We start from the raw sequence: 60,948 nt of genomic DNA on the forward strand, positions 1-60,948 counted from the left end.
ACCAGTATCGCTAATAACTGATGCCATTTGTTAAAAGCAGAAGGAAAAGAAGTGCTTCAGAAGCTCAGTGACTGAGTTGGCACAAAGAAACCAGTGATGAGTTTAGGTTTCCAGCCATCTTAGAACTGGGGTTCTGGAACAATCATTGGACAGCCATGAACAGCCTACAAAGCTGATAATTTGACAGTGCAATTATGTAATGCTGTGGACTGTGACAGCAAGGGCAATTACCCACCCCCAGGAAGGCTTCTTATCATCTTCTGTTCTACCAGAACATGGCCTTGTTTAATCTCAAACATTTGTTTCTTGTGTGTAAAGTTCATTAAAAAAAAAGACTGAAAGATCAGCATTTTCTATTACTGCATTTTTTCAAAACAAAAATATCTCATCTTTTAAAAAATTGTTAAGAATTCAGGAGCCTTGTGAAGCATATACTAATATCACTACTGGTTCTTAATTCGTCTTGTGAGTAACAAAGCAGTTAAGAATTGAGATTATTTAAATAATCTTCTCTGCTCCATTTGCACTAGCTTACCAGTATTTCTCTGCCCTTTATCTTTGTTATATTGTATTTGAAACTTTCAGGGGCAGGAATCATATACTGCTAACCACCTAATGTATTCTCAAGTGCTGCAAAATAATACACGAATAGTCTCACAGTGACTTCATTTGTAGACTAAGCATCATTTCTCATCCAGTTATCCTGATTATTTTTATTGCTTTTTCTGCTATTTCTTCTGAACCTTCTACAATTTGTGGGAATTTAAATTGCAGACAAGTATGTTGATAACCACTGCAGCCACATACTTTTCATATGAAACCCATTCATTCATACATACATTCAACTGTAGTACCTCACAGCATGATCCTTACAGTTTGCCATTCATATACCTTTTTTACTATGTACTTCTAGTTTTGTGTAATTAGTCTCTTCCATTGTGAAATCCATGAAATTTCATACAATCCGGAAAACCAGTCTGAATTCCTGAATAATCAAGAAATTATTAAGTCTGCTCATTTCTGTTTAACTCAGTAATTTCTTTCATTAAAACATCGAATCTTGATATTAAAACTTGCTAGAAGAACCTACCTTAAACTTGTTGCAGCAGTGTCATTGGGCGGTAGCCCAATTTCTCCAATTCTCATTTATTCACTGAAGGTCTATATAAGCCATTTTGATCCTAACATCATGCAGCTGATTAGTACCTATGTCCATAATGACAGTATTTCCAAAGTGCCATCTAAGTATAAACAGGATTTTCCAGGCCAAGACTGAATGGCTTGATGACATGGCTTTATTGAAAAGGACTGCTTGCTCACACCCCTTTTCCTAACTGATCCAGACCACTCCATATCAGGTTCAAGATCATCTAAGGAACCTGAAGGTGCAGAAGTCCATGGGATCTGGTGAGATGGATCTGCAGGTCGAGGGAACTGGCATATGAAGTGGCTAATCCACTGTCCATCGTATCTGACAAGTCGTGGCAGTCTGGTGAAGTTCCCACTGCCTAGAAAAGGGGAAACATAACCCCCATTTTTAAAAAGGGAAAAAAAGAAGACCCAGGGAACTACAGGCCAGTCCGTCTCACCTCTGTGCTCAGCAAGATCATGCAGCAGAACCTCCTGGAAACTGTGCTGGGGCACATGGAAAATAAGAAAATTACTGGTGACAGCCAACATGGCTTCGGTAAGAGCAAATCATGCCTGATTAAACTGGTGGTCTTCTATGATGGTGTCACAGTGCTGGTGGGTAAGGGAGGAGTAACTGTTGTCATCTACCCAGACTTGTGCAAAGCATTTGACACTATCCCGCACGACATCCTTGTCTCTAAGTTGGAGAGACATGGATTTGACAGATGGACCACTCGGTGGATAAGGAATTGACTGGATGGTTGCACTAAAACTGTTGTGATCAATGGCTCAATGTCCAAGTGGAGAGCAGTGACGAGTGGCGTTCCTCAGGGGTCGGTGTTGGGACCAGCGCTGTTTAACATCTTTGTGGGTAACACGGACAGTGGGACTGAGTGCACCCTCAGCAAGTTTGCCAACAACACCAAGGTGCATGGTGTGGTCAACACACTGGAGGGAAGGGATGTGCCATCCAGAGGGACCCAGACAGGCTTGAGAGGTGGGTCTGTGCGAACCCCGTGAAGTTCAACAAGGCCAAGTGCAATGTCCTGGCACATGGGTGAGGGCAATCCCCAGCACAAATACAGGCTGGGCAATGAGTGGATTGAGAGCAGCCCTGTGGAGAAGGACTTGGAGGTATTAGTGGATGGAAAACTGAATATGAGCCAGCAATGTGTGCTTGCAGCCCAGAAACCCAACTGTATCCTGGGCTGCATCAAGAGAAGTGTGGCCAGCATGTTGAGGGAGCTGATTCTCCCCCTCTGCTCCACTCTTATGAGACCCCACTTGGAGTACTGTGTTCAGCTCTGGGGTCCCAAACATAAGAAGGACATGGACCTGCTTGAGTATGTCCAGAGGAGGCCACAAAGATGATCAGGGGGCTGGAGCACCTCCCCTGTGAGGACAGGCTGAGAGAGTTGGGGTTGTTCAGCCTGGAGAAGAGAAGGCTCTGGGGAGACTTTATAGTGGCCTTCCAGTACTTAAAGGGGGCTACAGGAAAGATGGGGAGGGACTCTTCATCAGGGAGTGTGGTGACAGAATGAAAGGTGATGGTTTTAAACTGAAAAAGGGTAGATTTAGATTAGATAAAAGGAAGAAATTATTTACTATGAAAGCGGTGAGACACTGGCACAGGTTGCCCAGAGAGGCTGTGGCTGCCCCCTCCCTGGCAGTGTTCAAGGCCAGGCTGGACGGGGCTTTGAGCAACCTGGGCTAGTGGAAGGTGTCCCTGCCCATGGCAGGGGGGTTGCAATTATGTCATCTTTAGGGTCCCTTCCAACCTAAAGCATTCTGTGATTCTATAATTATATATCACTGAATTTTGCTATTTATTGAGCCTTAAGTTCTCTGCAAATTTTTGTAGTTATGACTTTGTGGTGGTTTTTTAGACCAATGATTAAAAAAATGGTTAGATGACAGAATCTAGAACAAATTTCTGTAAAACTACCAGAAAGAGACCAATATGCTTGCTATTGACTCACCTACACTTGTGTTTTGAAACCCATAAAGCAGATTTTAAAATCCATTTAATGTTTGGAATGGTGACTTTGCATTATTTCATTTTATCTAGTTTGCTAAAACAAGATCAACGATTAAAATTCTGAATTCAGGGCAGAAATACCTACTTGTACACTTATCTTTGTCATGCTGCTCTGAGAATAATTTTACATCAACATTTTTCCATAAATGAGATAAAGATACATTTTTACCATGAACAGGAGATCCTTCCTCAGCAAACAGACAGGGTTCAAGATTCTTCAGAGAACTTCTTCCCTCAAGTCGTGCAAGTAGCTTTTAAAGAAAAGACAGAAGAGACATGCTGTTAACTCAAAGTAATACACCTTGGGAATCATATTTAAAGGATTCTGAGAACTGGGAGTTTTCTATGACAGCCCTACCAAAAGATTAGTCTGATCTTTAAAATATTTGCATAAATACATATGATCACCTACAGTCTGGACTACAGCAACAGAAGGTTCCATCTTTACAAACAATTAGCTCACAGATTCAATGGCAATAAGGAGGAGATACACATTAGGGGAAAAAAGCTGAAAAAAAAGAAAAAAGCTGCACAGGTAGACTAGAAAGAGGGATTGCCTCTGGTATACAGCAGTGCTGACATTTGACAGAACAAAAGGAAAGAAAATCATCTGTAATAATCATCACCTCCACAACAAACTACTGGTTGAGAGGTGAAACATCAGACATCATTAGTCTCCTGAGTCAGTTCCTCTGAGCATTTATAAGTAAAAGCATGTACATTTTATCTGAAAAGCTATACAGGACTCTTCTGGACTACAATCCTATTATATCATAGTTACTTGTTCAAACAGAGTATGGATTAAGAATGATCAAAAATAATTAGCCACCAGTGGCTCTGCAAAAACTTTTCTAAAGCAAGCTCAAATTTGTAAAGTAAGTTCCACCAAATCCCCTTGTAAAGCAAGTCTATTGTAAAACAAATTAGTCCAAAGTTCATAGACAGTTTCTTAAATTGACAGGTATTTGCATAGCAAGCGGACAGCTATTCACATAACTTGTGTTATTCGTAGTTCTGGCATACATTCGTAAACCAAGAATGAACATTTCACCCAGCGCTAGAGCTGCTATTCCCTACATGTATTAACACACACAGGAAAGGACACTATCAGGATGCTCAGAGCATTGCCAGAGCACATACCCTGGTACCAAGTATCTCATTCTCCAAGACACCCAGCTGTCATTTAAAGATTTAAACAAAACAAATCCCATTCAGTTGTATCCCATCCTCCTTAAAGCCAGTCACCAAACCAGCAGCAAGCACACACCTTTAAACACATGCTGCGTTATCTTGCTTTCCTCCCTGCCCCATCAGTGAGCAACATTTGCTCTGAATTGTCTTAAAAGTTGAACAGTTGTGTGTGTGTTTGCCTTTAATAGAATAAAACTCCATTAAATGGCCCTGAATTCACTTCAAGTGGTCACGACGGGAATCTAAATGTGACATTTTCATTGACATTTTAACATTCCCTGCCATTAACAAAATGTCAATGTGTTTGCCTTTGTTCGCCTGTTCACATGTATTCAGGAGTTTTCTGTCACGTCCACTGAAGGGCCATAAAACCACTTGAATCGACCTTATTCTGGATCTGCAGATCCTCCCATTACGTATCACACATTTGTGCAGCGCAGAAAACACTCACACAGCAAACTTGAATATTTTGGGAACCAGTAGAGTTCTGGGACCTGGACAAAGCAATAATCCAGATGGACATACGTACACAAGAAAACAGGAAAAGGAATCTCAGGGCACATAAACCAGGAGCTTGCAACTACCAAAAGGGCCACGGCAGACCCTACGCGTGCAGCCCTCCTGTGCAAGCGGCTGCCTGTGCCTGGCCCCCAGCGAGGAGAGGCTGCACCCGGCGTGGAGAAGGGCCGAGAATCTCTCACCCCCTCATCCGGCAGTGGAAGTCGAGAGAAACAGGAAAACCGCCACAGGCTGCTGCTTTCTGATGCTCTTCATTTCTCTGCAAAGGAAGCACCACTCTGGCACTCGGCGATTATGGGGACTCGATTACAGGCGCTGCTAGGGGCAGGGAGTCACAACTCTCGCTGGTCTAAACACACTTTTGCCGCTTCCTGCTCCCAAATTTATTTGTACATTAACAATACATCCTCTGCTGTTTATTTCTTCTGGAAACGATAAACCCCCGTCTCTTCTTAGACTACCACCTCTTTAAGCTTACTGCTGGAGCTTTGGAAATACAGGGTAGATTGATCGCCATCGTTTACATATGAATCTGCGGTTATTTAAGTGACAAGTTTATATATTCACTTTAAATAACTACAGGTGCTTACTCTGAGCACTGCTCATATAGGTAATTTATGGTGATTCGCTGATGATAGCACACCTGTGTTTTTATCAAACTTGTATTTACTTCCGAGTTCTGAAGCAGAATCTCCAAAGGCACTTGCCTCATTAGTGTCACGCAGGGAGCAGTGGGGTTCCTGGCAGAAACAGCTAACAATTTTCCTTCAAATCTCACAAAGGTTTGTCCACGCTACAGTAGAAGTGACAGAAGCAAAGCAGAGATGACACACTAGACAGGCAGCCCTCACCTCTGCCAAAATTCAACACAGAGACAATACAGGTTTTGGCAAAAGCCACCTTGGCTCTGTTCCAGAGGAGGCATTTCCATTTTGCCCTCTCACATTTTGTTCTGTAAAATGGAGGGGGGTGTGGAATCTAGAGCATTTAAAGGGTGATCTGGATGGTGGACATCAGGCACACTGGGCTTCGTCACGGGCAGCGTACAGAACTCAGTAGCACAGCCCAGCTGAAGAGAGCCTTTGAGTGGGAAGAGCTTGAAAAAAATCCCCCAAAACCATTCCAAATCATGTATCAGAGACTTCAGATTCTAGAATTTAACTGTAGATACTTGTTTTTTCTTTCATAACGCTCTTCTTTTACACAAAATACCACCTTTTAGCAACTTGCTAGTGGTAGGTCCTCGGTGTTCTTCAAAAGTGTAATTGTGCTAGCAAGAAACTGCACATATGCCCAGTGACATGTAGAAAACAAGCTATACAGCAAGAGTTCAGCAACAGGTGGGTTAAACTTCATTAATGACAAGGCTGATGGGACTCAAATATTTCAAATATGTCTTTTATAATTTATCAATTTCACCTTTTCAAGAAAGAAATGTGCATACGGACAGTCCCGCTAATACATTATATGCTTATACCGTATTGCTTTCAACAAAGCTATGCCTAAATGCAAGCATACATGTAGGTCTTGTCAGGAATGAGATATTACTTCATTAAAATATTAAAGAAATTCAAATTAAATACTCCAGCTCTGTTAGAGGCTGTGAGCTAACCTACAGGCTATTTACACATACAAGCCTATCATCTCGAGTATGATATAAAATTTAATTTTCAACCACTATAACCACTCTGACTGAGCTTTTGTAAACTTTGGGCACGAAGACATATGTAAGCAATTTATCATTTATTTCACTGTGATATACCGAAGGTGTTTTGCAAGAAGTTCTAATTTGTTGTATTAATTATATTCAATAATAAGAGTACAAGACTGCGGTCTCAGTGTAACTCGGTAAAATCTGATCTTATGCATGAGGCTATTTGAGGAAGTATTGCTTTTTATCAACGTTTTCTGTTTCAAGGGCTTTTACCATTTTTTCTGGAAGTGTACTTGTAGGCTAACCTTTCTTAACCCACTGGTTATCACCTCCTCCCTCGTTCAGATTTGATTATCCATTCCATCACGGGCAGTTGCTGCCACGTGCATTCCCTGTTGGCACCTCTCATGTGGACAAATAAATGCATTTACTCACTTGGACACTGAGCACAACGCCATGTCCTTAATTTGTGTATGTTTGCTGATAGTGGGCAGCTGTTACTGCTGTTTTTTAAAGTGTCAAAAGGGCTTAAGGACTCAAGTCCACCGAAAATTCATGCGGCTTTAGTAAGAAATAAGTACGAATTATCACACGTTTCTATGTTTTTATGTGCACTACTCAGCATATGCTGATACAGTAACACACAAACCTCCAAGTAATTAAGCTGCTGATTGCAAGCAGAAGTCACTAGCAGATGAAGCATCCAGCAGGGAAAAAAATCCCAACCAACCAAACCCCAAAACTCCAAGCCCCTTTCTCCGCAGAACAGGAGAGCTATTCCACCTTCCGTACTGTTTATTGGAACCAAACCTTCCTCACAGCTCTTCTTCCACACCGCATCCACTCCAGCGGTTGGGAGGGGGTGCACGAAGAAAACACGTACACAGGAATTACTGAAACACCGGGACAAGCTCCGGCCGCGCTGCAGGGGAGCGCCCCAGAGCCGCAGCCGGGGACACAAAGGCCGGGAGAGCCCCCCCGCCGCCCTCACCCCGGCTGGCGCCGCAGCCCGCCGCCAGCCGCCGCTGAAAACCCTCCAGCAAAACCGAAGCTCTCCGGGGAGGCTGAACACCCCGGAGCGCCTCCCGCCGCCCCCCTCAGCGTGCGGCGCACCCCCGGCCGCGCCCTCCCGCGCCGGCCCCGGGCTGCCGGGGCCCCGCTCCCACTGGGGAGGCGGCGGCGGGCAGGGGGAAGGGCGGCGGAGGCGGGAGGGCGCGGCTCTGCGACGCGGCTCCCCCGCTCCCCCCCTCGCACACCGCCCCCTCGGGAGGCTCCGCGGCCGCAGCCCGGGGAAGGGGAAGCGCCGGGCGCTCCCCTCCGCCCGCCCCCAGCTCCGTCCCCCACCCTCCCGGGGCGGGCGGAGGGGAGCGCCCGGCGCTTCCCCTTCCCCGGGCTGCGGCCTCGCCTCCCCCTCCCTGGCTGCCGCGGGAAGGCGGCGCCCGGCGCCCCGCGGCGGCGGAGAACCCGGAGGGGCGGCCGGGGGGGGCAGCGCCTCACCTGAGTGCCCGACTCCGCCCTCCGGAACGCGTCAGCCATGGCGCGGCCGGGGGAGGGGGCGCAGCTCCCGCTCCCGGCCGGCAGCGGCAGGCACTGCGCAAGCGCGCTGCCACGAGCTGCCTCCCCGCCCCCGGCTCGGCCGCCGGCGGCTCTGCGCATGCGTGCGCCGGCCCCGGGGCGGGGGGGCTGCGGTCCACGTGCTCTCGGTTCGCGGGTTCGAGTCCCGCCTGGGGCTCATGGCGGGTCCGCCAGCCCAGCGCCGCTAGGGATTCTCGGGGTACCGGTCACGGTAGGGAGGCGGGTGTTTATTTATTTTATTTAAAGGCCTGTCTTTTCATAGCTTGGCGGCTCGGGTTTGTTTTTTTCTGCTCCTGATGAAATGGGGGCAGGTGACTGGGTTGACATGATTCAAGGGATGCTCGTCTGTGACACTGGGGTTAGCGTGACTCAGGGGATGCTCATCTGCGCGGCCGCGATTAAGCTATTGACGCCTGCGAAATTGCTCTTTGCAAAAGCCAGCTATCAATTATGGGCTTGGATTAAAAGGAGCCTGGAATATTTTACATATTGTGCCTTGAATGAACCAGGCTCCCGTGGTGTGTGGTGCTCCAGGGCAGAAGCCGACCACCCGGCGAGTCCCTCGTGTGGGTGGCTGTGCAGCCACGGCCAGCGGTGGGACCTGCTCCTCCCGACGACCACAGCCCATCAGCCTGTCCACTGCGGTTGTGCAACCTGAGGCAGGGAGAGGGACCAGAACACGGAGAACCTGTTTCTGTTTTCCATAGGCTAAATGCAAAACCAGAATAAGAATAGCACCTCCCCATATCTGCATATCAAAGAGCAGTAATGATATCATCCCTTTGGGTTTAGTGAGGTTATTGGCAATACTGCACCTTCTTACAGTTAGGGGGAGAAACTGGTGGTGGAGTTCTTCGTTTCTTCAAAGAAATCATGTTTGTCTATATAAAGAGAGCTTCTTCTAGCTTGGTCCTGAATACACCACAAATCAGAAAAATCTACCCTCAGATGCAAGGCAGTGGCTTTGCTTACTCTTTCAACTCTCTTTCAGCCCAAAGTATACTGCTCCCTCTGTTCGAAACAGCCTGTTGTTGCCATCTGACTCTAACTCAACGTTTTAGATGGATGCCACCTGCCTCTGCAAGGTCAGCCAGATTTAACCGAACTCAAACCAGTACTTTTAGTGTCAAGTCCTAATACTGCTCATTAAAGTACAGAAAGGAGATGATTGCCTTGCACAGCCATAGCAGCCTTTCTTCATCTCTGTGTATGGATACACATGCAAAATTATCAACAGTATGGAAGGTGGTTCTCTAATGAGAAGTACTTGGATGGCTGCAAGGCAGGGACATGTGGCACAAAAATGCAACTACAATACTATTGGTTTAATTTTATTTACGGAATTTTCTGCTTTGCATTTGGAAGAAGTGAACATAAGGGACAAACAGTTGGAAGAAGTGAACATAAGGGACAAACAACTGTAAGAACTGCATGTCTGACTGTTGTTACAGTACCTCAGAGGTCTGAGCCACATTCCCGGGAAGAGTTCAAAAGACTTGTTAATTAGAAGTGATTGCCCTTGAAGCTGACTGATGATTGAACCTAACCCAAGAGTAGAGTGGACTCGCTGTGATTTATGACAACGACACTACTCACTGCATCAACCACATGATTATTTTTTCTTAATTATAGGTTCTTTGTTGCTGTTCTCCTCTAATTAAAGCCATTGCACTAATTTTTTAAAAAGTGATTGCTACTTGAATTCAGAGACATAAAATATACAGCACACATAAACACCAGTTGACTGAAACCCACTCCTACCTCATCCCTTACCACTGCCTGTATCCCAATAGGGTCCTATGGCAGCTCTTCTACTGCATGGATGAACACAGTTTTGGTATTACAATCTAATGCAAGATGAAGTATCACAGTTCAGTGGTGATCAAGCAACAAAGATTCAAGAGAGAGAGGGTAAAAGACATTGAATTCACCTGAACAGTAAAAAAAAAAAAAAAGATATCTAATTGCTTGACATATTTAGCAGATAAATGTGTAAATCAAATACACTGGTTGCCTTGATAGGCAGATTGCCGTAACCGCTTCTCATATGTTACCTTTGCATTCACTTCCTTCTTAGTGTGGCTGGCATTATGAAGTTAGAAAATTGATACATACTTTGTCAGCATTCTGCCTTAATGAAGACTCACATTGTGCTTTTTTTCATTTGTCAGTACTATCATTTCTCTTCTTTGCAGATCAAAAGCTAGATTTTGGCAATGATGCACACTTCAAACTTTAACCCCAAACCAGCCTTATGTAGATCTTTGACTATCTAAACCCCTGTCCTCTGCACTTCAGCAGTCAGCATCACATTCTTTCATATTTCTCTGCAGTGTTCCTGACTGATGATGTGGGATACAGGAGTACAGGATCTTACCCACTCCTTACTCTTCCTTCCTTAACAGCAGAAACCTCCTTAATGCAGAATCCTCCGTAATGCAGTATAGCAACAAGTAGCTCATTGTATCCAGGGTCTCTGTGCCCCAGCACTCCTGTTCCTACAGGAAGAAAATTAGTCTTCCTTTGTTTGGCATGTGGGGAGCCTGAGGGTGCCCCTCAAGCCACAGGCACTGTTTATGTAGCAATTCAGCAGCAAAAGCTATGACTTTTCTAATAGCAGAAAGACTGGACTCTAGGGGTATGCATCTCAATCTTTATGAAATGTGTATCAAGGAGAAAATTCCTCTTCCAATCTTGATTTTGAGCATCTTCCACATGGAGATGATGTGTTTTCCACTGCACATGTTTAAGACCTTCATCGTAGGAAGAGAAAATGACAGTGCAAGAGAGGAAGGTATTTTATGTCAAGCTGCAGCCCCGAGCAAAATTAATTTTTATTATTTTTAGGGGGATGTTTGCTCATTCATATGAACAAATTCATTCATGGTTCATTTCAGCCAACAGAAGGAAACTGGGTTGGATTCTGGGGGAGGAAGGAGTAGCCCAGGGGCCCTGGGGCTGTAGAGAACCTAGTGTAGTGTTTACAGAAACATTTCATTTCTTTTTAAGAAACAAAGTCCTAACTTTAGATTGCTAGTTGGTCTATGATACAGAGCCAGTCTAAAGAGCTAACACCTTATCCTGGAACAAGGCCTGAGGTAAGAGCTTGAGCAAAAGGGAAAAGCGTGAAGAAAAACGATGTGCTGACAAGAAATTTTGACTGTGTGAAGTTGTTTGCAAAAAATACATCAAACTTTTATATTTAATTAAGTAATAGCTAAATTAGAAACTGGAATGTAAATGTTTCCTCCTTTAAGAGTTTTTTTGAGCCACAGAGATTTTGCTTCAACATAAGCTTCATCATTTCGAGCGTATTGTCACTTAATGTTCCCTTGCAAGATTTGTGTGGGTGACATTCCAGCACAAACCAGCTCCAAACAGATCTTCTAGGTTGAAAACAGTTTGTCTCTGTTCATATAGTTGAATTAAACTTTTTCAGCAAAGTCAGCTGTTGTTTCTCTAATTAACCTCTAGACTCTTAAATACCTTCACTCCAAACGTAACAAATTGACTATCCGAAAAGTCATTAAACAGAGGAATTACTCCAGGAAATAAAATAGAAAGACCTTGTTTTCAAATTCAGTCTTATTTCCTTCTTTGTGTAGTAATGCTAAAAACCCCAAGGGTTTACCAGATAAAGGCTGTATCAAAGTTGTAAGTAAGCCTCGAAAAGGATGAAAAAGAATAATAATAATAATAGTAAAATTTAAGACTTAAGGTAGATTTTGAATCCGAATGTGGCAAAGCAAATTATCAGATGCCCGTTGGATTATTTGCAAACTCTCTGTTGTGTGACTCTTCCAGTTTCACGTTGCTGATTTCAGCCCCACTGTTCCAAGTTTCTCTCAGTGAGTGAAGTGATCTGTCACTGGATTTTATTAGGTTTTTTTTGAGCAGATGGCTGATTCTTTTCACCTGGAGAACTGCCACTTTCTTTAGATACATGTCAGGTTTTATGATAGTCTAATTTATCTGTTTACTTGAGAAATAAGTAACTTAAATTATGAGGGTGTTATCATTTCACTGGCCTCAGAAATGATGATAGATTTGCTGCATAATCTGGAAAAAAAAAACACAAAGAGAAAATAGTTTAATCCATTGGTAGATGGACTGCTAGCCATGAAAAAAATGGTCCAGGTCATTGTGGCATCTGTGATAGAGTTTCGTAGCTGGTTGCTGGATATTCTGCTTTATATATCAGGTTGCAGATTTACATGAGGAATAAACTTGCTCTATGTAGCCATTCATCTGTACTTATGTCTAGATTTCTTATTTCTGCAGGTTGCCTTTTATCAGAATGTATTCCGGAGTTGGAATTACTCCTTGTTTGTTTGTACCAGGTTGTTCTTTTCCTGCTGCTTCTTCTGTCCCATCTGAATAATTCTGCACTGGCTCATTGTGAAGCTGCCAGATACTCCTTACTCAGACGTTAATCACACAGATAAGGACTGGTTTGGTATTGGTGATCTGGCCATGGGTATTTTCTTGTTTGTCTTTGGGCACAGTTTAAGGTTAGCAATAAAAAATAAAGGCTTACAGAGAAGAGCACCTGACTTGTAAAGATGCCTTCATAGCCAGCAGTGACTACAGATGAAGGTTCATTTTGAGTACTTGGGCTTTGACCTGCAGCCCACGGAAGGAGAGGTCTTGTGTTTGACCTCATGAACATCTGTCACTGCTTGTACCCCACCGATGAGAATAATGCAAATTTTGCTTCAGTCACCACACATGCTTCTGAAAATGTCCTCTGCCTTCTACAGAGCTGTTTAATTAAGTATGAATAATCTCTCTAAATTCTACTCTTGCAAGTTCCCCTTTGGTTGAATGTTGATGCCCTTAAAAGTCCCAGGTTTTACAAAGAAGCCACGCAGGCAGTATGACCTTGCTAAAAAATTAATACAAATCGTAGGCTTGTCAATAGGAATCAATCACTACTTTAATTAATTAGCTATGTATGCCACCCTGGGTATGCTGATAAAAGATGCATCCAGGTAGCTGGCACCAAGTTTAAGCTGACCAGTATTCCTTGGTGAAAGCAAACCAAAATTTGCCTCTGTGGTACAGAGAACTAATGGTAGAGTTCAAGCATGCATTTCTAACCATGAAATAAAGCTAAAGAAGAATAACTGTATAATCCAGGCCATTTGGTTTTTTTAATTTTTTTTTTTTCAACTGACTAGGGAATCCCCATTTTACCCTTTTTACACAAATTTAGCATTAAAGTTTCTGTTTCTTGTAATCCCCACAGACCTCCTGTCAGCATGGAATATACATCTATTTCTTTTCTTTTTGATCTTAACACTTGTAAGTAATAAATAATTGATTGCCAAAGGAATTCTGGGAATATATTCAGCCTTAAATTGAGCACTAAACTATTTGCAAATGTGCTTAGGCACTAGCCCAAAAGATACATCAAAAGAATGTCAATTGGATATTGGGAAGTGAAGTGCCCTCATATGTTAGAATTAGGAAGCATAAAATATAAGTAGAGGGATAACAGATGTCAGATCTGCTACCAGTAGTAATAGAAAAAGGTATGTTTTTATAGAAGGCTCTAAGATTTTGTTCAAGCTAGACCACACTTTGCTTTCAGTAATGACACTCCAGACCTTATTCAGAGAATGTCTCATTTTTGACTGTTGTCTTGAAACTGGGGCTTGACAGTGCACTCACCCCAGAGATATCTACAACTTAGTCTGAATGGTCTGTGAAATAAATCTATTGGAAAGAACTGGGGTATATTTACTGCAGTGACTGGCCATTTTTGATACTGATGACAGTCTTATTTCACCATGGCTACAAGCCCCAGCATAAGCTTGGTCAGTAAACTTGGTCTGTGCTGCTGTGGGTAGACCGTAGGGTCTGAGCTAACATGACTACACCTGCACTGTTTTGCTTTCAGTGGGGTCATACCCCAATGTCTGGATATCTGTGAATAAATTTAGATGTGGGATGTTGGCCTTGCCACTGCAACTGAAGCTCATTTGCTCTTCATCAAGCACATCCTCTTGGAATCCATTTACAAACAGAGAAATGACAAGAAGGTAATGACAAGGAAGAACGAGGATGGATTTATTAACCAATGGTAAATCATGATTGACCAACCTGGTTGCTTTTTATGGTGAAATAGCTGTCTAAAAAGATGAGAGGAGAATGACGGATGTAATATATCTTCTCTTCAGTAAGGTTTTTGACACCATAGCATTCTTATCTGGAAGCTGAGGAAGTATAGCTTGGATGAATAGACTCTTAGATCAGTTGAAAACTGCCTGAACCACGAGGTCTGAAGAACAATTATCAATGTCCTGATGCTCAGTAGTTGTGTACCCCAGGGTTGATATGGGGATGATATTGTTCAGCATTTTTATTCTTATCAGTGAGAAGGCAAACTCAGAAAACTTGTGTGTGGTGCTAAATTAAGGGAAATGATTAGCATCCTGAACAACAGAGCTTCAGTCTAGAGGGATATTGAGACACTTGTGGATTGGACCTTAAGACATTCAGTAAGGTATGTGAGGCTTGATAACTGGAGCAGAATAAGCTCATGCAGCAATACAGACTGGGAACTTACTGTGAGAACTGAAAACTGAGGGCAAATTTGAGGATAAGTGCCGCAGTTTGCATCTTGGGAGATTCAAACTGGACATTAGCAAAATTTTTCTAGTAGGAAGACAGTACACCACTGGAATACATTATTTAGAAGAGTTGTGGAATCTTGATCCTTGGAGGTTTTCAAGACTCAGCCAAACAGAGCCACGGCTTGTTTGATTTAGAGTTGGTGATTGTCTTTGAGTGGGAGGTTGGTTCAGATAGCCTTCAGGAGCTTGTTCCAGTTTCTCTGATTCTGTAATCTTTGTTTCCACACAGCAGCTAGAAGCGTCACAAGTGAGTTTGCTTGTGACCTTTTCACATCTGTTAAGTTTTTCTTGCTTAGAAGTTTCTTGCATCTGTGCAAACTCAACATTGTGACCACAGCTGTAGATAAAAGATGGCTTTGCAGTGGCTTTGTCAGAAGCCGTTCTTTCTTCTGGTGCTGTGGAAAGCTGTATCATCCATGATGTGTGTTACATCAGCCTCAGACATTCTTGTGTAAGGCAACTTGCAATAACTCTTACGCAGTTGCACATGTGGAGTGTTGCAAAAAGAGCATGATGCACCCATGTTCACCTGGCATGCTCGTGGTTCTTCTGCCATCATGATGGAAGATGGTCATCGAAGCCACATAGAATTGAGTCAGTCAGCAGTTTACTGATCAGTAGTTTTCCTATCAGAGAATACAGACTGGTAGAAAACAAAAAGTTCTTGTGGACTCTCCTGATTGAGTGAAAATGGGTTGTATGGATTTTTCATATTCAAAGTTTCAGGGGGAAGTTTTCAAGACATCATGTTAGCAATTTCAATGTGAAAACTGTCCTGTGAAACAATTTTTCTGATAGATCTTAAAGAATGAAAACGGGCCATAGTTGAAATGAAACATTTAAAAAATGTTGGCTCACTGATGGATTAGAGTACAAGACTTTGCTCTTTTGGGTTTGAAATACTGACACTCCCCTATGATGGGAAACCTCCTCCTGCTGTTTGTTAAAGAAAATAGCCATCTAATATTAGGTTAGGGTTGTACAAAATAGATTTCACACATTGTAGCCATCAGCAAAGTTCCCTGGATTTCTGAGAGATCATTGCAGTTTCCTGCAAATCTTTCTGTTGCTGCTGGCATCCCACTAGATGGTTTGTGTTTATGTTACCTGGAAGATCTGCTTCTCAGGAAGAGATGCAGTTGTAGAAGGAGAATGAAATATGTAAACATCTGAAAAATATGAAAATATTCATCACTTCAGTGGAACTACTGGTTTGACTGGTACTAAGGATGCTGAGAGCAAAGGACTAGGAAAGAATGGGACTGGTTTGCAAGAAGAGAGGGGAAATTTGTGCTGATATGGTTAGGACTCTGAGATTAACACCACAGCTTCTAATTGAACACAACATTCACTAATATTGGTGATTTTTTTTTTTCCTGAATTTGAGGATAATATGGATTATTTAGAGAGAGGAAGGTACAGGGACCCAGAAAAGCTCCTCACCCCGTAATCTGGAGTCTTCAGATGACTATTGTGTTTGCTTGCCCTTCTAAAGTGAACCTAATAGTTCTTTCAAAAACAGATTTAAATAAAATATCCAGAATCTCTCTCTCCACTCCCCTCTTCTCTTGCCATTGGCAAACAAAGCCCTGATAGACAAAAACCTTCACTAGTGTAATCCCCAACCCCCAAAATAAAACTAAAAGGTAGCATGGAGGTTAAAAAAATGGTGTAATCTGGGTGGTTTTACCCCTTATTATAGCCTAAAGGCTGTATAAGCAAGTATTCTCCACCTTCTCAAGAAAATGAGGTGCCTCTAAGAAATTAAACAAAGCTAGATAGATGAGAAGTCTTAGGAGCAGTGAAAGAGAACACAAATAGGTCAGCTTGCCTTCCTTAGAAACAACTCTGCTAATGTTTTAATGCAGGCATGAGTTTAGGGCCTGGAGAGGAAAGGGAAAACAGTTCTGGTAAATTTGAGCGATGGTGGAAGTATCTTTTGGAGGTAGAATTCAAACTTCATCTACATCTTCAATATTGTCCTCATTCTCTTGGGATCCTGTCTTGGAAAAAATATCCCATTTCATAATCCAAGGGGATTAGCCAACAACTGTGATTTAAATAATTACAAGCATCTCTTCTTACATCTATACAATCTATACATTGACCTCTGTATGGCTAGATGAACTCCTGTACCACTGCTTTTTGTAACATTTTATCACCTTTTATGATCGGTCTCTTTCATCTTTATGGCATGTTGTCTTGCTGTGCTTTGCCTGTGGGATATTTCAAACCAGGTAGCAGCCTTGTACTCCCCTCTTCACAGGCAGTTCTTTGACTTGTGTCCTTCCCCACTGGCATGCTTGGTCCTCAGTGCTAGCAGTGACTTGGCATAGAAAACAATGGTTAGTGGATTATCATAACACTGTCTTCACAGGGGCAGCCAGGTGTTGACCATGGTGAGAAATAAATGTTGATTTTAATTTTCTCAGGGTCATCCACTCCCTTTCAGTTAAACAAGAGGTCAGCTAGGCCCAGCCAGCGTGGAGATGTCTGCTGATGTTCTCCAGCTGTGCATTTATCATCTGCTTCCATTCTTTATTTTTCCCCTCTCCGTTTTGCAGGATGAAAGTAATGACAGTGTGGGATTCTAAATATATCTGAGCCGCCTGCAGGTTCTATGATTGCCGTGTAGGCTGTGTGAAATCTGCAGGCAACAGTACGCCCGCTTGCAGTGTTGCTTTAGGTGAGAATCTGTTCAGTGCCCTAAGACAAAGTTAGAGACATACAAAGGCCCAAAGGCTAACACACCAAAGGGGATGTTGGCAGCATTAGCCTGAAACCCTCTGTCAGTTAGCAGGTAATGTCCCTGCTGGAAAATAATGAGTGCATTCAGTGGTAGTTCTCCATCACAGTGAATTACATGCTCACTAGCACGCAGAGGTTCATCAAGTGAAGCATTTCAGGGAGAGAGTACATCCATCCTCACACGGGCACCCTAGGAGTACTTGATCCCAGTGAGATTGTTATTTTTTTTAGGCTGTGGGCCTCAGACCCACTGAAGCAGTCCCTTCTGCTCCCTCACCTCCTCCTACTCCCAGCCACTCCTTCCCACTCCCTTACTCCTCCTTCTGCTATGCTGGCACAAGCATTTAGGCATATGGTGAAGTGCAAAGGGAGAGCTAATCTGGCTGAAGAAATCCTGGCTGAAAAAGAAGGGGTGGGGGGTGGGGTTAGCCAGCTCAGCTCCCTGTCCTAATTTATTTGTAGCAACCTAGGAAGTACAAGGAAGAATGATGTAGGAGCAGGGACTCCTTAAGCAGACAAATCTGCTGAAAATAATGCTTATCAGGCTATGATAGTATTTCCTTTTTGTGATGATTTCTTTCTGTCACCTGCAAGGAGACAAGACAGCCCCATTGCAGTTTGCTTGGTGAGGATGGGGAGGAAATAACCCTTCACAAGTGCTGCACTCCAAACTGGGCATCGAAGGAAAATTTAGAAGAAACCGTCAAGTGATAGTCAAAATCTTTTATACTCTTGTTTGGCATATAGTTCGGATTAAAATAACATTTTTTAACTAGTGATGCTCTCCGTGGTTTGAACCTCACTACCTCTAAACAGAGGAACTGACACTTAGTTCAAAGCACCAATAAGAGAAACCAGTGAACCATTAGAGAATCATTTACCAGAAGGGGAATGTCTCCTTTGTTTCTATCAAGGAGTACCTAATTTGTACTCAGAAATGTAACGGTTCATGTAATTTGCAAAATATCTTTCTGTGCTTTTTCATTGTGGTGTTAAATATTATCATTATGTGCACACGTATATCTCCCCTCTTTTATTTTTCAACCCTACTTACCTCTTGGCCTGAAGAGATAACTGGAGGCAGTAGAAAGCATTTTCAGTGAGTCAGTTTGAAAGTTATTCTGGGGATCTGAGGTCACATAAGCGCTTTAGAAAACACGACAGAGGACTTGAATATACCCAGGAGCTTCAGGCACTGGGTTAAAGTGAAATAATGCTTCAGAACTAAGTCCTGGCCATTGGGCAGTGATTCCAAGCAGCTCACCCAAGTCCTGTGGATCTCCACGTAGTAAGTGAAGATAGATAGCTCAGAGGGCATGTCAGCGTACTGGAGGCAATACTTCTCCTTCTCTGTGTAACAAACCTATGGATGATGAAGCCTGTGGGCTGAGGAAGAAGCTCTTGGGCTAGCCAATGAGAAGTGATGGGTGAAGATGTGTCTGAGACCAGGTGCCTGACTTGGGACTGCCTTGGGGGTGTCTCTGTCCCTTACAGATCAAGATTACTGAGCTCTAGAAAGGAAGTAACTATAGGTGGACTCTTAAATAGAAAAATACAAGCAGTCCCTGAGTGAGAACCAGATTCCTGCCTTCTGGAGGTTTTCATCAGCAAGGAGTCAGGTTCATGCTTACTTTCTCACTGTCCTGTTGAATGCTGTTTTCTTTGAAGCTCAGTGCACCAGCTGCAGTAGGAGATGCATGGGAGTGGGACATAACATTTTATATTCTGATGGCCAGAAGATCTTGCTAGAGAAGTGGGAGCTGTGGGAAAGAGCAGTCTGGGTCTGGGTCTTTAATTCAACTGAGTTATGATACAAAAGGCTACCACCATCATCTCCACCTGTGTTCTGCAGTGAACTTCTATATGACTCCCTTAGATATACTGAAACTTTTTTTTTCTCCAGGGCATTTTGCAGGAAGCACAAAAGCTCCACAGCAATTTTGAGGCAGCCTTTTAGGGGCGCAGCATGTTTCTTCTTTTTCAGACCTCAGGTAAGTTTGTATTCCAAAGTGATGACAACAGTTTATATATATTTATATATATACACACACACATACACACACACATACATACATACATACGTATACATACAGTTCCTCTGGGAGCTATTTGGTACTGCATTAAGTGGTCAGAATCACTATCTGAGAGTGAGTTCCCCCAAACTGACTGATTTAATGGTGATACGTGGAGAAGATCTGGCCTTCTGGCTATTAGACAAGGCAGGCTTTTTCTTAAAAAAACCCCACCTGAATTGTGTTAGAGAAGTACAGTATAGAACTAGCCCCTTGTGTTTTGCTTTTTTCTTGTTCCAGCAGGGATGGCTGGGGGCAGGGGTGTGGTGCACAGAGATGAGCCTGACTTTGTCATCAGAAAGTAAGTAAGGGTTTACAAAGTGATGATGCAGTGGCTGTGTTCCTGCAGTGTGCCCAGCAGATTATGACTGCTGGATAATCTTTAAACTGTTGCCTCACTCTATGTAACCCTGAGCTCCTGAATTATATTACAATCTCGTGTTTCATCTGTAAAGCTGTGAAGCAGATAGATTTTTCAAACAGTAAGAGACATTTTTCTTTCCTATTTTTTCATGCCAATTCCATACCTTTCCTGAGGGAGATAGAATGTCTGGCTAAGTGGAAAAGTAGTAGTGGGTCTGCAATAAATAAAGAAGACAAAAAACTCGCCCTGTTGTAAAGGGTGCAGCTGCTTGATTGCATCTGCTTATTTTGTCAGTGTGTGATATCCACTTTCAGGCTTTGAGATTATTAGTACTGAATCTTCACCTCATTGCTTGCATCTACTGATAGTCTTTTTTACTTTCAACCTTATGATGTGATAGTCTTAGCTACTGCAATGATAGCTGACTTTATGCAAAAAATCCCCCACAAACAACAAAACAAAACTAGCTGAGGAAAGGCATGGCACCCACACAAGTACCAGAGAAGTACTTCTTCCTTAGCTGCTCTAAAGAGTTGCTACAAATCTTAACGTTTCTCAGAGTGGGAGTATAGGCAAGAGGAAATTTGGTAAACAAGGACTCACAGATTAGTGGAGTGGCCATGTATGTCGGCCTCAGTTGGGGTTCTGCTTGTAGTGTGGGTAAATACATTTGATTCAGCTTTGATCTACTTTGCTTGGGCAACAAGCATAGTGAAGAGATCAATGGAAGAGCCACCCACTTGGTTAATCACCCACAGCCCACTCCATGCTGCTGCATCGTCACTGCTACCCATAGCTGAGATATAGAGATTAGGAACAGTTTGCATATGTTTACAGGTTCTACAATTGTATTTTTTTTTTTCCAGTTGCAGAACAGACCTATTGCTTTGTGGTGTGTGTGAAGATACTGTGTGAAACCAGGTGTCCACAGACTTCAAAGTCTGTTTTTGCAAATGCTGATGCTGTGATACAGGAGACTTGCAACATGGGGGTTTGCCTTTATACGGTAATAGTATCAAAACATTTTGTATTTCATTAGCAAAATTCTATACTTCGTGGAAAAGACCTAGTTTGTTAGTTGATACATATTTCGGCCCTCACAAACAAGTGGAACTGGATGCAGGGAGGTATTCATGGAGACACAGGTGCTGAGGGGGAAGAAGCAGCAAAGAGTATTTGAGAAAATGATCTTTTTCCATATAGCAGAAAATGAAAATACTAGTTTGGGAAGATGGGTTTCCTTTGATACCTCATGTAGAGAAATAGTAAGTTTTGATGGTGACTGAGCTCGTATAACTTAGAAATGCTGGCATAAACCTTTATGGTGTTTGAGGTAGAGAAGCAAAAAAAGTATAAATGAATTGACAGCAGGACAACTACCATAGGTCTGAGCACTCTGCAGGAGGTGACAGCTGTGAGGTGTTGGACCTGTGAACTTACAGTCAAAACAACACCCCATACTCAGCATTTCTACTGCTAAATGGATGAATACTTGCAGTGAGTCCAACTACAGATTTTGGGGATTCTTGATCAGTTTTAATATGAAAATGCCTAATAAAGGTATATTTGCTTGAGTTGGAAGTAAGGTCCAGCTCCAGTTTTTGTGAATCTTTTTATGGGATGCCCTTGGAGAAGGAAACAGCCCTGTTGGCAGAAAGAATATGCCAGGATTTTTGTGTTACTGAAGAGAATTAGCCCCTGGCCTCTGTGGAAGGCTGGGTTTCCACCTCCAAGTACTGTGTGCCAGTACCAGCCTCAGAGCCCTTCTGGTGTATGACTTGTTGCAACCTGAAAAATTCACAAGATCTTCCTCAAAAGCCTTTTTTTAAAAACAGTTCTGCTGCTTGAGAAAGTTAAACGCAGACTTGGAAAGATATTTGGTATAAATAGCAGGGGTTTAGGAGATGAGGAATGGCATGCTGCTTTTAATGGTACTTCAGATCAGCTAGTGCCCTATTCCTGCAGCAAGGCTTGGGCAGAGCCCTTTTTGTGCCTCTGGGGTTGATCCTGTCACATGGAGTGTGGATGTCCGTGATTTTGGACAGCTGTATTCAGCTACAATAAATGTTTCCTCAAAGCCTGAATAGATCAAAATGATGTTTGTGTTGTGTGTGTGACAGTGCTTGTGGTGACTTGGAGAACCAAAGACTTCATCTCCACAAAAAGCCTTCTTGATATCTCTGGTTTGGCTGATCAACAAATGCATTTTGTAACTGGAAAAATATGTTGCTGCTTTGTTGATGTGTTGACTCATTTGATGTATTTTAAAAGAAAACAAACAACAAACTGATTTGCTTGTCCAGACGAGTCTAGCTGACATATCTGCAGAGGTAGGCTGGGCTGGAGGATATCAAGATTGTCTCTCATCAGGTTATAGTGATCTCTTGTTTGCTTCATGGTCCATATAAAGAAATCAGTTCTGTATTACCATCAACTCTTCTGGGCCTCAGATGAGGTTTCATATGGCACCGTTGTGACAAACAGATCTACGCTTTATGAACAGCATGTTATGGGAAGCTTACCAAATCATGAAACTTGAGCATGTTTATTGATAAAAACTACATTGCATAAAAGTTACTTGAACGGTATTTTAATGACTTGAATAGGAGAAAATACTCCAGTGCACAGGAGACAAGATGTGCAGTTTTCAAGCTAGAGGGTGTTCAATCTGCAGGCAATTTTATTTAAGGATGGAAAGCATAGGATAGGAGATTCTGCTCATACATATGTGTGCAGTTGCTTTTGATGACGCACTTCTCATAGTGGGGGTGTTCTATATAGTGTGGAGCTGGGTTATTGTTTGCATCCTGGAGTACCCCTGGAGGAACTTAAAATCTCTGTCTTTTTTGATGTGTCTAAACAGTCTGAACTGCCATTTTTGGAACTGGCTGTAATGCATCTGTTTCCAAGCAGATAAAGATTTGGGTGACTGTACATGCTCCAGTGATGACAAAATCATCACTGTGTTGCTGCATTCTGGGCTGTTCTGCTGACTTTCTGTAGCCATTTTGGGCAAATTAAGCAAATAGTCCTTTAGATAGGGGCACCTGGGAAGTTGAGTCTGCCATGTTAATTTGTTGTTGTCTAACAATATAGCTGTGCTGATGATGCAGTCTCTCTGTGAAGGTGATATTGGCCTTTCTCTGTAAGCTTCTTGGCTATTTTCTTTACACAACTGCTGGAAATGTTTACATCTTTCAGGCCTCTACCCTTGACTCAAGCTTGGTTGAAGTTGCCCAGTGAGTTCAAGTTGGAGGGAGGGAAGAAACTGTCAGATAATACAAGTTTTTTTCCTAATAATACCCAACTGAAAACCCAAAGACGGAAGTTGAAAGTGAATGCTACAATTAATATAAAAACTTGACAAATACATCTAACTTCATGCTATTTCCATGTTCAATATGGGCAGTCTTCTTTTTTTCTTTTTCCCTTAAATTTGCAATTCATAAGTGTATTGCTGGTATTGTTTAGGAAGATAGAGATGAACAGAGTAGTTCAGACCTTCCCTAGGTACTAGCTAGACCTTCTGTTGTTTTTCAGATTTCTTCAGAAGTGCAGGGGTAAAATCCCCTGATGTAAAAACATAGCTTATGGTATATTATTTTTAAAATCAGAGGTGTAATGTTTGGCAAATTTCATGGTGCAGCATCACAATACACAGAACTGAGTATATAGAACAAAATTTGTGTTATGTTTTAAAACCATGTAATGCAGTTATGTCATTGTATATATACATATACATATACACATATATATGAAGAGTTTTACTGTATAGTTAATAATAACCAGATTTCAAGGTAGACAGGCGTGTTAACTTTAGGTAAAAGTGAGCATGAGAGTTTACTGCAAGTCTGCTGGCTTTGCTTGGGTTTGAGGAACTGCTGCTTTCATTAATTATGAACGTTCTTTATCATAACATTTCTCTTAGGGTAAGAGAACTATCAAAATAAAAGTGTATTATTTACATAGGTGTCAGAGTTACTGCAGTTGATATTCTCAGCTAAAACTGCGTCCCAAGTCACGCTGGACTGGCTTCAAATTTCAGACTGTTATTTGCAAAGTGCAGAAGGGTAATTTCTCAGCTGGGGTAAGATGAAGTTGTTAGAATTCAGTTTTAAAGGCAAAGAATCAGAGTGGTTTAAAATAAGCTAAGCTTTGCATAGCCTCTACCTCAAAGATACTTTCTAAGGCATTCAGCTACCATGGTGATGAATGTGGTATAAATAGAAAATAGGTTAGATAGAATCCAAAATGTTTCTGAGTAAATCTAAATTAACAGTGGCCATTCAGGAAAGCGAGGTAGGAAGTCACTGTGCAAAATTTAAGAAAATACACACCAATAGTAAATCCAGAGTGGTTTACAGAAAGAGGAAGGTAGAAAGCAGTTGGTAATATCATAGCTGGTAATACAATACCAACAGGACTATTGGATTCTGATTCTGTTCAACCCTAGCACAGAAAAAGCAGACACAGGAGATGTTTTAGAAACTTGAGAAGCACAGAAAGATTTTTACCTGGGAGACAAAAACCTCTTTTGAACAGACAGGTGTGAGAAACAGCAATGTTCCTCCATGTATCTATGAAGCAAGTAAAGGATCCCGCAACAGTGGGATACATGACTAGGAAAGACACTCGGAAATAAGTCACCTTTTCTCTGCAAAAAACATACATCTCTGTCCCCTGTCAACCAAACCCTCTTTAGCTTGTCTTGCAATGTAAGACCCAAATATAATTTAAAGACAGCCAAGTACATTTTAGTCTGTTTACGTAAGCAGCTTTCAGTTTTCTGCCCCAATATATTAATATATCAACTGTTTGGTAGGAATTAAAGGTCTTTAGACCCCAGTTTGCAGACTTATTTAAAGGACATACAACTTTAGGGACATGGATAATTCTGTTGTTTTCAGTGGAGCTGTTCATGTACTTTAATTTGCAGGTGGACTGAAGTACCCTGTACAGGTCTATGTAGACCTAAAGAATATACAGTAGGCTAATGTGTGCTCTACAGATATGTCTTTGTACGAATAGTTTGCACTGCATTGCTGCCTTTTTGGGGGCTTTGCTTTGTCTGCAGCCAAGGGGAAAGCTTAGCTTCTCTAGCAATTTACTTTCCAGTGATTGAGTAATACTCTGTGATTGCTAGTGTGTTAACACCATTACTTGGTGACCTTTCCTAGTGATTGTATGATGACAACTGTGTAACAGCTGCCCTTAAACTAGCCTCATGTTTGAGATGATCAAGGGATTAAAGACCTGTCTTTCATGCTGCTACTTTCTGAGCTTCTGAATTGAGTCTTTTTTATGTTGTCATCATTTCTGCTAGGTAGAAAACAAGTTGAGTCTTCAGTCATGTATTTGTGACCGAGACGTAAGCACTGATTTTTGCTGGTGAGATGAACAAAATCAGAGGGTGCAGTTTATCTAACTCAGAAGTAATTCACTGAATATGATCTGATAACAGTTCTCCACTGCTTACCAAAAATCAAAGTTTAATGGAAGAGTGCTGACCAACCACTTATCTAGAGATTGAAATTTTAGACTTGAAAGTAATTTTTAAAAACCTAGCTGAAATTATTTTGGATGGAGCATGATAGCTAGATAGAACCGAAACTTCAGGGGATGTGCGATAGTGCTCCCTCACCCTCGTGTTAGTCGATTCAAGATGACTGATGACCTCTCTCTGAGGAGGCAGAGGTGCAGGAGAATGTTCTCGGGGCCTCTATGAAGGTATCCATTAAATAAGGAGTGATGGAATATACCCTCACAACTATCCCATTAACTAGAATTCACCATGAACATGTGGCCTGCAGGTATGTTGTTTGGGCAAAGTAAACCTAAATGCCAGCAGCACAGTCCTTCAACAGATCTTAGGTCTTATCAGTACCCCTAAGATAGCCCAGCGCTTTTACAGATCAGCTCAGCAATGAAGAAGATCTGACTGCTGATTTCAAGCAGGGGAAAGGTTATGTAAACAAAACCTTTTTTGTAGTCTCATTTCTTTGAGGGTATGCAAACACAATTGGTTAACTTGCCAATTAATTTGGTGATGTCCCTGGACTCTGAGCTGTCACTAAGCTTGTGTATGCATTTGGTTTAGGAACCCATGTCTCCTCCTGGCAGATTACATATGTAACCAAAGCTGGGTTTCCATTACCCCTTCTCTGAAATAGCAACGTGATATATCTGGGAATGACGTTATCAGCTTTGGAGATGCATGATCTAGAACAGAACGTGTGGTTCATCTTAATAACATGAAGCCAGCATAAATGCATCAAAAGCACCCTCTTCTTGCATGCTGGCTTCTCATAGCTATGTGCAGCTTCACTTTTTCAAAGTTATCCGAGTTTCTTAGGGGTTGCTCTGTTACTGTTGAATAAATCCTCACGGGAGTAAAGGGTTATCAAAACTACACCACCTTCTACTTCTTTAGATTACCTTCTTTATTGTAAACATACAGTAGCATCAACAGTTTAAGATAAAAACTCTAAAATAAAAAGTAAAAAACCAGTCCTCTCCTGCCTACACAGTTCTCTCTTTGAGACTGAAATGAAAGAATGGCAGATACTAGCCACATCACTTAACACATTCCTGGAAGGCATCTGGATGCTGTGGTGAAAAGGGGTGTAGACAAACCAACGTAAAACAGCATAGCTTCAGTTGTGTAACTCGTGGCAGGCTCTACAGTCAAGCTGAGACCACGTACACTTCTTGGGTGTCCATTTCCCTTTCAGTATAGCTTAAACTCAGAACTAACTGTTGTGGCCTATATGGTGCTGAGAGCAGAAGGACATAATGATCCTTGGGGGCTTAAAGCATGAAATGACAGTAACAATGTCTGTGTTCTGGGGGGGAGGCCAGCATATCTCCCAAGTGCCACATGATTATGGTATCAGAAGAATCTATCATTCACTAAGCTGTGTAGATCAGGTGATTCCTCCTTTCTCTTCTACCCAAGGAACTAGTTATCATTATTGTAACTTAAATAATCATTAGATATTTGATTTCTAATGTATCAACAGGATGAATGAATGTTTTCACATTTCTCACTGCTGTAAGACCATCAGCTGATATATGTTATCATAGTTTCATAGCACAATTTTTGTTCCAGGTTCTCTGTGGACTTGTCTCTATGCTACTTAGACTACAGACAGATGGCCTCTTCTGGATCCAGCTGGAACAGCTTAAGATGTTATTGTGCTTTATTCTTCCCCTTACTTCTGCTAACAAAGCAACCTGTTTGAGTGCTCCCTAACCCACTTCAGGAACAATCAACTGAGTTAGGGCATAGCTCCTATTTAAACTGTTTGAACTATCTCAACTGATTCCACTTGAAGTGGGTTAGGGAGCACTCACACAAACAGCTGGGAGAGCTACTGGGGTAGTAATCAATGCCCGAGGGACCCTGATAAACAGCTTGAGACGGGCAGGGCACAAACGTTTCAAACCTCTGCAGCTGTTTGCAAATTGAATATCTACAAAGGGCCTATAGGCTGCACGTGAGCTATGACAATACCTGTTTCCAGATCAGGTGTTCTTCTCAGCTGTAACAGCTAGTGAGTTTTTTTAAAAAAAAGAAAAGGAAAGTTGAGAATTATAAGAAAGTTTACAGTGATGTGCCCATATAGCATATGAGCAGATATCCTCTGAGTGTAGCACAGCATATTGTGCAACAGCATGGGAGAGGGGAAATTTTGGCCAGGAAAGTCAAAGCATATTCTTTCTTTTATCTGTTGGATGATAAAGCAGTGCCTTTCATGTGCTGTTTTGATTTGACTGGCCTGAAGAGGGGGGCAGACAATTTCTATTGAGCTTCAATCCCCAGTCCTGGAGCCTATTTAATAGAGTCTGAGTGTTAGGGGTTTCAACCCACCGATAAAGGGAGCCCTTCCAACAAACAAATTGAGCTGCCTTCCATTACACTCTGAATCTTCCAAAATCTCCGAGGGGAACAGAGTGAACAAATATGTTGAGTGAGTGTGCTCAGTTTGTGGTAAACGGCTGAACAACCCCCCCAGAGCATATGCCGAGTCTATAGCCATCACACCAACACTGGGTCTGAGGACCAGAGGATACATCTCATTTTCTTATACAGGCCTTTGGTCTGTACCAGCTTCTGGTGTAGTGATGCAGAGCTGGGAGAAGGTGATAGAAAACTACACCCTCATGGGAAGCACTTGTTCTCGTGGTTCATGCTTGGGCCCAGGCATCTGGAGGGTCTATTTCTGGCGTTACCACGCACTTGCAGTATGACCAGGGCTGAGTCACACATGAGACATTATTCTATATGTAAATTAGGTATCAACAACTTTGCAGGTGATGTTTGTTGCAGCCTATTTTTTTTTTTTTTTCCCCAAGTGCTTTAAGTGTATCAGTATGTTGCACTCTGGGCCTGTTTATGGCCAACCCAGAGCATTTATGGGCTGTGGCATGGCCACCTGCACCCAGAGAAATACAGTGTTGTGTTTTTTACAATTGACTGGTTCAATGTTGATGTTTTTTCCTGGGGCAAACCCCACCTTCACTGAAACGTGAATTGTGAGGCAAGTCTTGCTCTCAACAGCAGCAGCACCTGCAGTGTTTGCTGGGGGGTGGTGAAGCCTTTCTTCCCCCCCACATGCCCTGTATCTTTTGTGGTGTCTCATGGTGAAAGAAGCATTCAAACTGATGATATCCATCTCAGCCAGCATGTCATCGCTGGGGCCAGCCCTGGCTGACAGGCCCAAGGCGCCAGCCTCGATGAAGGCGCACCCTTCGGAAAGCAGGAAGGTGACTACGGCATTAAGACCTGACCAAGGCCGCGACCCTGCTGCCACGCATGGCCTCCGACAAGTCTCTCGAGCGCCCGCGAAGGCACCACCCTGCCCAGCCCGCGCTGCCCCGGCGCAAGATGGCGGCCGGCGAGCGGCGGGGGTAGGCGGTGGCGGAGGCCGCGTCACGTGGCGGCGGCGGGCGGCGCATGCGCCCTGGGGGCGGCGCTGACAGGCGGCTGCATGGTGCCCGCCGCCCCTCCGCCGCCGATGCAGTGAGGCCGCGCCGGGCCGGGCCGGGGGAGCCGGCGGCGGCCTGGATGGTGGCGTAGGGCCCGCGTTGCCGGCTCCCCAGCATGGCGAGCTACCTGCCCCCCTGCGTGATAGATGGAGGCACCGGGTGAGTGCGGGGGGTTGGGGGGGGAGCGCACAGGTACTCCCAGTCCCCTTTCTGGAGAGTCGGGGGGGGGGTGTCTCCGCCGTGCCGGCGTCCCTCAGCCGCCTCCCGCTGCCGGCTGGGGCTCTCAGCGGGGTGTCCCTTCCCCCCTCGCGGGCCTGGGCTCTTGCCGCCTGTCCCGGTCCCCTCTCGGCCTGTCGCCCCTGGGGCGGAGGGTCTCCCTCCACTCTGGGCCTGTCCGCCGCTGGGGCGGCTGCTGCTGCCCACCGCCTTCCCCCGAGTACCCTCCTCCTTCTCCTGCCCTTCCTCCCCATTGGGAGCTTAGAGCAGGGCGGTCCTGCCGTGCCCCAGCCGTGTGCCCCGGGCAGGCCGTGTGCCTCCGCGAATGGTGTGTTTCTACGTGCCCTTTCTTCCTCTTGAGTCTAATTTTTGTTCATGGTCCTTGACTTTAACGTATGATGAAAATGCTAAAATTAGGGATTGCTTATTTCAAACGACTGCCTGGGGAGAGGGGACACATCTTTGCTTTGCCTGGGAGCTGTGAACTGGTACTGACTGTGGTCCCGAGGCAGGTGAGGTGTGCTCGCTGGGCTGTGGCGTCTCCTTCATGCACAGCCCCTGGACCTCAGTGGCCTTGCTGGATTGAGTCTGGGTATGCCTCTGGACAACGTGTACTACATCTTGAACCTTTCCAGGTATTACCTTGGTCTAGCAGTGAGATGATAGCTGGCTGTCTTAAACTGGTGGTGTTTCTTGGTCATAAGCCTATCCCTTCTTCACCTTTGTCAAATCAGTGTGAGATTTATTTTACATTTAGCCAAACTACAAGTTTTGTGACTCAAGTCTTTGAGGACTAAAATGAATCTAAATTGCAGAGGCTGTTCTCAGGAGGTGTTTCAGGAACAGGTCTTTCCTATCTGTATGTGTCTAGAGAAGTCCCATTCATCATCCAATAGACAGGTTCTGCAGTGCCTCAGGAGTGGGAGGTGTCAGAGGAAGCTGTATTGAAGATAATGTTGAATATGTAGTGTGCTTTTGCTGATATCGTTCTTTTGTCCAACAGTTATGGACACCTCTGAGGAGAGGAGACACCAGTCTATGATTCAGCCAGTAACTTTACTTGTCAGGCTCTGCCTCAGTGTCACTGATTTCATTAATTTATTGCAATAATAGACTTTTCCTCTGCAGGGAATTTGCAGCACTATTTTCATTTCTTTAATGCTTGTAAAGTTACCTTAAAATTTCCAAAACTGAGCCATCTTAAAAAAACAAACCCAAACAACAAACCAACCAAAAAAAAAAAATCCAACCCCCCAAGGAAGCAGAGAAAGCACTTTCCAAAGATAGGGTGTCACGCTGCCTTCTTCTGAAAAAGTGTTCCGTATTTTGAAATAAGTCTATATTAAACTGTCACAAAACTTCTAGAGGTCTCTTGGCCTGTTTCTGTTTATGCCTTATCTTTGCCCTCTCAGTGGGGATTACTGGAGTCCACAGCTGGAAACTTTGGGAGTAGACTAGAGACCAGGTTCCATCTTGCATGTAATTCTGTCTGTGCATCAGATACACCTTGAGAGTTTCCCAGGTTCCTTCTAGTTATCTGCTCAAGATACTTTAAATACCAGTTCTCCGCAGAACTGCTGATGTTACAGGGATACTACTTGACAGTTTGAAAAAGTTTTTTGAGGAGAAAATGGGAACTCTAGGTGGATCCTTTTAAAAAGGCTACAGTAGAAACTACAAAATCCAGAAAATGCATTAAATGCAATGTCTGTCTTTTGCAGGAGACCTCCTTTGCTCTCAGTTTGTGGAGTGATCCCAGTGTTGCACTAGCAGTAGGTAATGCTGACCAACAGCTGTACAAAATAAGTAAGGGTAGAAAGAAACTTGTGTCCTTTCAGAGAAATAATAATTTAAGTAGAATTTCTAAAATCTATTTAGTGCTTGCATGGAAAAAACTGGTGGAGTTTGTGTGTGAGGGTGTGTATATTAGTTTGTTTCAGGAAGGGTTCAGATAGTCCCCAAATGATGTGACTTTGCATTTCCATGCCTTCAAATGATCTTAATTCATATGAGACAACGTGGTGTGTCTGCTCATGGGACTTCTCTTGGCTTCGCGGTAGGGCACTGAAAAGTGGAAGTCTTTTCAGCAATGAGATTATTGAATTTGAAATAAATTATTTTGCAGAATTCAGAAAGAAATAAAGAGTCTGAACCAAAGCAGCCAGAAGAACTAGCTTGACTCATTGATACGCAGTCTCTGGAATTTTCCTCTGTGTGGGCTGAAAACCTTCTTATTGTTAGAATAAATCTACTTTGGGTTAGAGGCTTCAAACAATTCATTCAAATTATTCATGAAAGGGCTTTCAGATGAAAAACTTGGAAAAGCATAGCAGAAAGGAAAAGGTATATGCAGACATGCACTGTGGAACATTGTATATATAAAATACACTTTTCTACTTACATCTCTGATGCTGAATGAGGTGCTTTGTCCAGACACTAATACTTTTTCTTTTCATGGAAGGGGATTTAAGAAGTTTATGAAAAGACGCTTTTTGTGGTTGTTTTGTGTGTAAGAAGCCTGGTTTAATTTATTGTTGTTTGCAGCCATAGGCCTCAGTCATGTAAACCACTAGAATTTCTCAAAAAAAAAAGCAACAAAAAGTGTATAGAAAATAGGTACATACCTTCAGCGAAAAACATGCCATCATAAGAGGACAGGATAACCTTCTTCTCTATTGGATAGATGACCTGAACTTTCTTTGTCATAAACTGTTCAGTCTTTATTCATATATTTTGCAGAAAGTGGTAATAATTTGCTATCATCTTTTCCATTAGTATTTGAAAATTATCTGTTATTCGTCAGTTTTGATGCACTACATCTTCATTTTCTTTGCATTAGGTTTTCCTTGTGATCAGTTTACACTTTGCTGTCAATGTTTTTGGGGAGAAGGGCATGCTATTTTTAGTTTCGTAGGACTACCAGGCCTTTTTGGTGTTGCTCTTTAAGTAGCTTTAAACTTCATAACTAGTTTTATTAACGGGCATTTAGCTGTGGGACCTCAGAATGCTAGTAGGTGGGTGTGCGAAACAAAGATGTCTTAAAATACCCCTCTATTCAGTGTGTGTATTTGCAGACACTAAGGAATACTTCTATTGTGGGTGTATTTTACTGAAGTCACTCCATTTTCCTTTTAGTAAAAAAAAAAAATTACTTTGGCAGAGTCTTACTGATGAACTTAAATACTTGATTTCTAGGAGAATGAGCTGGACTTGTCTTAAAACTTAGGGTGTTTTTTGTTGCTGAGCTATTAAAGATATCTGGAATCTCAGAACAAGTTGCATTTTCCCCCTTTATTTCTGTTGCTAAGTAAGTGGCTTTAGCCAGGTATTACCTCTGCTCTTTACATGTGAGACTTGTGAACAGACATTACTGTAATTGCCATTCTGGGTGTAAGGAGCCTGGGTTAACTGATGTTTATAATCACAGGCTTTAGTCCTGTAAAGTGCTAGTCTCTCAAAAACCCTAGTGGCTCTAATGTACGCTTTATTCCTGTAGTGGCTGCTGGTGCTCTTGGGTAAACTGGACAGACATAATAGATTTTTTTTTTTCTGTTTGAGATTTCTTCCTTCATCCCTTCTTTTTTTCATTCCTATTCCTTCATTACATTCTCCTTCATTTCACAAGTGCCTTTCCACATCTTTATGAAGAACTTGTGTTGTGAGTTTCTTGGGTGTATTTGTAATAATGATAATACAGTCTGTTTATGGCAGCATGGCATCACAGGTGTCCTGGCAGTAATAACTGTTAGTTATTTAGCATCTTAGTTGTCAGAGAATGTGTTCTCTTTACAAAGGTTAATTTTTTTGTTTGCTTACAGGACTTTCTTAAAGTGTTTTTCTGTTTTCAGTCACTTCATATCTATCTCTTCAGAGGTTTGGTTTTTTTTTTTTGTGGATGTAACATATTTTAAAGACCCAGAGCAAAAACCAGTAGAAACTGAGGAAATGGTAAAATGTTCACAGCTGGGCTTTGGTCTTTTGCATACTTGTCCAGAGGAAAAAATTGTCCATTCTTTATTTTGAGATGGATACAGCAACTTCCTGAGTTTATGATTTTTTTTTTTATACACCTTAATTATGTTCTTCTCATGCTTTAGTAAGAATTTTCCAAAATACGTAGCCGCTTTTATAAAATGGTTGAGGGTGCAGTATCTGCTTCCCAGTTTGGTGTATTTGTACATCATTGCAGTAATTTTTTCATATAACTTTTTTTCTGTTTTTTCATGGTAGGACCTCAGAAGAGAAGGAGGGTTAGGACTTACCATTCCTCAAGTAAAAGCTAGTGAAACTGATTTGTGTACTAACTAATCACCTGGGAGAAACAGGATGTAGTAGGGAATGATCTTTATTTTTGGAAACTGCTTGTTTAAACAATATATAATTTTTGGGTTTTTTAAAATACATTTTTTTTTTTAAATATGAAGTCTCTTCAAATACCCTTGCATAAAATAACCTTAGCCTATTGGATCAGTTTTCTACTAATCTTTAATTCAGTCTTCAGTATCCTATATTTTGGAGAGTTTCCAGTAGGTTCCTATCTCACTGGCAATAAATCTGTTACTTTTAATGAAATTAAGTTGGAATACTGGCATGTTCCCTACAGCTGTCTTTGTAATTTACAGATCACAAGACGTTGCATTACCATTAGTCTTCTAGGCTGTAACCCAGGAGAAAGAAAATCATGTTTTAGATGCTTAAATATTAATTGGAGAAGGGACTGGAGACCAGGTAACCTCTCTAACTGTTTAAGTCCAGAGCCTTTCAGGTCAATGAATATTTAAATATCTTGTATAAAAGGGAACAGTCTCTGTAGGAGGTCCTGGAAGTGGGTCACCCAAACACTTTAATGGACTCTTGGGTATGCCTCTGGAAGGTAGAATATGTTCAGGTCCTGCTGGCCAGAAGAAAAATCTGGGACCAAGTCTGCCATGTCCTCAGTAAATAGTCTGTTGGATAAGAAAGGGCAGCACAACTGCATTGTCTCTTTTCATTCTCTTCCTCGGTGGTTTTGAGAGTAGTTTTGAGTTTCCTTTCCATCTGGTTTTGTCAAAGCACCTGAAATATGGCTGTTTTTTCAGGTTCGTTTCTTGTTTGATCCTAAACATATATTTTAACAGGTTTTTTTTCCGCTTGCTTCCAACGTTCAACTACGAATGTAGTTATTCTCATAGTTCTAGTATAGATTAATGCATGCAAAAGAAATTTTTCCAGGTCTTATCTTCTGTGAGATGTGTTCTTTGAAAAGAGAACTACTTTTCACTGAGGAATAAGCTTATTCTATAGTTTTAACTGGGGTTAATTCAGCTAATTAAAAAACTGATCATTAAAATACTGAGCTATAGGCTTTTGGTAACTCTATAAGTTATTCTAGTAGGGGGTTCTGACCCCTACTTGAGAGGGAAGGTAAAGCTATTGCAGACTGATAGCCCAAATTGACTTTTAGAGGGTGTGGGATTTTTTTAATGCTGTGAGTGGGTGTGAGTTTAACGTGTGTAGAGGGGGAAAAGATGGCGAACTGAACTCATCTCTCAGCCAGAGTTTAGTTTAAGAACTGAGTTCTGATTATATTTCAGGAAATCTTAGTGTTTTACATATCTCTATGTACACACATACATAAAAATGGTATAAAAAGTATGTATCCATATTTACATGATTAGGTATATGTGTATATATGTATGTATTCGCTGTTTCTGCTTGATGGCCATTTCTAGTCTTAGAACTAGGTCTCTTGAATGCAGAACCGGTTTCCTTGGTCCTTGCTGTGTGCATTTGAGCAAAGCCTGTTTCAGCGAACCGAAGAGGAGGTGTCCTGTAGTACATCTTAAATCCCAGTGTAACTCCTGTTGTTGCTTGTTATGTTTTAACAATATTCCCCAGGTAGACCTTATTCTAAAATGTGAAGAAACTATGCAATAATAATCATAAAAAGAATTCTTACTAGTAATGGCCGCCTTTACAAATAAGACTAATGTCCTGATTATATTTTTTGAGAGCCACAGAAAGTGTGCGTAAACATTTTGGATTAGACTGAAAGCATATTCCCACATAATGATGATTAAAAATGCAACAAACCCTTGCCCGCAAAACACAGTCCTTGTCTTTTTGGCCTTGGGGAAAAGGCTTTTTTAACTATTATTTGAAGTCTATTGAAGCTATAGCTTTGAAGAAATATTGAAAATATAATATTTAAATTCTAAGGTCGTTGCTAATTCAGTTTTGATTTAATTCCTTTAAGCAAACCGACCTTAATGAGTGTTCTATCAAACAGTCCATAAAGGGTAGAAGCTGTTAATAAAGAAGCAACCCTCTGCTTTAGCAGTGGCATATATTGTTTGCAAATACTGTGAGTAGGCTGTAGACAAAGACCCTAAATTCACTTTAGGACCTAGGTTGTGGTTGATCCCATTTAAGACTGTCATGCGTTTAGGTTTTCATGGTAAAAATGGATGTGAATAATGCTAATTTCCCTCAAGTCATGCTATTATTATAGTCCAATCTAATGACAATATTAGAGAATGATTTCACTCTCTGCAAACCATTAATTTTGTTGTGGTTTTCCCTTTTTCTTTAAAATTGCTTCTGAATTTTAGTTGTGTGTTTTGTTTCTTTTTTTTTCCTTAGGAATTACAGCTGGTTTTCATAGTCTAGAATGTTAATTACTTCTAGTTGCTGAAGACCTGAACTAGCTTTCAGTCATTAACACCATGCAAAGATTTAAGGTTTTGTGTGAAAATTTCCTTTTTTTTTTATCCCCAAGTTAGTTTGTTCTTCCTCTTGATCCTTTACTTGTTAAAACAGATATTATATGTCTATTGTAAGAGAAAGACAATGCTTCATACCATCTGCTGCCCATTTCTAAAGCATTTTATCAATGCATGCTTACTTTGGTGTAGTATGTATGTGTTACCACACACAGATACTATACCTGTGACAAAGTGAGTGGTTTGTGCAAAAGAATTGTATCAGGACTGCAACTAGAGTTCTGAACTGTGGTTTTGGACGTAAGATACACTATTTTTTTTTTCTGTGTTTTGACAATATTAAACAAATATGCAAAATCTAATTACATCTTCAGTCATGGTAGCTTTCTGAAAGGTAACATCTACACAGCCCTTTTTTTTACCAAACGATGGAATGTGGCCTGCCCAGCTTTTGTCATAGCTGGTTACCAAGGTGGAGGAAGTAGGACTTGAGTTTTCAGATTTCATAGTTCAGACAAAACTGCCAAAATTTATAAGCTGAAGGTGTCTGACAATAACACCTAAAATATTTACCACTTCTGAGTTTTCTTCTTAGCAGGGTACTACTTGAAAGTGTAACCCAGAAAATGCAGATTTTGGGTATGCGATTGGCCTTGACTTTAAGAAGGGTAGAGAACTGAAAATATTTTTTCTTTTTTTACATCTAAGTGCATCCTATGACCTTGTGATCGTTCTTTTTCTAGGTATACGAAACTTGGCTATGCAGGAAATACAGAGCCTCAGTTCATTATCCCATCATGTGAGTAATTTTTGTTTCTCCAAATTCTAATACACGCCATATCACTGAGCAGTTTCATGAGCAAATGACATGCTTTCCAACTCCTAACTCAGCCTTCATAGTCTCCTGTCCATCTGAAAAGTGATATTCATTGCGTTAGCATCTTTGGCTAGAGTTAGCTAAACAGAATTCCTTGTCTGTGGTTAGCTAGGACTGTTGCTCATTAAATCAGCTCTAGGTTGCTATGACAAAGATGAAGAGAACTCCTGTCCAATTTCCTTTTTATCTCCATTATTTTTCTTACAGGACTCTTGAGTAGACAGAATGCAATTTACCTCCTGTCTACCTGACACCATGGTTACTGCCCGGATAATCTGGGGAAAGCTTCCAATCAAATTAAATACTAAAGTGCAGGTGGTGTCTGCCTTATTTACATTGTCTGGGACCGTAGACAGTTTAATATTCAAAAAAGTTGTCCCTATTAGGAAATGTTCTTTTCAGGTGTGTGTTTACTAATTAAAATGGTAACGTGCTTTTGTTGAGCAGATTAATGTACAAAAAAATGCTTAAATGTTGTACCTCTCTGGTGTTCTTGATTTTAATTGTTGTCTTAATAGTTTCTCTCAAATGCTATATATATATATTTGTAAATAGTAGCACTGACTATGTATATATGTCTAGTGGCATCTGTTATCTCATGTTTATCTCCAGTTACGTTAAACACTGCCTTTTACTTTTTGAGAACTTCATCAGTTAACTACTTATTAATGCATCTAGACTGTCTTGTAGCTACTCGCAGTAGAAGGAAATGATAATCTGGGCCCAAAGAGGTGGCATGGGACATACTCTTTACCAGTTGTAGCTGAAGTACTGGTTATAGTCTTACTATTTTAAGTATTGTAAAAAATTCAGACCTAAACCACTGGTAAAGATTTAAATGTCTTATGTTAAAGAGGTGGGATAGCAGGAGATTCCTGTGAATTTTTTATAAATTCTGTTTTATAAAACTATAAACTTGTTGGGGCTTAAATGTATTTCCGAAAGAATTGTTTGCCTGTCATAATTTTAGGTGCTGATAGTATTTGCTACATTTGTGGATGATGCCTGTCTAGTCTGCGTTTTCTACTGTATGTTATTTAGATCCTGATTATGACCTATTAAAATCAAACTGGATATAAATAAGGTTATGTTTTAAGAGTACTTTATTCCATTTTTATTTATAACTTGCCCCAAATTTGCTTTTTTGCTGTCTCATCTTCTTGCCTATAGCAGCCATCATCTAATAATTTTAGTGATAGTTGCAGCCTGCTAATGGGAAGCATAAGTGTCTCCAAAGATTTCTCTGTAGTGCTGCAAATTGATTTCTCCCCTCCCCCCTTCCTCCTTCATGCCAACCAGGATAATGACTCCAATACTTATTTCTGAAGTACATAGTTTATTTTCTTCTCCTGTGCGCTTAATTCTAGAGTTGAAACTCAAAAGATCATGTTGCTTACTGACTAAGAGTATCTCCAGTGGAATGTTGCACTTGCGCAGGTTTAATGAGTGCTAAACTGCTCTCTCTAAACAGTTAGTCTGTAATGGAATACATTTTTAAGATTTCCTGTGTGTTGTTATTTATGTTGAGGGATGGGTGACCAGAATCCTCTGTGATGCAGTGAGAATGAACTCTGCTATATTGGCTTGTCAATGGATCGCTTATGTAACTTCTACTTTCTGGAAACTGTGCTTTCTATATCCCAATTTTTATTTCTGGAAAAGAATCTTTAAGTAAATATTCATTACTTGGTATTTAGCTGTTTTAATTTTGGTTTGATTTGTTTGGGTTTTATTTTAAGGCATTGCAATTCGAGAATCAGCCAAAGTAGGTGACCAGGCTCAGAGGAGGGTAATGAAAGGTGTTGATGATCTGGACTTTTTCATAGGAGATGAAGCCATAGATAAACCTACCTATGCTACAAAGGTAAGCATTGAGTATTTTTAAGAAGTCTTCCCAGAGTTTCAGATTTTTGTTATATAGTGTTCTAGGACTTTTTGATAGATATTTTGAAGCCATGTTTGCTTTTCTGTCAAGTATTTTTGTTGCTTTTTAAAAAATAGCATGATTTGGTTCATGGGTTTGGTTTTTTTTTTTTTTCAAACGTCTGTTTTACTAGTGCTGTCCTGCGTGATTACTGCTTGAACCCTTGTGTAAATATCCATTGATATAGTGCAGCTGTTCTGTTTTCAAAATTATTAGTTATTAAAATAGTCGTAAACAGTGAATATTTAAATTCTTGCTAAAAGTGTATCCTCCTAACATGGCGCATGAACTGGGGAATGCGTTGGATGCTTTTGCTTCAGGGAATGTCACAATTGTTTTCTGGAGGGCTGTCTTCAATGCAGCTTTTCTGTGAATCATATTTTCCATACTCTAGTAAAGAACTTCTTGTACTTACAAAATGTTACCGGCTTATGAATTATGTGGAAAAAAATCATATTTTATACATCCTACTGTATTACTTAAATGTCAGCTGTGTTCTTAACATTGAACAAAATGTAAACATCATTCCTGCCAGAATTTTCGTTGAAAAATATATAGCCTATGTGGTCTTTATTTCTTTTTATAGATTAGAAGGCATACTGAAGCCAAGTATGATTCTCAACTTTATAAATGATAACATTTGTACAGAAGGAGATTAAAACACAGTGCCACAATAGAGCAATAGCAGTATTAGGAATAGAGTCTGGATTCTAGCTTCTAGTCCTACAAGATAGAATCACAGTTTGAAGTACCTGGGAGCAGGAGATAACTTCAAATAGTGCCTCTAAATTAAAATCAGAATGGAGGATTTGATAACCTAACCACGAGATGATGTGTTTTCATTCTTACAGAAGAGGGAAGGGTTTGGACACTTAAGATGTTCCTGTTTCTGGGTTTGGTTTTCCTTGTATGTATGCTGACAACTTTTCTTGTTTCAGTGGCCTATACGACATGGTATTGTTGAAGACTGGGACCTTATGGAGAGATTCATGGAGCAGGTCATTTTTAAATACCTACGAGCTGAACCTGAGGATCATTATTTTTTAATGGTGAGTTAGTGAGACTGGGTTATAAAATATTTTTGTAAGAGGGAATCTAAATAATGTTCCAAGCACAAGTAGCTTTGTTTTTTGAGTATTTTTCTCAGTATACGTCTTTTATTTCTTCAGCAGCTGGGGTGGGGGTAGGAGGAGAGGGAGGAGGAAAATAATCCGTAAAGCTGCATTATAACTAAATTCTGTTCAGGCTACTGCAGGTTGGATTTTGTTTTTTAAAAATTTCAATTAATGCTTAAACTAAATTCTGTTTGAAATTTTCTATTTTGAGTGCACTGAGAATTTTAAAAGTTTGATTACCATACCAAGCTAATCAAGACATGAACTCTTAAGACTCTCTTGAGGTGCTTTTTCAAAATTTTTTTTTTATTCTTGTAGACAGAGCCTCCACTGAACACGCCAGAAAACAGAGAGTATCTTGCAGAAATCATGTTTGAATCATTTAATATACCAGGACTTTACATTGCTGTTCAGGTGAACAAAGTGACTATATACTTCTAATGTGTGCAGTATAGCTGCAGTATGTATAGTTGTCTATATGCACTTGTCTAAAATGCTTGAAACAGTTTTTTCTGACATTGTAAATTAGCACACTCTGCCTGCTTCTAAATATAAACCCTTTCTCATGTAGGCAGTGTTGGCCTTAGCTGCCTCTTGGACTTCACGGCAGGTCGGAGAACGTACTTTGACTGGAATTGTCATCGATAGTGGTGATGGAGTGACCCATGTAATTCCTGTGGTATGTAGCAGGATGCAATTTGAAATTATCAGTGGTTTGGACAAGTACAGGATTGGTTTACTATAGGTTTAAAAAAGAAGTGTCAAATCAGATGTTATTTTAAAGTTTTTTTCTGGTGCTTGGTTGTTTGGGATTTTTTCCTCGTTGTTTTGAAAAGTATGTATTTTGTTATGTGAAATTAATTTGCAATTGATTTAGCTTGCTTGCAGACTGTGGGTAGGTCACAGTAAGGAGTTGTCAAGCCATCTTTTAAAGGCTATTTCCATGTAAAACTGTCTTCTGTTACTGTGATTCTACAGTTCTGTGTAATATTAATGCTTATCACAGTTTTGGATCTCCTGCATGCCACTAATGTCTGACAATAAATGTCCTAACTTTTTTGATGTCCTGCAGTTTGATTGCTTTAATATAGCTGACAATGTGTACTTCTTACATGATATATTGTATTCTAGAAATTAGTGAAATCTGTTTGTGTGGAAACAACTACAAGCTTGTATAAATGCATGTTCATATACATGGTTGAGCTTAAATATATTAGGATGTTAAAAATACAGAATTATCTGTGCATACTGACATCTGTTCCGTTGATGTAATTTTGTGTATTTCTGAAGCATATAGTATGCTTGAATGATCAGTTATTTTAGAAATTAAAATTTTATTCCCTTTAACTTCATCTTGCATTTTGGTATTAACCTGGTCTTCTCAGTATTTGCGTGTGGGAAATGCTGGGAACAGCGTAAAAAAGACAAGGGAAGAAATAATGTTGGCTAAGCAATACCAGTGTTTTTGCTGAATTTTTTTCAGGATGCATTTACCAAACTTGTTTTTTTGTTGTGCTTATCATTAGATATGACTTAATATAATTTTTCTTGTCTGTGAATTTTAATAATTTTTATACCTATTATTTTTTCACTCTCAAACAGGACGAGTGGTCTGTTTATATTAGGTTGCTCTTAATATCATGCCTAAAAGTAACCATCTGATCAGACTGTCTTCTAATGTGTGCAAGATTTTTTTTTGTCTACCAGTTGTGTATCTATTAGATACTCAATATCTGTTTATGTGTAATCATCAAGGTCTTTTAAATAAAACTAGTAACCATTTTGAAGTGGGTTGCACATTTTTATAGTAATTTTACAGTTTCAAAATTTTACTTTTAATTAAAAATCAAAGCAACGTATTATAACAATGAACATTAGTTTTGCTGTTATTATTGATACACAGTAGGTTTTTCCCTAAATATTTATTTTCCTCTCCTCCTACATAGGCAGAAGGCTATGTAATTGGAAGTTGCATCAAACATATTCCTATTGCAGGTAGAGATATTACTTACTTTATTCAACAGCTCTTAAGGGAAAGGGAGGTGGGAATTCCTCCTGAACAATCTCTGGAGACAGCAAAAGCCATAAAGGTACACCCTTCTTTATATCTTAACAAATACATAATTAAAACTCTTTGAGCTATTTTTTTGGCTTTAACAAGTTGCCAGTGGCTCTTCTAAAAATGCAAATGTAGGCAATGTATTGCAATTACGCATGCTTCTGGTGGTTTATCCAATCAAGTGCGGGGGACGGAGAAAGAGGAAGAAAATCTTCATGCTAGACTGTTTGGAGTGAATATGTTCTGCAGATTAAATCAGCATTTTAAGCTTTAGATTTGTTTAACATTTGCTTTTTAATTTAATAAAAAAATGTGTAATGTCAGGGTGATTGTGAGGGTTCGATCTTGCAATGAAAGCTTGCCAGTGAACTTCTTTATCATCATAGACCTAATGGTTGTGATGTTTTCATTTTGAGAGACTAATCTAGATGAGACAGTGAGCAGTCTTACTGAAACAAATAGACCATGTGCATTGTCTTGTAGGGTTGAGTCTTCAGTAGTCATTTGGGTGAGAACATCTGTTCAACAGCCCCATTTGTAAGAATGCTCACATATTTTTTGTTTTCAGATTATATTATACTTTAATTCAATGATGGAATAATTATTTTGTCAATTTTTAATGCATTGTATTTCTTAACAGGAGAAATACTGTTACATTTGCCCTGACATAGTGAAAGAATTTGCCAAGTATGATGGAGATCCTCGAAAATGGATCAAACAGTATACTGGCATCAATGCAATCAACAAAACCAAGTTTGTTATAGATGTCGGTTACGAAAGGTTCCTTGGACCTGAAATATTTTTTCATCCTGAGGTAAGAATAGGGACTAGCAATATGGAGTTACAGAAACTTTACTGTGTGAGAGAAGAGAGGGGGCGGGGGGGAAAGTACTGCAATTTCTGGTGCCAGTGCGCCATCACGTGGAAGCAAGATACCAGTAAGTCTCCAAACTGGAAGCCTTGTACTGCCTCAGATAACTTAAGCACAGAAAAACACGAGCACAGCAGATAACTATTTTTCTAACGTTTCATGTAACTTTAAAAATATTTTACTCTGTTTCTTTAAAGGCAATCTAAAATTGATAAGAATTTGTTTTAATTTCCAGATTTTATGTAGTTTTTTCCTTCTTCCTTTCAGCATTAGTTTAAACCGGTATGCTTTCATACTGTGTATTTGATTATCTTGCCAGTGCCTTTGGGCACTACTCTGCACGGTACCATTGCATTGATAATATTTTAAATCTTGGGTGCTGACTTTTGATCCTGAGTCTTTTTATAAAGCACGGATACTAAATTTGTCCTTGAAGGAAGTCCATTGAAATCTCTGTTGGTGTGGTCATAAGTAACATGTACAGTTCTGGGAAATGTTAAAATACTTAGTCTGTCTGGCTTTTGGTAGTTCAGTTTGAGTGAGCTTCAGAATATTGTGGGAGAAGAAAGAGTCAAGTTTTAATGTTACAGCATTGTAGAGAAGGTCCTCTCCATTCCTAAGCACTCCATGGAGTTTATTGCAGGCACCCTGAACCTGCAATACTACTAAAAAATGTAATCAAGATCCACATTAACACTGAAGAAGTTTCTCTTTGTCTACTCTGCTCCTATTGGAAGAATACTAAAAATCCTCATTCTCTCACCTTTTGTCTAAATTCCAGCCTTAATCTCTTTGTGGTCAGTTTGTAGCCATCTGATCTTGTGCCAGCATTAAACCTCTGGGCTAAATAGCTTCTCCTCCCTGCTGTTTACCCATATGATCTTACCGAGAGGCATTGAATCCCATGTCAGACGTCATTTTAATAGCTCCTCTTTCCATAGTCCCTTCAAAGACTGTTAGGAACAGGATAAAGGACTAATTTCCATTTTCTTCATTTCTTGATAGTTTCTTGGCTCTGTATTGAAAAAAAAAAACACCCTGAACTGACTTTCTAGACAAGAAAAACACACTAGATGATACGTACTGCATCCAAAGAGACTTTCTCGCTGGACTTCATTAACTCCTCACTTCAAAGGGTATCAAGTTAGCTAGGTAAAAGCTCACTTTGGTAAAGCTGTCTTGTAATCTTTTCCTGTTTGCGGTTTAAACAATTTGTTCTGAAATCTTTAATACTCAGGAAGTTAGGCTTTGGGGTTTGTAGTTATCCAGATTGTTTCTCTGCTTTGTCAGTTAGGTAAATTTTACTATTCACCAACCATATGGTATTTGCTAGTAGACTGCAATTTCACATGTCACTTCTCTTGTCCCCATTCTCGGAGCATGTTATACTCTTTGTATGCTATAACTCTCATTTTTACTTACTCCTTTTGCCCTGCTGTTTTATCAGTATCTTTGAGGGAGAGCTCAGAAGTTTTCAGACTGTAGCTCATTCAGATGAGAACTCTCTGTGTTGAAGCAACACTGCTTCTTTCTTCTCTTTTAATTTATGTGGCTTCTTCATGTTTTAGCTTCTTGCATGATTAATTCTTACTATGGAAATTACTGTAAATTCTTGGGGATTTTTCACATAATTTTTATGTGTCCTGATCTCCAAGCCAACTAATTTTGCTAATTTCTCTTTCAGTTCAATGTAATTGTGTTTTGGCTTTTGATATTCTTCCAGTTAGATATTTCATCTTGTTTAGGATGTGAATCCCCAACAGTTTCTACACCTTTGGGAAAGTTTTAAAATTATATAATAATATAGCTATAATAATATATTATTATGTATGGATAATTCATTGAATTTCTCAAAGTTTAATCTCTGAAAGGGCAAAACCTAGACTACGAACTGTACTTTTTTTTAAAAAAAAAAAAGTTCATGCTAAGTTTTAAGTGGAAAATTGCTGCTAGTCCAAGAATGTTTTCTAGCATTAGCAATTCTGACTTTCTAGTATTTATACATGCAGAGATTTACTTTAGCACTGCATTGATGTTTGCATTTATGGAGACTTCTACTCAAGACCTTAGATTATTTATGCTTTTTTGAATACTAGAAATTTTGTGTGCTTGGAAAAAAAAAAGACTTTTTGGTGGGAATTTAACATAAGTATTTTAGTAGGGTTGAAAACTTTTTACAGGGCAGCATTCCTGTTTGCACACTAATATTTTTGACTTCACTTAAAAGGAAACACAGGACTGCATTGCACAGTAACAGTATGTTTAATATTGCAGGAGAACTCAAATTCACGTCATATACAATAAGAGATCAATAGCATATAAACAGTGTATTTATGGCCATGGAAAAGAATCTGAATTTCTCAGAAGAAAAAGGAATTTTCATTTCCCTTGTACAGGAGTGGGTTTGTTATAATGTAGAATAAGTCGTGAGCAGGAGTAATACTGACTTGGATTCCTACCCACCCCCTTTGAAAGTACTATTACAAAAATCTTTCTACAGTCTCACTTCTGCCTCTTTGTTTCTCCATTTTTGGGACAAAAAACCTAATCTCTGTTCTATTTCATTTTAGTTTGCTAATCCTGATTTTATGGAATCCATTTCGGATGTAGTTGATGAAGTTATACAGAACTGCCCCATTGATGTCCGGCGTCCATTATATAAGGTACGGTATAGAAGTATTTGAAGACTAGATATCAGCATCGTTATCATGAAGCATATACATAGCTACCACTTCCTCCACTATGAGAAATGTGGACTTTGAATAAAGTTCAAGTTAAAGTGCCACTTCTGAATGAAAAGTATTTGATAACTGCTGCTTTTTCTTTTTGAAAGAAGGGTTATTTGTAACAATGGGTTGATACGTAGGTATAATAAGTATTGTCCCTGAGGAACTGAGGCAGGGGAACGTTATTTGACGATTGTAATGTGAATTCTTGTGCATGAAGGCCTTTGGTTTTTGCCATTTTAAGGGTTACATCATGGTCTCGCCCTTCTCACTCTCCTCTGACCCCCACTTTATTAAGCAGAGGTTTCAAAAACATAAATTTTTTTCATAGTCTTGACTTATATCTGCCTACTGGCTGCAGTTTTAGCTGGGTATTGAACCCGGTAATAAAGTACATGAAGAGTTCAGATCTTTAGGAGACAGCTTAAACTTGCCCAGGGTATAGCCCAGAGATTACTCTGTCACTGATCCTTTAAAAAAGGAAAAGGAAGGGACTGACAGGCATAGCCTATGGCAAGCTCTCATTGTATTGGCAGCACATCCTATGCTTCCTGGTTGTTTTCTGCTTCTGAAGCAGCAGTGCCCTTTTGAAAATAACTACATGAAGTTATATATAATATTGAGAGATTTGCTTGCTCTTGTAGAAGTTTGTAGTTTTCCTCACCTATGACAACTAGCATTAAGTTCCAACTAAGTTGTATCTCAGGCTAATCGTAACTATTAAAATTTTGCGGTCTGTTCTAATGGTCTAGTAAACATACTTTGTAATCTAGAATGAGACATAGTGCTTCAGCAGTAGATGTCTTCAAAGGATTCAAGCTTAGGTACACTGGAGAAGATTTTAGGAAACTCTTACTGTTTGGTTGTGCTTAGGATCTTTTTCCCCAAGAGTCCAAAGTTGCCATAGAAAAACAGCTTGATTGCTTGGTAGGGTAGGAATTAGCACTGACTTCTGAAAAGTGATATTTAAAAACTGAGATTAAGTTACTCTTTCCTCACCATAACTGGCAGACAAATAACTTTCTGTTGGCTTGCCATTGTTTGTGACTTTGTTTTTTCATTATGCCTGGTTACTTAAAACAGCGTTACACAATTACATGTTGAAAGTAATGATAGATGTCAGTAGTTGTTAATGCTAATAGTTGCTGTCTTGCAAGGTTACTGCAAAGGGATGAACATCTCTGTTCTCATTGTTTAAAACAGTGTATAGGTGCAGAAATCCACTTACACTTTCTCTTGGTTTCTGTGGTTATATCAGTTTCACTTTCCCATAGTGCTTTGTGGTGGTTAGCCAAGGCCCTGTGCTTTGGAGCTGGGTTTCCATCAGATGTATTTGGATTCTTCCCCAGTGTTCATGCAGAAAATACTTGCAAGTACCCTCCTTGCAGATTAAATGTGGTATGTAGCATTTGAAGCATTGTTTCACAGCCCATCTGTTGATGTCCTCTGGTATTTTTCTGTGCTAGTTTTGCCAGTATCCCTGTTTCCCAATCTGATCAGCATCTCTCTTATGAGGCCAGTTATCTTACCTTATGTTGATGTTTGGACTGGCAGGACCTTCATAAGAGTGACTTCAGCCACATCCAACAGCCTCTAGCTGTTCAACACCAAGCAAACATTCTTTCGCACTCGATGAAACCTTTTAAATTGTATAACACTTGCCAGCAATCCACTCTTCATTCCCATGGTTACACCATCTTAATGTGATTGCTTGGAAGAATAGGTTGATACTCTTATTCTGTGTGTCTCAACACCGAGTCGAGAGTTCTAGGTTGCTTGGGATGAGCTGTTTTCTGCTGAAATGGAAGAAGATGGGTAGACTTCTGGGTCTGGAACCACAGGACTTGCACTGAAATGTGAAGAAGTAAGGTGGATTTTTTTTTTTTTCTTTTTAACAAACCCAAATCTTCAGAAAGCGGAATGAAATTTAAAGTGAGTGTTCAGGTGAAATGATAGAGGAGTAATTTTGGATCTTACCACATGGCTGAAATAATCTGATATCCTTGCTGTGTTGATAACTCCTGTGTGTTGAATTCCACTGAAAAATGACCCATCATGCATGCAGCTACAAATGCAATCATGCTTTTGTGGGGTTCAGTGAGGCACTGTATCACCCTGGACATTCTTTGGGAAGAGTGTCCCGTGTATAGTTCATCTAGTTTTAGTTTTTGGAGAATTCTTTAGCTTCCTTCTTTCTCAAAATATTGTTCCACAGCCTTTTCTCATACTTACCTAATAGTTATGCAAATATATTGTATAACTGATATCACATAAATGCAGAGAAATTAGAGAGGGCAATAGCATGATGGGGACTACACAGAAAAATGCGGTCCTTCCCCCAGAGTTCAGGTTACTATGAGTGTACTGCTAAACAGTGCAACTAATGCACACCCAGCTTGTATCAATGGGGAACATTTGCTCTGTGTTATAGCCACAACAGATGCTAGTGTTGGATGCTTTCAATACTAGTTGCTATTTAAAAGTCTTTTTTCAACCTGGAAGTGCTCTGAAACTTGTACTAATATTTGTCAGTTATGGCATGAGTTTTGAGACTTAGTGTCAAAAAAAGGGTAGCTGAATTTAACAATGGATATAGTTGTAATAACTTTAAAGGTGCATAAAGGGCTTTCAGAAGTTCTAAAAACTGCTTGGTGAATTCTACTAAGTATTTTTTGGTTGATAACAAGTTCAGAAACTGTCACTCTTCCTCCACACTCTACTTCATCTTCCTTTTTCCTCATCCAGAGTCTCTCCCCAGATACTTCCAGAGTTTAGATGGTAGTGGCAGATAAAAAGAGTATTGACAGCTCTGAGGTCCGTGCCTTCTCCCAGTAGGAAGTATATAAGTGTAGGATCATTGTCCCAACAATTGATTTCTTTCAATTTTTGTCTGCTGTGTTTTTGGCACAAATGCATGGATGAAAGAATTTAAGATAAGTGATGTCTGACACCAGGTTAATTCTGTCAGAAATATCTCTGAAAGATCCTAACTAAGCATATTTAAGTATTTGTGATTCAAATCATGATGGATCAAGTTGTAGCATCCTTGACCTCAAACTTTTAAGATAGCTTCTCAAGCTGAAAGCATTGCATGAGGTGGGAACTGTAGTGTATTGGCAAGTATGTTGTTTTATTGCTGGTAAATCATCCAGGTTTTCGGTGTAAACACAGGTGCATGAGGATGAGATTTTAACAATAAAGACTTCTTATCTGGGTGTGCAGCTGTTGTGCACCATAGTGAACTTGAGCTTGTTGATACAATTAAGATTTGGACTAGAGTTGTTGTATCAGTGTTCTCTTGGAAGGTTAAACTGTTGTCTGCCCAGCTCATAACAAACCATTCTCAAAACCTGGAGACGTCTGGGATGTGGGAGGCTAAAGGGGTGGTAAACATCCCCTCCCTAAGATCTCTTCTAACTTGAATTGCTGGCAAATACTTTGTGCGAAAACAGCTTCCCCTGCGCTGCATGGTGTGTAGATGGCGCTGTCAGACCGCTGTGCGGCGTTCGGCTGGACATCTGCGGGCTGCACAGAGAAATGCAGCCCGTGAAGGTGCCCACCTTATCTGCCGTATCAACCCCTATTCTTGCCTTTTCTCTCCGAAATTGTAGATAACCTCAAGAAGATGACTGGATAGGTTTTAACTGACTTTTGCTTGTCTGTGCTTCAGCAAAATGACAAGGTTTGCTAGTAATTACTAAGTGTATAGTGCGGAAGCTCTGTGGGTGAGGGTAAGGCTGAAGAGACTGCAGACCATTAGATCTGCGTCATAAGACATGGCAAACAAAAGGTATTACTGCTATCACTTGGGCTGGAAGCCCCAAGTGATTAACGCTGTTAGTGTAGCACTGAGTAGAGTACTGAGAAGTCCTTTTTATTCCTATCACAGCTGTAATTAAATTTATAACATCACCTGTGCTAGCTAGTTTAACAATAGCTCAATACGTCTTGCAGTATTTTGTGGTTACTTTTGTCTCTTGAGTGCAGGCATATTTCTGCAGAACGGAAATGTGCTTAAATCTTTAAACATTAAATAATGTTTTTTCATCATTAAAAGTCAAACGCACTTTAAAAAAAACAGTGTTTCTCACAATACATTTACTTCTTTAATAGATTTGTTGTTTGATATATATATATATAATATTTCACCTTATACTTCCTGTACAGTGTTGGCAAATATTGCCTTGTTTTAACTCAATTAGGAGGCATGTATCTTTGATTCACTTGCTCATTAAGTGCTTGGCTTCAGCTTCTGAACTTTCCAATTTTTACCCATAAAAATTTTTAAGTCATGTATTGTTCTCATTACATGTCTGTGTGGTTGTGTCATGTTAAACAACTTTATTTTAGGCTATCGTTTGGAAGGAAGGGAAGCTGGACTGTGTTAAAGTTCGCATTTACCAGAAAAGCAGGGGATGCTTCTCAGCTTGATGCTGCAAAGTCTGAAGTGTTCAGCTGAGAGTGTGCGTATACCACGTCACGAGGTGCAGTGTAAAGATGATCAAACCAATTCAGCACCTTGTGTTTGGTAGTGTTGAGTTCTGCAGAAACTAATTTTAACATTTTGGAATTTTTATTTAAACTTTATTTAGACAGAGATTTCTGTTTCAGTAACTGGGTTGTTTTGTTAGGTAGCTTCATATGTCTGCAGCATTACACTGTACAGGGATAATACCAGAAATGGTACGGAGAGAAACTCAATATCCTAGAGTTCATAAGACAAGCAAAAGGTATGGATGAGAAGTGAGAAATTTCTTGCCAGCCCCCTAAGATGCTTGGTGTTCACGCCCTGGTTTCCTTTGAGAAATGGCCTACTTCCATTACTTACTTGTGGTTAGTTTTTTCATGTGTGTGGAAGGTCTTAATCCCTTTCTTCTAAGGGAACACATGCTTTTGAAACAAATTTTCAATATTAGCTATAAAAGTAAAAATCAGCTGGAGCTTCTTTCTGTAAGATGGTATGATGATCAGTGTTAGCTATGAAACCTGTGGTCTGCTTAGAGCTGTTAAACCAGTGAAGCATGTTTCAGCAGAGTAGAATCAGAATAACTTTTGTTTAAAAGAATCTGTTGGAAAAAAATCCTAACTTCCTTGATGTCTTTTTCTGGGAGGCCAGGGAATGCCCAGGTGGGCTTGAGAACCCAAACATCACTAGTAAGCTTTCTTCACAGATGCATTCAGCACGCTTCACTGTTACGTTTTTCATTAAGCAGTTACTGGAATTACTGTGTTGTGTTGCACTCAGTTATTCTAGAGAAGGTATTTGCTTGGGGGGGGTGGGGTGGTGGTGGTTTCTTGGTTGTTTTTTGGGGGTTGGTTTTGCTTTTATCTGACCTTTTCTTACCTTCATTGGGTCCTTTGTAAGTGGTGGATGTGTTGTTTAAGGACTGGGGAATGGGTATGGATTCTGCTTTTGTTGTGAGTGAGGACTGCCTGGCTTCTGACCTCCTGTGTTGTGGTAACTTAGTGAAGCCTGTATGTGAGCAGTCTTCTGCTAAAGAGTTAGCACAGATTTGGCCCAGTGCTGATAAGAAGTGCAGGGAACAGGGGAACTGTAGCTGTATAATTAACCATATTATAAATAACCATATAACAGTAGTTGGTGTCACATAGTTACTTTTCCAAAATTCTTGGCCTGGCTTGTCCAAATATGTAATATTGAGATGATGCACCTTTTCAACAAATATACCCTAGTGTTTCTGTTCTCCTTGACCAGTATTACTGTTAAACTTAATGCAGTGTGTAGAAGTACTTGAATAATCATCATTTGAGGAATAACCTCTTAGCTTCTAACCTTGGAGTGATAAAAGATTCTCCCAATGTTACTGCTAACTCTGTAGTTGCATGAGTTGGTCTCAGATGTATTCAAACAATTATTCTCAAGTGTATTCTGAAATCTGGTTTGAGTATTAGCATTGTCTCCACTTTATGGAGTGTACTTGAAGTTTAATTTGCTTTGAGTAGAATTATTGCTTTCACCATCTTTTCCAACTTCATTATCTCCCGGTAATATTTTCTGATGGCATCTCTTTTTAATTGCTGTTTCATCACTCAGGTTGGTGGTTGTCTTTTTTCCCCCATTAGCAATTTTCCCATGTGGAGTGCCTCACTTTGAGGCAGGGGAAGATATGTTCTTGTGTATAGGGAGAGCAGAAGGAATCTCCCTCCTAATTGAATTTTAGGACCAACTGTGGTTTCTGACTCTTGTTTATACATACGGCTCCTTTCGTCTTCTCTGTCCTCTTTTTTTCTTCTGGGAAGTATTTCAGTAGTGTTATGGGAATGTGCACTTATCTAAGTACCCCTGCCTTGTTATGCACTCTTACACTCTAAATTAGTTTTTCCTGCTGTAATGTTTTTTACAATGTACAGAGATTTTTATTAATAAACCAACAGCTTTTTTTTTACTCACTTCGTAAGTTACAAACAAGATTTTCCTTGTTATCTGTTGTTTAAGATCCAAGCAGTTACTTCTGCATTCTGCAAGTGAGAACACTTGCTACATACATCTTTGACTCTTCTGATCTCTGTGCAGGCTTCCTGGCTGAAAACAGTGTTTCAGGGATTCTTTCATTACATGCACAGTCTTGGTGTTCAGTGTCAGAAACGATTACTGAGAGAAAATCCTTTGACCCTTGGTGTATAATCACAGAATCATAGAATTGTCCAGGTTGGAAAAGACCTTGAAGATCATCCAGTCCAACCATTAACCTAACACTGACAGTTCCCAACTACACCATATCCCTCAGTGCTGTGTCAACCCAACTCTTAAACACCTCCAGGGATGGGGACTCCACCACCTCCCTGGGCAGCCCATTCCAACACCTAACAACCCCTTCTGGAAAGAAATACTTCCTGACATCTAATCTAAACTTTCCCTGGTGCAACTTGAGGCCATTCCCTCTTGTCCTATCGCTTGTTATTTGGTTAAAGAGGCTCAAACCCAGCTCTCTGCAGCCTCCTTTCAGGTAGCTGTAGAGGGCGATGAGGTCTCCCCTCAGGCTCCTCTTCTCCAGACTAAACACCCCCAGTTCCCTCAGCTGCTCCTCGTACGACCTGTGCTCCAGAGCCTTCACCAGCTTCGTTGCCCTTCTCCGGACACGCTCGAGTCATTCAATGTCTTTTTTGTAGTGAGGGGTCCAAAACTGAACACAGGAATTGAGGGGCGGCCTCACCAGTGCCGAGTCCAGGGGTAAGATCCCTTCCCTGTCCCTGCTGGCCATGCTATTGCTGACACAAGCCAGGATGCCATTGGCCTTCTTGGCCCCCTGGGCACACTGCTGGCTCCTGTTCAGCCAGCTGTCAATCAGCACCCCCAGGTCCCTCTCTGACTGGCAGCTCTCCAGCCACTCCTCCCCAAGCCTGTGGCGCTGCTGGGGGTTGTTGTGGCCCAAGGGCAGCCCCCGGCATTTGGCCTTATGGAAACTCCTCCAGTTGGCCTCAGCCCATGGCTCCAGCCTGTCCAGGTCTCTCTGCAGAGCCTCCCTACCCTCGAGCAGATCAACACTCCCACCCAACTGGGTGTCACCTGCAAACTGACTGAGGGTGCACTCGATCCCCTTGTCTAGATCATCAATAAAGATGTTAAACAGGAGTGGGCCCAAAACCGAGCCCTGGGGGACACCACTCGTGACCGGCCACCAACTGGATTTAACTCTGTTCACCACAGCTCTTTGGGCCCGGCCATTCAGACGTTTTTTCACCCAACAAAGCGTGTGCCCATCCAAGCAGGAGCAGGCAGTTTTGCCAGGAGAATGCTGTGGGAAACGGTGTCAAAGACCTTACTAAAGTCAAGGTAAACAACATCCACAGCCTTTCCCTCATCTAATAAGCAGGTCACCCTGTTGTAGAAGGAGATCAGGTTTGTCAGGCAGGACCTGCCTTTCATAAACCCATGCTAACTGGGCCTGATCACCTGGTTGTCCCACATGTTTTGTGTGATGGTACTCAGGATGAGCTGCTCCATCAGCTTCCCTGGCACCAAAGTCAAGCTGACAGGCCTGTAATTTCCTGGATCATCCGTCTGACCGTTGTTATATATAGGTGTGACATTGGCTAATTTCCAGTATTTTGGGACCTCCCCAGTCAGCCAGGACTACTGGCAAATGATGGAAAGCGGCTTGGCGAGCACCCCAGCCAGCTCCTTCAGCACCCTCGGGTGTATCCCATGCGGTCTCATAGACTTGTGTGTGTCTGTGTGATGCAGTAGGTCACTGACTGTCTCCTTCTGGAATGAGGGGGTGTTCGTTCTCCCAGTCTCTGTCTTCTGGCTGAGGAGGCTGGATTCCCTCAGTACAACTAGTCTTGTTATTAAAGACGGAGGCAAAGAAAGCGTTAAGCACATCAGCCTTTTCCTCACCACTTGTTAACATGTTTTCTCCTGTGTCTAGCAGGAGATGGGGGCTCTTCCTGATCTTTCTTTTGCTGCTCACGTATTTATAGAAACATTTCTTGTTGTCCTTGATTGCTGAAGCCAGATTAATTTCTAGCTGGACTTTAGACCTTCTGATTTCTGCCCTGCATATCCTCACAGCATCTTTGTAATCACTGTGAGTGGCCAGGCTCTTCTTCCAAAGGGTGTAAACTCTCCTTTTTTCCCTGAATTGCTGCCAAAGCTCCCTGTTTAGCCAGGGAGGTGTTCTCTGACACCAGCTTCTCTTACAGCACCTGGGGACTGCCTGCTCCTAAGCCATTAACACTTCCTTCTTAAAGAGTGCCCAGCCTTCCTGGACCCCTATACCCTTCAGGACTGTCTCCCAATGGATCCTGTCAAGCAGTTGCCCAAACAAGACTTGATCTTGGTTGAGTTGCTAGTGGACATGTCTAAGGCATATAAGTGGTTTTAATATGCACTAATTGGCACTTCGGTTTGCAGTTGAGCAGTATTCAAGGACACACATGCAGTTTTATCACAGAGTTAACTTTTCTGATTATGAAATGCTTTTTTGGTGCCACTCATGTTCTAGGGTTCCTGTTTTGAATCCCCTCACCTTTAAAATTACTTCTGTGTTAGTCTGTGATCCTACAATATTATCAGAATTAAGGTTGTGACAATCTAAAACCCTTATTCAAAATTCAAGTACAAGTCCAGTTTAAGAGGTTTTTGGTTCTGTTCTGAAAACTTAAGTAACACCAGGCAAACAGGTGTAGACAGGAAAAGTGAAAGGCATAGTACCTTTCTCCATACTCCAGTCCTCTTTGGAGGTGTACCTTTTTGAAGAATCATTGGACTTACTGGTTGCCATGTTTAGAGAAGTTTAGCTCTTAAAAATACTGAGTTCTAGATAACTTTACAGCTTTTGGAAAGAATCGTAACAGTAATATAAGGCTAGAGCCTGATTTGGTATCAAAGCTAAAACTGCTTACTGTGGGCATCCCTGGGAAACCTCTTCATGCAGTGTTTTATTTGTGCTGCTCTGCACATGTCTGGTTCTAACTCAACGTTTTCATGTTAACTATTCTTTTGTAGTAACATATTCTACATAAAACTCTTCTTTAAAGGGGAGAAAGTAGGGGACCATGGACCTCCTGTGAAAATTGAGCAATGCTTAAGGTGCTCTGTGTAGCTTGCCAGCTTCCTAATGATATTAAGATCCAAATAGTCACTTCTACAGTGCTGTCTTTTGGGAACTGTGCTTGAAGATGGATTTAAAGAATGGGTACTTACTTTCTTCACAGAATGTGGTCCTCTCAGGAGGATCCACAATGTTCAGGGACTTTGGACGACGACTGCAAAGGGATTTGAAGAGAGTAGTGGATGCGAGATTGCGACTTAGCGAGGAACTCAGTGGTGGTCGGATAAAAGTAAGTAAGCATATCAGGTGCGTTAATTACAGGAGTGGTGAAAGAAAGTAAATTCAAAATTTTCACCTCACTAGTGAAAATGCAGTGTTTTAAAATAAGTAGTATGGGTATGTGTTGTTAAACGTGTTGGTAGCATTGCAATGTATGACATGTCTTTACAGGAATCTTAAAGTTACTGTGAGCAGTCTCTAAGCAATTCTGCTTTCCCTTCTAGGAGATATGTGATATTAGCAGTAGACAAGGGGGATTTAACTGTTGTGTCCTTCAGCATACTAATCATGAAGACTGTTACGACTTGGTCTCCTAGGGAACATGGCAGACTGAGTAATAAGTGTGAGATAGTGATGTGAATGGAGGGGTGAAGATGTTGCGGTCTGAGCATTTTCAGTTCATAAGGATCTTGACAGAAAATGTAAACCAACTAAATATGAACTGTTTTTCTTAGCCCAAACCAGTCGAAGTTCAAGTGATAACGCATCACATGCAGCGTTACGCAGTTTGGTTTGGTGGTTCCATGCTGGCTTCAACAGTAAGTCTTCATCAAAACTGTTCTTAATTTTTTTTATTGCATGTAGTTTTCTGGCTATATTTGATCTGAGTACTAAGTTTTAAACCTTTTTATTGTGACAGCCTAAACTGTGTCACAATCTGGAATCCTTTTATCTCGGGGCAAGTGGGAGCTTTACTTGAGTAAGGGTGTCATGATTTGATATAATTCTGAAGTAGTTTTTATAGGGTAGTTGCAATATAGTCCCTTTATTCTTGAAGTCAGCACTAGAGAATAGTTAGGACTTCAGGAATATAGGATCCAAATCAATGGTCTTAAACCTGAGAAAGAAGCAAATACAGAAAAATGGGAGCAATTCCCATCTCCAAAGTGGGATTTCTCATTGCTGTGTTTAAAAAGTCTTCTGTCCAGACAAACTTTTCTTGACTAATTGTATTCATAGTCTAATGTTTCTAGTTTTATTCTATTCCAAAAATGTAATACCATATCACAGAGCTGCAATCTCCAAAAATGTTAAGGCATTAGTTTATTTGTTGTTTTTTCTACTTGATACATTCTTACACTTTTGAGAGTATTTGTTTTTTATTTTCATAGCCAGAGTTTTTCCAAGTATGTCACACCAAGAAAGACTATGAAGAGTATGGCCCTAGTATTTGTCGTCATAATCCTGTTTTTGGAGTCATGTCATAATGCTTGTCTAATGGAAACAAGATATTGATACCTTGCTGGTGAAGAAACTCATGTAAAGCAGAGGACAGCAGCAGATACTGTAAATACTGAAGCAAGATGTGGTTATCTCTTGGAAGCATTTGGATCACCGCTGTGTGCTAAAGCACAACTTACAGCCCCAAGTCATTTCAGTAAAAGCCATTTCTCTGCTGACTACTTCAAAACCTATCCTTCTTTCTGCCTAAATGTGAGGTAATTGAGAATAGGTAAGTCTTGGTTTAGGAGGTTGTGCAAATACTACTGAAACTGAATCTAGAAGAATAAGGCAGTGTTTTACTGCTTGTGGAAAGATTTAAACCTTTCCCACTTGTGCCCTGATTTTGCAATCAAATCTTTAGCAATGGAGCACTAAATACCACATTGCCTTCAGAGGAGTTGGAATGGATGCCGATACCTGCCCGGAAGGATTAGATTGCAGGATTGGGACTGTACTTTGTAAATGTAGGTTTTTCATATCATTTTGTATTTTATGATATTGGTAGGGTTAATTGATGACTAGTTCTAAGCACGAACAGCTATCAATGTCATGGAGTGATGTTACGCATTTCCAGGTGTGAGGCATGTATTGGAGTTGTGCTGGTGGTATTTTTGGAAAAAAAAAAAAAGCCATGTATGCTAGAAACTGATTTGTTCATGTTTGGATGACGCAAACTAAGTGATTTACAGTATTGTATGAAGTTTATTATAGCCACTGTTACTTTGTTTTGAATTTTCTGAAACTGTTTTATAGAAGATGATGTTTTGTTTTGATGTTGGTGAGTGGTGGATGACACATGGGCCTTGCACCAGTGAAATAAAAGCTGTTAACATCTTTATGAATGTTTGTGGTAGTCCTGATTTAAATACTACTCCACTTTATCACACAAGGTTAGCTTTATATGTCAATGTATGTGAAATCACGGTACCGCTGAAGTTGGAATGGACATCTGGAGATTTCTGGTCCAGGCTCTTGCTCAGTGCAGGGCCCACTTCAAAGTCAGATCTGGTTGCTTGGGGCCAGTCAGGTTTCAAGTTTCTGAACATCTGGGTAACTGGTTCCAGGGCTTCACTACACCGTTATGGGTTTATGTTCTTGTGTTATAGACACAGTATTTATTTTTCTATGGTTTAAATCTAAATAGAGTAGGAAATCCTACTTACTCTGTCTGTGCTGATATTTGTTTGATTTCTGTCAGCAGAGATTTTGTAGCAATTTGTGTAGCACAGTAAGAATTTTGTAAGACATCAAATTGGTTTTAACTGGCATGGAGGGATTGAGACCTAGCAATTATTTGTTCAGCATAAATTAGAAATTAAACAAGATGGGGCACCATGATTCAAGCCTGGTTCTGAGTTCTTTTGAACTTGAAGCTCAGTTCTTGGGAGAAAAACGTTTAAGTATACTTTGTTCAGTCCTCTCATGAAGACAGAAATGTGTAATCTAACATAATGTGTACTGTTTTCAGCTTGTTCCAGTGTTACATCATCTTGTCTATGTTTAAATCTATGTTTCAAGTTTGTGCCTGCACTGCTGGCTGCTTAGAATTTTGGCCTGTACAGCAGAATCCAGAACAATGAGCATAACGTGGCTGGAGTCAGGCTTCAGAGGAAGACTTACATGTTTAGTACCCTGAGCAAGCATGGGCTGAAGCGCCGGCGTGCTCACTTGGTCCTACAAATTAGGGAATGCTCGTGTTGTGGCATAGTTACGTGGGGCCTGCAACCAGTTTTAGCCAGGCATAGCGCTATCTTAGAGTTAGCAGGATGTGGTATTTCTGCTAAATGCTTCTGAGTTAAGGCCTGGGCACCCATTTTTTGTGCATGTGTGGGGGTGGGGGGGCGGGAAACATCTTTCAAAAAGAAATTCAGACTCATGTTGAAAACAGATGAGGAAATGTGCTCATGTTCACTCTTCGTAAAAAGCATTGGTAGTAAGAATACTAATGCAGAATGTTCCTATGTCCTGCCTGAATCTGAGTTGCCCTTTCTTCAACTTTTTGGAAGGCTGACCTACCTACCCCACTACAGACCATGTGAGTTTAAAACAGCCATTGAGTGGAATAACATTCAAAATGAGATGTGTCAGAGGACAGATGCAAATGTGAGTTGTTAGCCCCTTTTCTGTCTTGCTGACTACTGTTGGGCTAATTTAAGCTTGCTGGTAAGTAAGCTTGCCTTTTCAGTTATGTTTTATGGATTCTCTGCAAATAGTTAATGAATAACCACAAGGATCTGTGAACAGTAAGTTGAAAATGGATTCCCTGACCTGCTTATTTTGGGTGCTCACCTGAGAAGCAGTATATGCATTGGATTTGAATCCTCTTGGACAGAGGAAGGAATTGAACCCAAGATGTAAAGCCAGAGGAGCCAGGAGGTATCTATTCTGCCTCCAGACACACACCAGCAGTTACTAGAGCATTTCTGCAAAGTCTGATTTCGTAAAGAGTGCTCTCTCTAAACCTAATGCATCAGGGCAGATTTCTGTAGCCTGGTGAGGGTAATAATTTGCTTCTCTAACACTTGCAATTGCTGAAGGGGTTGTGCTACTGCTTTGTCCCTGGAGCAGGCTCTGGTGGCCACAGGACACTTCTGTGAGATTATTTGACATGCTAACCTCGCAGAAAACTCTCCCCACTGCTTGAATGCAATGATCTGTTAGACTGGCTCACCATGTTTGGTGAAACTGCAAGTTTACTGTATAGAACAATGAACCTGGACCTAAACTAGTCTTGAGCTTTGCTGCTGGTTGCTTAAGGAATTTTGTGAAGTTGGTTCCTCTGGTTTGTTCTTTTTTTTTTTATTGGCTTGTAAAATGCTTTAAAATCTGTTGAAAAGCACTGTAAAGTTCTAGGACAACAAGCATTGCTTCAGTGGTGGAACTGCATGGAGACAGAGCATAGGTAAGCTAAACCACAGCAAGAAATTCAGTTAGTCTGCATAGTTATAACTGGGGCTTCTGAGGAGTTTGAACGTTTATGGTGCCATATGCCCATTAGAAACAGGGATTACCTGTCCCCATGAACCAATTAGCAAATGATGTGTTTTAGACTTGATTAAGTTTGACTTGATTTGAGTCAGTGCTCTAAAAGTGGAAGGTATTGTTCCCTGCTACAAATCCTTTGAGCCTTTTCCTTTTGTCATTAGTAGTTAAAAGTATTTAAGGCTTTTATGAATCTGAAGAGCATTGTGCATGTGTTCAGTGTGGTACTTTCAATTAACTACAATTAGTGAAGTCTTGACATGAACTTTTTGTAAATAATTAATTCTTTATGATCACTGGGTTCTCTCTCATGTGGAAAAATTAGTGTTGTGCCAAACAAGTGTTGGAGATGAAACAAGTGAAAAGCTTATTTAAAACCACCAGGGATACTGAGCAGAGGTATGCAGCCTCCTACTTAATTGAAAAGTGCATTGCATAATATTAAGAAGTGCTGTGTGGTGGCTGTCAGATAGTTACAGTGAATGAAAACTTAAGTAAAACTATGGCAAAGGAATAGCCAGTTACCTCATTTTCATATGCTGGTCTCTAGCAAGAGCATGTTTGCAAAAAGTAAAGCAAAGCACGAAGAACATAGTGAAGGGCTGTCTCTGTATTTTTTTTTTCAATTACTTAGGTTTCTTTTCTGCAAGCTAAATGTATGTGATAGAAGAAAGAGGCAGGATAGCATGTATTCACATCTTGCTTCTGTGGCTGCTTTTGTTCTTGATGTATTGCATATGATGAGTCTCCTGTAAACACTCAGGGTCTGACCCAAAGTCAGTGGAAAAGACTTCTCTTTGGCATTATCGATCCTGCATTGTTCTAGATTCCTTTCTATTTCTTATTGTCACCTAACGTATCAGCCTTGGCCATGCTGCATCTTTCGGGGCAAGCCATTTCATTTCTGTATGATTTTTCCTGATCTTTTCCTAAGGACTGCCTCTTAGACAATACCTTAGTATTTGTCTGCTCTGTCGTAACTGCTGAATCCTTAGGTGCAGATGTCTGACATGGTCTGTTTGGCTTCAAAGAGAGTAGCAGAACTGTATCCCAAGGGCAAGTCATCTCATCCTAGGATATGCATCTAAACCAGGCTGGCTGATTTATCCTTTGGCAGTGCTTTCTCCATTCAGTTGACTATAATTAAAACCTCTGATGTCTAGCACAGGTGTTGCATCTAATTCTTAAAGGCTCAAAGTTAGAGGGGGGGGAAAAAAATCCCACCTGATTTTGTTCTCTGGGCACTACACATGGTTCATGCTAAAGCAGTGTGGTTGAGGGAGCAGACTTGCTGAGGAGGAGGGCTGATGCAGCTCACTGCACTATACCTATGAAAAGTGGTGAAGGATGAGTGCTGTGCTGCTTTAGCTTCCAAATCACTCGAGGATTTTTTTACTTTAACATTATTTAAATAAACAACCTCTTTGGTCCTGCTTGTATGTTCACAGCTTTAGCCTAACTGTGCCAACCTGTGACCTGCTAGTTCAACTTTCTACCTGTTTTTCTGAATAGTTTAAGAGTAACTGCTATAAACTGCAGCT

General features: G+C 40.7%; 2 protein-coding genes across 5 annotated transcripts in view; one reads left to right on the forward strand and one right to left on the reverse strand.

The window, feature by feature from the left end:
• Nucleotides 1–8,069, reverse strand: part of XRCC2 (X-ray repair cross complementing 2) — a 14,623-nt gene extending 6,554 nt beyond the window's left edge. The window contains exons 1-2 of the mRNA XM_074899902.1: nt 8,031–8,069; nt 3,339–3,420 (exon numbers count right to left, since the gene is read on the reverse strand). Coding sequence (XP_074756003.1) covers nt 3,339–3,420; nt 8,031–8,069 — 121 coding nt within the window. The remainder of the gene's footprint in view (nt 1–3,338; nt 3,421–8,030) is intronic.
• A 20,826-nt stretch (nt 8,070–28,895) lies between these two features.
• On the forward strand, nt 28,896–57,263 carry ACTR3B (actin related protein 3B). 4 transcript variants are annotated; one of them, XM_074899904.1, is made up of 12 exons: nt 28,896–29,077; nt 36,579–36,634; nt 38,452–38,576; nt 39,575–39,685; nt 40,070–40,165; nt 40,323–40,430; nt 41,698–41,841; nt 42,451–42,624; nt 45,252–45,344; nt 55,086–55,211; nt 55,657–55,740; nt 56,314–57,263. In XM_074899904.1, the coding sequence occupies exons 1-12, from the start codon at nt 29,034–29,036 to the stop codon at nt 56,407–56,409; spliced, it is 1,257 nt and encodes a 418-aa protein (XP_074756005.1). In that variant the 5' UTR covers nt 28,896–29,033; the 3' UTR covers nt 56,410–57,263. The 4 variants fall into 4 exon arrangements, with proteins under 4 accessions (XP_074756005.1, XP_074756004.1, XP_074756006.1 ...); XM_074899903.1 differs by having other exon boundaries at nt 56,318–57,263; XM_074899905.1 differs by lacking the exon at nt 55,086–55,211.
• Nucleotides 57,264–60,948: the final 3,685 nt, after the last annotated feature.

The sequence above is a fragment of the Athene noctua genome, chromosome 2 (genome assembly GCF_965140245.1).
Source record: "Athene noctua chromosome 2, bAthNoc1.hap1.1, whole genome shotgun sequence".
NCBI lineage: Eukaryota > Metazoa > Chordata > Aves > Strigiformes > Strigidae > Athene > Athene noctua.

What these genes read in the sequence shown, in the direction of transcription:
- ACTR3B (XM_074899903.1), top strand. Translation starts at nt 29,034, where the DNA reads ATGGCGAGCTACCTGCCCCCCTGCGTGATAGATGGAGGCACCGG. An exon ending in GTGATAGATGGAGGCACCGG is followed by an intron (nt 29,078 to 36,578) that starts GTGAGTGCGGGG and finishes TTCTTTTTCTAG; the next exon opens with GTATACGAAACTTGGCTATG. An exon ending in TCCGGCGTCCATTATATAAG is followed by an intron (nt 45,345 to 55,085) that starts GTACGGTATAGA and finishes CTTTCTTCACAG; the next exon opens with AATGTGGTCCTCTCAGGAGG.